Source organism: Tamandua tetradactyla, chromosome 2 (genome assembly GCF_023851605.1).
Source record: "Tamandua tetradactyla isolate mTamTet1 chromosome 2, mTamTet1.pri, whole genome shotgun sequence".
Lineage (NCBI taxonomy): Eukaryota > Metazoa > Chordata > Mammalia > Pilosa > Myrmecophagidae > Tamandua > Tamandua tetradactyla.
The window spans coordinates 181,754,488-181,826,344 of NC_135328.1; the positions used below are offsets into that span (position 1 = coordinate 181,754,488).

The 71,857-nt window shown below is 45.0% G+C and overlaps 1 protein-coding gene and 1 long non-coding RNA gene across 3 annotated transcripts; one reads left to right on the plus strand and one right to left on the minus strand.

The window, feature by feature from the left end:
* Positions 1-6,526: 6,526 nt before the first annotated feature.
* Positions 6,527-17,602, minus strand: LOC143674382 (uncharacterized). 2 transcript variants are annotated; one of them, XR_013171023.1, is made up of 5 exons: positions 17,555-17,602; positions 14,715-14,871; positions 12,457-12,506; positions 12,212-12,348; positions 6,527-7,213 (listed from the first exon to the last, which is right to left on the minus strand). It is a non-coding gene; the product is annotated as an uncharacterized LOC143674382 (long non-coding RNA). The 2 variants fall into 2 exon arrangements; XR_013171025.1 differs by lacking the exons at positions 12,212-12,348; positions 12,457-12,506.
* Positions 17,603-17,654: 52 nt separating this feature from the next.
* Positions 17,655-46,381, plus strand: SLC2A1 (solute carrier family 2 member 1). Its single transcript, XM_077150002.1, has 10 exons — positions 17,655-17,892; positions 29,341-29,436; positions 40,519-40,679; positions 40,856-41,096; positions 41,713-41,875; positions 41,970-42,157; positions 42,449-42,553; positions 42,938-43,039; positions 44,237-44,440; positions 45,315-46,381. The coding sequence occupies exons 1-10, from the start codon at positions 17,875-17,877 to the stop codon at positions 45,513-45,515; spliced, it is 1,479 nt and encodes a 492-aa protein (XP_077006117.1). The 5' UTR covers positions 17,655-17,874; the 3' UTR covers positions 45,516-46,381.
* Positions 46,382-71,857: the final 25,476 nt, after the last annotated feature.

Genomic DNA, 71,857 nt, shown 5'->3' on the forward strand with positions numbered 1-71,857 from the left:
AGAAATGTAGGGGGTGATGGGCAGAACACAATCCATCAGATGGCAGTACGCTGTGCTCCACACGATGTGAGCCTTCTCTGGAATATTCATTCCAAAACCTTCTGTATAGACTACTACTCTCAGGAATGCTTGGGGGGAGATTCCCCTTTTTAGGTGAAATCCAAGTAAGAGTGGGTTTCAGCACACTGCAGTCAGCATGGTTCAGGACTAAGGTGGCACGCTGGGGAGCCAGGATCCAGAAGGCAGAGATGATGGGGTCGGGTAGGGGAGTCCCCTGGGATTTAGCAGGCTTCTCTCTGACAAAGGAGGGCTTCCCTGTGTAGTGGAACAGGTAATGAGACAGCTAGGGAGAGACACTCTCACCAGAATCTACGTGACTGGTCCTCCTAGAGGTATATAGAGCACAACCTGAGCAATTGACTGAGACAGTCCTGGCCCTGAGGCTTTAGGGGGAATTTTACCTCCATCTGAAGAGATAAGAAGACCACTCCCTCCTCCCCTAGCTAGTACTCAGAGTCTCTGTTTTATTTAGATTCTATGCTTTAGATTCTAAGATACAGGGTTCCATGGTTCTACATTTTTCTGACTTGAACAATCTAAGGACATAAGGTTTTCTAATTCTAAGGCAACAGTAACAACCACAGCCTATGCTATTGCACTAACTACATGCCAGACACTTAGCATGTATTATCTAAAAAAAATCCTTGAATTCTATGAGATATACACTATTATTCTCTCAGTTGTGCAGGTGTGGAAACTAAAGCAAGATTAAGTCATCAGTCTGATATTATAGTACGTAGCAGAACTGAATTCCAAGTAACCTGACCATGGAGCCTCTTTCCCTATACTCTCTACTGATGACATTCCTATACCTGTCTTCCTTTCCTACTACGTAACACTGCACTAACCCTTTGCCTGTGATCTGCCCTTTCTCTAGCTCAGGCCCCAGGAGTCTGAAAACAGACTGGAGATCTTATATCTTGTGTTGGGATATTTTGTGTTGAGTCATGTTGAGTTGTGTTATACTGAATTGAGTTTTGTTATAATAGTTGTGTCTTGTGTTGAACTTGTGTTTCTGTCTCCATGGCACTATGAACTCTTCTAGGACAAGGACTGAATCTGATTCAACCTTGCAAATTCAGTGCTATAATCTAAAGACTGGCATATCATGGGTACTTCAATGAATGTTTATTGTACAAGTAACTAATGGGCTGTAAGGAATTAGCTCTGGTATTCATGTGCTCTCAGATCATCATCTTGAAATTACACCCCGATGGGGGCTGGTGAGGTGGGCACATTCCCAAAGGCACCTGAGTTGATAGAGCCAAATCAGAGTCCATCGTCATGAGGTGCTTGGGGCAAGGAGCAGGATGAACCCAAAGCAGACTTTGGATCTGGAGGTCAGGAATAGAGCTTAACTGAAATCCAGATGAAAAGTCTGGGGGGAGCCTCAACAGAAGGGGAGCCAGGCATGGGCAAGAAAATAGCTGCAGGTGTTCCCAAGAGTGTTGTACATCTTTACAGGTGGCCATTGAAAGGAGGTGGTCAGGAGCCAATTGTCCTTGGTTCTCTGTTCCTTTAGGACCAAGTCCCCATCTGACACCCTACCTGGCTCATGGGAACTCTTCTGCAAGACTAGACCTTGCCCTGATTCCCAAGTGTGGGCTGGAGTCCTCCTATGGACTTTCCAAATCTCCAGACAGACCCAGCTGGTTTTGCTGACCTTGAGCCTGCTCAAGCCAGTAGCCTAGAAGTTCCTACCTACTTTGGCCTGCCTTTGGTCCCAAGTCCTGAAAATGCCTAGCTGCCCTCAGTGGGGCCAGCTCTGCAACTGGTCTGCCCCGCTCCTGCCCCAACTCATATGAGAAGCCCACACCTGTTGAGTCACCATCCCTGTCCTAGCTTAGACCTTGACTTCCATCTGGATTATACTCCACCCTCCTCACTGACCATTCTGCCTTGCCTCTCCTTCTCTGGCCCATTTTCTTAAATCAGCTTCCACATGATAGTTCTAAAGTGCAAATATACAATGTCCCTTCCCTGGTTAAAGTCCTCACAATGGTTCCCCACTGTCTAGAACAGAAAGTTCTAGTTCCTTAGCCAAGCATTCAAGGCTCATCATGTCTGCTCCTGCTGACCTCTCCAGCCTCCCCTCTCTCTGCCCCCTTGAACCTTACCTGTACTCTAGCCACCGCTAACCATGTTTCATACCTCCATGCTTTTGCATTTGTTGTTCTCACAGCTGTGCATGCTTTCCTTGAATTCCTACCCATGCTTCAAGAATCTGCCTTCCTTTAGTTACTCCATGGTTTAACAGCACCATGTGCACATTTCTGTGGCAGCAATGATTACACTGTACTAGAGTTGTTTGATTATGTTTGTTTCCCCACCTGAATGGGGACTCTGTGTAAGAGTGTATTTTGCCTACAGCTCTATCCTCAGTGTCTAGCACATAGTACCCATGTATTGAATGGAAGAAAGAAGAAATAATGAATGGATGAACAGCAATGAGTGAGTAAAACACAGTGAGGAACAGGAGATCAGCAGCACCCACAGTGATGACAATGTGGGTGGTGTTGGAGTGGTCACAGGATATCCCAATGAAAAAAAAACAACATAACAGAAGCATGAAAAAACACAAGGAGACATCTCCTAGGGGCAGATGAGGAAGGTACCACAATAGTGTTCTAACTCTGTCTCTCTGCAGGAGTCCATCCTGTACCTGGGCTGTGCTCTGAAATCCCTGGAATCTCTGTCATTTCCTCATGTTTGTTATTTCTGCTACCCCTGTGAGGAAATGATCCCTGACCCTACCCTTGTGAAGAGTGGTGCAGGTCTTACCCAAGGCTATTGCCTTCTCTTTGTGCTGGGGGCAGGGAAAGAAGTGCTGCAGAGCTCACCCCCAGGACCTTCCTGGTAGGGGCACCCCAGGGAGGGTCTGGGAGTTGGGCAGGCAAGGTCAGAGGTAAGCCTGAGAAGACACTGGGACTGTGAGAGGGCTAAGACCAGGAAGCCACAGGGCTGGAGGCTGTACTATTAGGCCCTTCTGCTGCTGCTTGAGTCCTCGGGGTGGATTTCCTGTCCCAGCTTGCTTGTATTTAGCCACATTCCTGACACAAAGTGCTTCTGCTCAGCTGAGCTGAGGGAGCCAGGATTGACTAAAAACTTCATAAGGTGAGAAGAGTGTCTGGTTTGTTCACCACAGTACCTCCAGGACCTGTGTCTGGCATATGGTGGCAGATTCAAAAAATACTGGATGGATGGATGGATGGATGGATGGATGGATGGATGGATGGATGGGTGGATGGATGGATGGATAGATGGGTGGGTGGATTGGATGTGTCCTTGCTATGGTCAGAAAGCTATGGGCCAATAACATTTTCAGGAGCCCACCCTGGTGGTAAATGTGGTATTTGGAATGTAAGGCCCTCCTAGACAGGGGATGGGAGGCCGGGTGCCAGAATCAGGGTTCTCCTACACCCTGCCCTACTGGGGCCTTCACTTTCTCAATTTCCCTGCTCAAATCTTAAAGCTCTGGGGTTAGTATCTCAATGGGACCTATCTCTTAGAGAAAATTCCCCATTATGGTTCCTTAACCTGGGTGAGCTTCAGAATTTCCTGGGGACCTTTAGACAGTATAAATTTCTGGGCCCAACCTCACACCTACTGGCTCAAAATATTACTGGGTGGGACACTGAAATCAGTATTTTTTAAAAGTGCCTCAGGTGATTCTGCCATATAAGCAGTTATGGAACTTCCCACCTATTGAGCAAATTGAAAGTCCCAGGCAAGATATTCCAAGTCCTTTGCCATCTGGATCCAATGCTCCTGTGTAGCCTCATGCCCTGCCCCTCAATACAAAACACCCAGCCTCAGAAACTACTCCATGCTTCCCAGACACACCCAGGCTCCTACACCACCAGTCTTCACACAAGCTGATCTCTCTACCTTCACCCTTCTCTGACTCAGGAACTTCTATGTGTCCTTCAAGGCCCAGTGAAAACATTTCCCCCTGGAAGACTTCCACATCCTTCTTTCATGCAGCCAGGCAAAGTCTTTCTCTTTCTTGTGAGTCTTCCTGTACTTCACACTGCCCTATACCATGGCACCTATTACACTGCCTGCTAATTATTTAAGAATACCTGTGCCAGGGAGTTTGCAGAAGCTGCCTTGTTTAAGCCTCCTAAGAATTCTGTTTGAGGTAGGTGATGATGGTGATGATAGCAGAGACTTACTAGGTGAAAAAGCTTTTCTAAGCCTTTTACAAAGGCCAGACCCTTTGATCCTCACAATAGTCCTGTGAGGCAGGTACTATTATGATCTGATCCATTCTACAGGTGAGAAAACTGAGACATGGAAGTGTGACTTCACTTGCTCAGAATTTGGCCCCAGGCAGTGCTCTAGACACCACGCTCTTACCCACTGTGCCTCAGCCCTTTTACAGATGAGGAAACTGAGGCTCAGAGAGAGCAATCACCATTCTCACATAAAACAGTCATAATTTGAACCCAGGAGCCTCTGATCCCAGGGCTCCACACTCCCACCTAGCTCCTGTTGAAATCTTCTGTTGAGGAATTCCAGGGCCAAGCCCCCATTCTTGGCCTGTCCCAAGCCCTCTTCCTCTTTCCCTACAATCCCCTAGAGACCCACCACCTCCTCTTCCAGGCCTGGCCTCCCCTCTGATATCACTCCCTGTCCTGCCCCACCCTGAGTTCCCTGGAAGGAACGCCTGTCTCCGCTGAAGTCACAGCTCTGCCTGGCAGGCACGGGTCCAACAAACTTTTAGCAGCCACTTCCCCATTGAGCGTTCTGGATTGAGCAGGCAAAGGCTGTGGAAGGGTCACTGATTCACTCCTTCCTTCCTTGGACCTCCATTTCTCCAAATATTGATGGATAATGGCCTGCCCTGGCTATCTTCCAGGACTATGAGGAGGCTCTGTTAAGATAAGGGGCAAAAAGGCTTTGTATATGCAACTCGTGAAGCCTTGAGCGTCTCATTCCAGGAGCTCAGTTCTATTGCCCTGGCAGGTTACTAACTTTTCTGTACCCCAGTGACACCATCTAAAGAAGAAGAATCAAAATAGCCATAGTTCCTTCTGCATAGAACCCTGTGAGAATTAACTGCAGTAAGGAACTAGTGTCATACAAAGGGCACCTAACATAGAGTAATACCTCCATAAAATAAGTGAAGGCCCTGCCTCACCTTCCTCTCTGGAGAGAGCAGGCTAAAAGTAGAATTGTGGCCATGAAATCAAGCACCGTTTTGGAGGACTCCAGTGGGAAACCTGGCTCTCGAAAGTGGGTCCCCAGCTTAACCACTCCACCCAAGAGAATGGCTCTAATGGTTCAGCAGGTAACAGAAGGTTTTCAAAACTGCCTTGCCATCGAAGATGTTCTTTAGCTCACAGAAGTAGAAGAGTTTGTTAACATCTTCTTTTCTCATCCAAACCTTTTCAAAGTCTGCAGAGGAGTTTGTGTGAGCTTTGAATCCAGGCAGACCTGAGCTCATTTCCAACTCTGCTTGCCGGGTGATCTTGGGCAAACTTTTTCTTTTCTCTGGGCCCCATTCTTACTCATCCATACAGTGGGTGGGATACCCCCAACTCTGTGAGTTTCAGTGAGGAGTACAACTACCAGGCATAGAGGCAGTAACCAATAATCCTTAAAGTTCTATTATCGCCATTTTCCACATGAGGAAACCGAGGCTCAGAAAAGTTTCATCACTTGCTCTAGGTCTACAGCTAATAAAAAGGAGGCTGGCTTCCACACTGGAAGGCAACCCTGAATTCCTGGGTTCTTGAGGCCAAGAGTAAATAGTTCTAGTTGCTGGAAGCCAAGGGCCTTATAAGCCTCTCCTCACATTAGTCATGCCTGGCCAGGCCTTAGCACCAGGCCCTCCGGAGTGGGTCAGAGGGGACTGGGCCCAAGTGCAGGTGAGCATGGCAGGTGTGGCAGGTGAGGTCGTGTGCCCTGTGCCCACCGGAAGGCCTGCAGACACAGGACAGGAAAGCAGTGGGCTTGTCCTGACCCAGGCACAGCAAAGAGACAGTGATCTAATCCCTGCAGCCGGGCGCATGGCTGGCAGTGGCCCAGCTCTGATTTTACAGCCTGAGTCAGTGGGGTAGAAAGACACTGTGCATGGCACTGCCACACCCCTGCTGATTTGTTAGGGCTACCTCCCCAAAAAAAGACAAGAACTTTTTTTTCTTAAGAATCTGGCTCTGGGCAGCTTATTTTAAATCCTTTCTCTTTTGAAGGCAATGATGAGATATCAAACCACAAAGATGAAAAATACAGAGCATACACAGAGATTTTGAGAAGGGGCACGTTCCTTTAGTAGCTGGTAGAATTGTAAGGTATACGAACTTGCATGAATTTTTTTTAAAGGCAATTTGTCAAAGCCTTAAAAACACACCTGGCCTTTAGCCCCATAATTCCTCTTCCGCAAGGGCATCAAGCTGTTGGTACAAAGTTGTCTCCACAGAGTTCTTTATAACCACCCTAAATCGTAAGCTACCTAAATTTCATCAATAGGGATTGGTTAAATAAATAATAAGACTTGCAGTTAGCTATTAAAAGTCATGTTGATAGTACAATTATAAAAATGTTCTGTCATGAGTTGTGACAAATGTACCATAATAAAACAAGGTGTAAATAATAGGGTGGTATATGGGAACTCTGCATTTAATGTATGAGTTTTCTGTAAATCTATAGAAATTTTTTTAAAAATCACGTTCACTCTCTTAATGGGTACAGAGTCCCTGTTTGAAGGGAAAAGATGAGAAAAGGTTTGATAATGGATGGTAGTGATGGTAGCACAATATTGTAAATGTAATTAATGTCACTGAATCATACACATGAGAGTGGTTAAAGTAGAATATTTTGTGCTATATATATGTTACCACAATTAAAAAAAATTTTAAATCATGTTGAGAAGAGTATTTCAGAGAAACTGTCCATTATAGATTAAGAGACAAAGGAAGTTATATCTTGAATGATTCCATGAATGCAAGCAGGCTTGATAAGCTTTTGCACACTGGGATCTGTCCTCTTGGAATGCTCCCTCGTGGAAGTCATCCGTTATGCTGTAAGGAAGTCCAGGCTCTCCTGCCGAGACAGAGGCCACGTGGAAGGACCCCTGGAGGATGTGACACCATATGGAGAGAATGGTCCCAGCCAAGCTTCTAGATGAGTGCAGCTGCATAAGCAACCCCTGTCAACACATGGACCAGAGTTGCCCAGTGAAACACAGAACTATGTGACAATAACAAATTGTTGCTGTTTATCAAGACTAAGTTTTGGGGTGGTTTATTCTATAGCAGTAAGTAACTGAAACATCCTGTTGTTTTCATTTCCTGGCTCCTCAGAATGCATATAGACCATTAGAGTGGTAGGACTAGTGTATGAATATCCAGCCTGTGGGCAGAGACTTGTTTATTGAGCATCTACCACTCACCAGTCATTACACAGCTTTCACAAATACCACCACATATGAAGGGCTTAATATTTATTGAGTCAGGGAATAAATGTCTTAGTTACATACTGGAGCCCTGTGAGGCAAGAGTTATTAAGTTGTCTATTAACAAGAATTAAGTACTCAATTGATGTCCAAAATCAGAAAAATGCAGATATTCCAAAAGAAAAAAATAAAACTCATCCCCTAATTCCACAATCTGTGGATAATTTCAATTAACATTTAGCATAGGTATAGAAATCCAAATATATTTCATATGCATACTTACTTTTAAAAATCTGCCAAATATGCTGTTTTGCATTAATAATCTGTTTTATTTCCCATTCAAAAATATCTTGATTTTTTCTCCATGTCAATGAATGTACATCTCTATCTAAAAACATTTTGAATGGACGTCCCATGCTTGACCATGTGGCTACATCAGGAATCACACGCCTTCCTCTGCCCCATCCCCACATAGACAGGAGCCCTGCCTGACTTGTTTGTGTTCTATAAGTCCAGGTTCTGACCATAGCCAATTGGACCCAGGACAGACATCTCACCCAAATTGGACCTATCAACTTCTCACATCTAGAAACTTAGCACTGGGGACCAGGAGACCATGGAATCAGCCTCTGAGGGTTGTTGAAATGGTCTCATGTAAATTCTGGCACTCTGTGGCCATCATATCCTGCCATGTGCAGCAGAAAGGCATATCTATTGGGACAAAGAGAGAAGGAGAAAGCAGAGATGAGGGATGGAGAGCATCTGGTGGCAGTCTACTGACTACCACCTGACTCTAGATATTTCTCAACACCTGACTACATACCTGGCCCTGGTTTGTGAGACATCTTTGTGTCATTTAATAAATTCTCCTTTTGGGGCACAAGTTGGCTTACATGTGTTTCTGATACTTGCAACCCTGAAATACTAACCATCGTTATTCTAAGGAAATAAGGAAGCCAAGACTCTCAGCCACAAGACCAAGCCTCTGGGAACCAGAAAAAAAGCAGACAACCCAAGACAGAAAAAGATAGTCTGAGCACCTTCTATAAGCAGTAGCTGTGCCAGCCATTTTGCAATACTGTGTATATAGGCTGGACTATAAGCTCCTTAGGGTCAGGGCTCCTGAGCCAAGCAGTCAAGGCCCTCCCCTCATGACCAGCATCAAAATTCCAGGCTCAGCTGCAGACATCTGTTGTGTCCCATATAGGTCACTGGGCTGGGGCACAAATGAGTAAAGACACATAAAGTTCACCATGCAAATATGAACAGGTCATTTCTACCGCTCTAGGCCTTAGTCTCCTCATCTGTAAAGGGGTTCAGATGTTGAATTCTAACACTTTTCCGGCTCTCATACCCTATAAATCTAAGCCAGGGTCTCAGTCCTCCAGGAAAAAGGTAAAGAAGTCCTGAAGTGGCATCAGACTTTCCACAGGATCTTCTGTGATCTTCCCAACAGTCCCCCAAAGCAGGGCTCATGATTCCAATTTAGGGACATGGAAATGGGAATGGCAGGGAGTTTAAGCATCCTGCCTGAACAGCTGCTGAATGGAAGAACTGGAGCTAAAATCCAAGTCTGAGCCAGCTGTTCCACTAGGTGAAGGATTAAGTAAGACTTGACCTTTATTGTCTTTGTTTTAAAGATGAGGAAACTGAGGCTAACAGGATAAAGGTAGTCAATATAAATTGGAATTTCTGTGTGGTCTGGGACAGAAAGACTGGGTTCAGTCCTCAGTTCTTCCACTTGCTTACTTGCTTGACTATAGGGAAATTATTTTGAAACTGTTGCCTCAGTTTCCTTCTTCATGAAATGGGGATAATAATGGTTCATCTAGTATTTGTTATGAGAATTAAATGAGATAATTACATACTAATCACTTAGCCCAGTACCTGGCACATGAGTTATTATTATAAGGCTTCTTGAGCCAGGGCTAGAGGGCTGAAACGCTAGAATAATCTTGAAGGTCACCTATTGCAACCTCTTCATAAGGAAATTGAGACTAACGTCCAGAGAGGGACAGTGCCTTTCTGAAGTCACCCAGCAAACCTGTGACAGAGCCCAGAGTTTAATCAAACCTCTCATCTCTGGGCAATCCTCTACCCCAGACAGCCCACAATACTTTCCCTTTCTTAAGGGCTAAACTGCCATGGACTTGGGGCATTAATTTCAAACCTCAATGAGGAAGGGAGAGATCTCTAGACTCGCCACTGGTTTGCACTCTCCCTTTTCTAAGGCATGAGTCAGCTCCGGTATAATGGAGTGAGTCAGCCAGCTCCGTGATGAATGCACATGTGACAGCCAGGTGGCCTCTAGGTGGGGGCACGATGGGGGAAGCAGGCACAAGAGGACACCAGCTGGGTCATGGTGGCTCGTTTAGGGAGTGTGCTATGTGTTTTCTTTTGGAGCCAAGTCTTTGCTCCTGGTATCTAGAAGTCACGAAGCCCAAATTTAGCACCTTCAATTTACTACCAAATTCCTCCTTCAACATGGCCTCAAGCAAGCAGATTAACCTCTCTGTGCCTCCTTTTCTCAACTAACCAGTAGACATGTGAATAATGCTGGTCTTGCTTTCAGCATAAGGTGTGGATACGATGCAAGAAATGACATGTGGGAAGGTGTTTCACAGTTAAAATTTTGCATAGACATGAAGGGCATTGTTATTTCATGTCTCTGAAGAAATATACGATTCTAAGAACAAAACAGAGCCAAGCCAGGCTGTTTTGTTCTTCCCGTCGGCATCCAGGCATCTCAAGGTCTGAGCTCCTCCGGTCTCCTTGGTCTTCCCCCACGCCTCAGGGTGCCAGGTGAATAATTCCTCAGACCCCACATTTATAAAAGGTCTGCTGTGTGCTAGGCCCAGGACCAAGCACCAAATCTTCCCAAGAGCCCCACGACCTCAAGATCATTCTGAGCCCATGAAAACTGAGGCTCACAGGGAGGAAGCAACTCACCAAGGGTAGCACTGCCAGTGAAGATGGAGCTGGGACTTAAAGTCAGGCTTCTCGACTATCCCAGCCCTCTGTCCTTTCTGGGAGCTTGAGGAAGAAAGCTCTAGCAGCTGGATCAGGTACCCACCTTCCAACCCTAGAGACTCCCCAAAATCAATACATGTGAAATTGAGAGAAGCAGATCACTGGAACCCTGATGTAAATCAGGCTTGAAGGATGTAAAAAAAAAAAAAAAAAAAACTGGACATAATAGTTTCACGTCTTTACTGTACATCAGCCACCCAACAGTTATTTTCTCAAAAGTTAAAATCTTTGAAGTGAGTACTGATATTATTCCCATTTTACAGTTGGGGAAATTGAGGCTCAGAAAGTTTAGGTAAGATGCCCAAAGACGTACAGTTAGCAGATCTGACTCCAAAACCTGTGCTCACCTCCCCATTCATTATTCATTCATTTATTCATCCATTTATTAAGTGTTTATAGCCTATTTCCTATCTGACTAATTCACTGGACAGAGGGAAGACAGAAATGCTGCACCCTGCCTTCGTTATCTATACTGACAGAGATAAGACTCAAGCAATTATATTCTAAGTGACAAGCGCAGGGTAGGTTTTGATTTTTTTTATCCGGAAACTAGAACTTGTACCTACTAGCTGTGTGGCCTTAGGAAAATTACTTCACTTTCCTGAGCCTTGCTTCTCTAGAGAACAGTGAGAAAATGTCCACCTCCTACCGTTCCTTGGGGATTGAATTCGTTTAAATACTGTCTTCATTCATTCAATAAATACATACCAAGCTCCAATGTGTGCCAGCTACTCTTCTTGCTGGAGACTCTGGAGGAATTAGCCAGGAGACAGTCCCTTGCAACCATGGAAATATTTTTTTTTAAATAAAAAAAAGTTCGTTTGTTTTTAATTGAAGCATAAAATGCATACAGAAAGTGCAGAAATCCTAAGTGTACACAGCTGGATGAATTTCCCAAACTGAACACACCCGTGTAACCAGCAGCCTGATTAAGAAACAGAACATTACCAGGAGGGAAAGGACTAAAGTATGTCTAAAGTGAAATATAAGGGGGGGGGGGGCACCAAAAATCTCAGTAATTATGATAAATAATACTTCAATGAACTATTTTTTTAATAAAGATTAATACAAATGTTTGTTGAAAGAAATATCAAAAATGTAAATAAAGACAGGATTGGTAACAGTGCCGTGTTCAGCCATATTAAAGCTCAGGGCAGAAGGGAAAGTCAGTCATGTCAATCCTGCCTCACTTGACTCCACTAGTCCTGACCCTAATTGCCACTCTCCTCTCAAAGGCACTACTCTCCTCGCCAGGGTAACCACCATCCAGACTCCTAACCCTAAAGTTAGGTTGTTCCTGCTTTTGAACTTTATATCCACTATATTACACTTCTGCTTATGACTTCTTTTGTTCAACATTTTGTGTGTGAAATTCAGCCATATTGCTGTGTGTGCTACAGAAAAGTGTTTAAACAACGGAGTGATGTGGTCAGCCGTGCATTCTAGAGACCAGAATGGTGGCAGGTGGGAGGATGAATGAGCAGTGGTTCTAGCCTGGGAGGTGGGGAAAGAGAGGAAGGGATGGAGTCCAACAATATTTTGGAAGGCAGAGAATGAAGAATTGGTTGGATACTGAGAATGAAGGAGACAGAGGAGTCAAGGAAGATGCCAAATCAATGACTTGGGCAAATTGAGAAGATGGAGGAGCCATCTCTTGGATGGGGACCCAGGAGGGATGGGGGAAGACGATGAATTTGGTTTTAAATATAATGAGTTGAGTACCTGTGAGACATCCAGAGGGACTGTCCTGGTGGCAGCTGGACCCAGGAGATAATGGAGGAGAGATATGTTCTTTCAACATGCCCCAGCATCAGCAAGCAGGTGGTGGCACAGATAAGAGAAGATGCACTTGCACAGGGCTGGGGAGGGTCACACGAATAGATAAAGGAGTCAAACCGCAAAGCTCTCTGGGAGGAGGTGGTTGGAGCAGGTGTGCAAATCAGAATGGAAATATTAAACACACAAACCTTTTCCAACTGGTCCATCGAGCCTTCCTGGAGTTCAGCACCATGTTTACCTGCCAACCCAGGAGGAGCTGAGTTGCAAAACATACTGCGGATTAGGGGCTCTCCCATCCCAGTCCCTTCCTGCTCCCCTTGCATCAGCTACTGCTGACTCAGCAAAGTTTTTTCTTCTGGCCACAAGGGATATTTGCCTTTAAAGGCAAAAGAGCTTCCTCCTGGGCCCGCCTTTTTACTCCAGACTCCAGAGCTGCTAAGGCCCGCCCAGCACAGCCTCCACCACCACCCCTAGGGCCCCTGTGCGTGCTCTCAGGCACACACCGGGCGCCAGCATCTGCCTGTCCACTTGGCACCGCCCAGCCGGCCCCAGAGAGTTCTTTTCCTGTAGACTGAAAAGAGCTGGAGCTGCTTGGACTCAGGAAAGTTCAACCCTTTAAGGGTTACATGCAGCCTCCAGGGAACAAAGCTGCAGTGTGAGGACAGCTGGGGGTGGGGGGCAGCAGTAGGGGTGGGGGGAACTAGCCTCGCCTGGCTGAACATGGGACTCCCAAGCCCTCCTCACACCCTCTTTAGAGTTCATAAATAGACTTGTGGGGAGGCTGAGATCTCCTGCTCAAAAACCCTCCATGGGTCCCCACTACCTACTGAATAAAATCCTAACCCTTATATTTGGCATTTGGGAGCTTATGTGATCCTCCTTCTTCAGCCTCTTCTCTCAAATCCCCCGTTTTCTCCTCCTCCCCCTCTCAATCCTCAAACCTCTGGGCTCTCTCGCCTCCCCTCCAAGGATCTGCTCTCTCCCCCCTGCATCCAAACATTCCCACTCTGATGCCACTTCTTCGGGTCTTCTCTGGTGCTTCCTCCCAGATGTGAGTTACCTTCTGTTTTCCAGGACTCGCCACTCAAATAATAAACCAGCCAATTTGAGAATCTAATCTCTAATCCAGTGTCAATAGGTTCTGATGAACAGCAGCCTCCAGGGCTCATAAAACGTTTACAGAAAGGGTGGAACATTTAACAGTGCAATTTCAAGCAGCTAATGGGGGTCTGGTTTGGGGCAGGAATGTTGGGGTAGGGTGAAAGGAAATCTGTTTTTCTGGCACTCTGCTTTGTTCTCAAGCAGCACCCGACCATGGGATAGGTATCTGATTAAATTTTTGCCATCGAGAAATCTTACAGCTTATTTAATAAACTTTTTTTTTAACTGCCAGCATTTAATGAATGCTTATTACTATGCCAAACACTGTAATAGGTGCTTTATATGGATAATACATTTAACCTTTACAACAACCTTATCAGCACTAAATAAATTAATGTATGTGACCATTATATTACAGATTTACTATGTTATGAATAAAAAAGAACTGCAGCACATAAAATAAACATTCAATATTCACAAATAGTAATAGCAGTTACAACCTAGGCAGTTTGGCTTCAAAATTTGCTCTTTTCACTCCTATACCATGCTGAAGCAAGATTGCAGACGTAATATAGAACGAGTTAAACTGAACAAGATAGATTAATCAAATAGCCATGAAATCGCTGCTTGAGGTACATTCTGCCTTCACAGCAAACTAAGGTAATTTGTAAACACAGAAAAATATATAGTCTTTCCACTCATTTCTCAAAAATTTCAAAAAACAACACAAATAAATTAATGCTTAACTATAAAATAGCAATTAAACATCTAAAAGGGGATTTAAATTTTCCTGACTGTGAAAATGCAAATAAGTTTCCGAGCAGCAAAAAAATGATTACTATTATTAGTAGCTATTGAAAAGAGGATGCTGCCAAAAAGTAATTGCGAAAACTTGGATTTTTTTCAGATCTTTGTATTTGTAACATTTTCCCTCAATGGCAAAAGAGCAGGTACTTTTAAATAGAAAGACATAAGCACACAACTTGGTTCTACCACTTAGTCACTTGTTGCTTTTAGATAAGTCATTCAGGCTCTGAGCTTCATAGCACTTTCTATAAAATGGGCATAAAAACAATGGCCTTCAGGTTGTTTTGAAACTTAGACAAGATAATGTCCAAGTAGAGTATCTGGAATTCATTCACTATTTTGCTTTATAAACTCCATAACAGTGATACTATCTGAAGTTTTCTTTGTTTACCTGCCCAATATCTGTCTCTCTATCTGGAAAACAACTTCAGAGAGGACAGTGACTTTTCTATGACTGAGAATAGTGCCTGGGGCATAGAGCTCGCTCAGGACATATTTGTAGAACGGGTGAGGATATGGTAACTCTTTAAAAAGTTACCTTCCATGTTGTTATATGTGTAGGTTCAATGTTGAGTAGCTTGTGCTTTATAGGTTTACCGTGATTCTTTGAGATGGCAAGAGTTTGAGGGTAAAATATTCAAATGGAATTGATGGCTGTATCCTCATCATGCCAGGCTCAGAAGGATGTAGATAAACTGAAAGAAAACACACACATTGCTTAAATGTAAATTCATGCTAAAACAAGAAAGAAAAAACAAAACAAAATGGGGAGAATGTAAAGAAAAAATGAAAGAAACTACAGTTCATTTTAAAGGACGAATCATTACATATTAGTAAACATTAATTTTCTCTTCCTTTTTTATTTGAATAAACTTTCATAAACATTTGTTATTTCTCAGGCCAACCCCGGAAGGGATTGTTATGCCCATTTTATAGATGTGAGTCTTGAGGCTCAGACAGAAGAGATCTGCACAAGAATGTTTGGCAAGAAAATAGCAGAACCAGGACAGAGGAGTCCAAATTTAGGGCTCCACCACACACCAGTCTCTGACTGTGGTACAGAGATTCCTTTCTCCCTCCAGCAATCATACTCTCTCTGCTGCCTTTGCATTCCTTGGCGAGGAATGTCCTTCCCTCTGATCCACCTATGCAGCTTTCCAGCCCTGCTGGGCATGACCTCCTTCCTCTCTGAAGCTCTTTCTATTCCCTTTCCTTCCTCCGTGGTAATCATTCTGCTCCTGTACACAATTCTTATCCCTGCACATTCGACTTGGTATTGTTGACATCTCCCCTCTTGCTTCCCCTCCAGTCTGGGGTCTCTATGAGGCCAACAGGCTTGCAATTCCTCTGTCCCTGGGGAAGTGGCCAGCACAGGGCCAGCCTGAAGAAGGAAAAGGCACCTTCTTGGTGAGTGTGACCATGGTCTGGGTGAGGCCCCGCAGCTGAAAGGGAGTCCACAGTAGACCGGATGTTCTTCCTGGAAATAGGAAGTGATCAAGAAACTTTGAGCAGGGAAGTGGCAAAGCCGAAAAGGTATTTAGGGAAGGACTGGAAGTATTGGCAGGAAGGACTGGAATGGAAAGGAAACTGGCTGCTCATCATTCATTCCTGCACTTGTTCATCCATGAGCCTCAGCAAAAGAAGTTGTCCTCAAGGAGTTCACAGTCTAGGGGAAGACAGACAAACCAAGGTCAAGCAGCACACTTTACAAAAAGGTAAAGGAGAGAAAGGTTCCCACTTGGGTGAATCCGAGACACTCTCCAGAGGAGAAACCATTTCAGAGGTCCTTTGCATGATCAGAGCATTTGGGCATGTCAAGGTGGAAGGAGGGCTTCCCAGGCAGAGGAAACAACCTGAGCAAAAGGTATAGATGTACCCAATGACTGATCGGAGGGTACAGCCCAAGATGAGGATGAGCTTATAAACTGGTGCCCAGAAGAAGGCTATCAGTGGCAAGGCTTGAACCTTGCTCCCTACATGACAATGTCAGAGGTCTGAGCAAGAGAGTGGGTCCAGGACTGGAGGATGTGAGACCACAGGAGCCTGGAGGCCCTGCAGACAGCAGGGAGGGAAGGAGGCTGAGGCAGTAGAGAAGGTGGAATCAGCAGGAGTTGGTGGCCCCTGGTACCTGGGTGAGGAGAGAGAGCAAAGCTGCGTGTGGTCCCAAACTTTCAGACTGAGCAGCTGGGTGGCCACAGAAATAGGAGCCATGGGCAACAGAAGGCAAGACGCATGTGAAAGGACCTGCATTCCCTTCTAGGGCTCCTTGTCCAGCCAGCACTGCCCACACAACCCAGAGTCTTCCAGGGGTCACCTAGTCAACTCAGCCTCCTTGTCTCCTCCAGAAAGTAACCCTATCCTGGTCCCTTCCACGGGGAAAGGGACCCTCAGCCTAACTTCAGGACTTCGGCCGAGCTGTTGGACTGGGGTTCCTCCCCTTCATTTTGTTTCAAGTAAGGTACTGATCTAGAAGTGGAAGCAAAGTGAAATCAGATGATAATCACCACTTAATGAGATATTCCTATATGCCCAGTCCCCAAGTACTTTATGTGCATATCTCCAAATTGTAACTCTTACAATAGCACATGAGGTTTGGTCCCATTATTAAAAACTCCATTTTACTCAAAAGAAAACTGAGGCTCAGAGATGCAGGAATTTGTCCAGGACTACAATGGGGCTAGTGGAGCCGCCTGTATTACTAATTATTCGATTAACCTGCCTCCATAGATTCCTGATAGATTGCTGTCAGGAAAGCAAGGCTTCACAGAGGAGATGACAAAACCCAGGGAGGAGGTGGATATGGATTTTCAGGCAGAGGGGCCAGCATGTGCGTGGGCAAGGTTTGGCTTGCATACACGAATGTAGGGGGTGGAGTGGGGGCTGAGGGGGGAGTGAAGTGGGGAGGGCGAGGTGGGAGCTAGGGGAGTGGAGAAAGAACTCAGTCACTGACAGAGACCTCCTGCAGTTTCTCTAACAAACACTTAAATACCACTTACCACATGACAGACACTGTTCTAAACACTTCACAAATATTAACTCAATCCTCATAACAAACCTATGAGGTGGTTCTATTATTCTTCCTAGTTTCCCGAAGTTATCCCGCGGCGTAGTCAGGCTCCAGAATTCTCCTCGCCCTTAAGCGCTACCCTTCTGTTGTCTTTCCCAGCCGGCCTTACAGCCGGGTACCAGCACCACCATTTTGCCAGAGGAGGCCGCTGAGACTCAGAGAGGTACGCACATTTGCCCAGGGTCACACAGCCAGCACCCTCCCCCGACCCAGCAGCGCCCAGAGCGCGGGAGCAAGGGCGCAAACTGTACCCCCTCAAACCCCCTTCTCCGTCCCTCGCCCCTTCCCGTCGAGCCCCGCCCCGGACGTACCCGGTCCGAGGCCCAGCCTCTCAGGCTCTGCCCACACACCCCCGACACACCCCCCTGCTGCGCCAGCCAATAGCAGGCTGCGGGCTCACGGGGTCCTATAAACGCCTCCATCCGCGCGCTCGCCGGCAAGTGGCACAGTCGAGCGTGTGGCGCGCGGGTCGCGTGTTCCCCGAGGGAGAGCGTCAGGGAGCGGGAGGACAAGTGGCGGGAGTCGGATCCCGAGACTGAATCTGAATCTCGGGGCCGGAACAGGAGCCAGAGCCGGAACAGGAGCCTTTGTGCGCACCCGGCGCTGTCAAAGACACCAGCGCAGCGCGGCCATGGAGCCCAGCGGCAAGGTGAGAAGCGCGGCCCCGCGCGCCTGCGGGCCTTCCTGGCCCGGAACAAAGGCGCGAACCCCTGCTGACCCTCCGCCTGCCCAGAGGCCCAGCCGCGCTGTGCGCCCGAGGCGGGCGGCGCGCCTCTCTGAGCCTAGGTCCGCGTGGGTTCTGAGCGCTTCGCGCAGCCGGAGCGGGGGTCGGAGGTGGGGCTAGGCTCGGGATCCAGTGGACCGGGGGACGCCGCGTGTGTTATTGGCTCCCGCATGGGGTACCCGACTTCCTTCCGGAGCGCCGCGCCGGTGGCGCGGCCGCGATGGGGCCGAGGACCCTGGGCCCTGGCGCTGCACGTCGCGCACGACTTCCCCGGCGGCGGTAAGGCGCGGGCTCCTCCCGGTGCGGGGGAGGGGGCCGAGCGCGACGCCCATTGGCCGAGCGGGCCGAGCCCCCGGCCCTGAAGCCAGGAGAAGGCGGGACCTGCCCCCACTCCTTGAGGACTTGGAATCGCTGTTCCCGGTGCCCGAGTGCCACTTTATGTCAATGGCCCTGTGTAAGGCGTTTTACGCGGCCTCTTACGGTCCTTGCGGAGCCTTCCGAGGTTCGGAGGAGAGAGGATACTTCCTTAAGACCTGGCTACGAACTCAGGGGCTTCTAACTCCGGAGCTGAGATGTTAAGTTGTTATCCAAGGCCCTTCTTTCCAAAGCAGTTCAGACACCAAATCTTTTTGCCAAGTCCCGGGGGAATGTGCTCCCAAGAGGCACGTTTCTCTGCGGGGCGGGGCTTCTGAGGCCCGGGCGATGGGACCGGGGTGGGGTGGGGTGGGGTGGGGGGACCAGGGGTTGGGAAGGGGTCCCAGGCTGGAGTTTGTGCGGGCGGAGCCCACACCAGGGAAAAGAAGAACTCTGAATTCTCTAAATGGCTAAGAACTTTCTCTGGGGCAAACAACTGCCTTGAATAGGATCTCTGTTATCCTTTGTAAAACGGGGTGCAATCTCTCCCTGCCGAGAATTGTGCCTTCTTCCCGGGCGGTTTGTTTTCCACAAATATTTATTGAGCCTTTCCAGTGTTCAAGTCATTGTTTCTTTTCCTCCCTCCCTATTTTCTCCTTTGTAAAAATTTTCAAGTCACTTTTTTTTTTTTTTTATCATTATCTACTTGGCTTCTCCCCTCTCCTAGTCAGGGAAGGCACAGGATGCCTGTTCTTTACACGGGACTCTGCACTGTCCATCCTGTGGGCTGGGGAGGTGTCCTGTGGGGTTGGGCATGGCGTCTGTGGCCATGAAGCCAGGCTTTTCCGCAGCAGGAAAAGGTTTCTTCCTGCCTGTTGAATCCAGACTACTTGTATCACCAAGCCCTGGCCCTCGGGCTTGTAGTGAGACCCTGAGGATGTTCCCTAGAGCCGAGAACACATTTCCCACCATTGTAGGTGATGCATACACTCTGGGGTTAAATTAAATAAAAATAGAAGGAGGAACGATTTTAACTAGTGGCAAGGAATTGAGACTCTGAAGTCCAATTCTTGCTGTGTTCTCTCAGGACTCTGGCAGGCCACTTAATGTCTGAGTCCACGTTCTCTGTAAGACGGGGATAACTTCTCCTTTAAAAGTAAGTTCTGTTTGGGACATGGTGGCTCAGTGGCAGATTTCTCGCCGGCCATGCGGGAGACCCGGGTTCAATTCCCAGTGCCTGCCCATGCAAAAAAAAAAAGTAAGTTCTTCAAGAGTAAAGACTATCTATTCAGCAGGTGATGTTGGACCTGGGTGTTTGCTGAATGGATAAGTGACCATTCCGAGCAGAAGAGAAAAATGACAGTCACTTATACTTTACTGGATTCTGCTAAAATGCTTTTCAATGTCACTGACTCTCATATTAGCCCTGCCAGTTCCTGCCTTGGCCAGTCAGGAGCAGGAGAAGAGAAGTAACTTTCCTGAAGTCACAAACTAGTTAAGTGGCTCAGGTGAATTTGAACCCAGGCCTCTCTTGAAGGTCCAGTTCATCAGATTCAGAGAGCCATTGTAGTAATGCTTCTGATCAAATCCCTGATAGATCATCTTACTTATATTCTTGGGTAAAGCACCTCCGTTTAGAGACTTGATTTAATGAGTGAGCACAGCCATTTTGTGGGGGTTGTTAAACTGAGGCCTAGAGGCCCTTGCACAAATCTTATAACCTGGTGTGTATCTCTAAAGCCTTACTTAGTTCTTTTCGCTGTGTTCCTCTTGATCTAGGAACTAGACTAGGAATTTACTCAACCGTGTTTTGCTGTGGGTAACTGAGTAGGAAGTAGGGAGGGGACAAGTCCAATTGCTTCCCCCCACCCCAGCCTCAGAATCAGAATGAAACCCAGGGGTTCACGCACGCACCCTCAAACCCTCCTGGACAGCAGATAAGGATGAGCCCTGCCCCCAGAGTACCTGCCATTTGTGAAGAACTTGTGGTTGTATTACCCATGGTACCCAGGGGCCTCTCTGATAGCTCTGCCATCCACTTTAGATCAGTCTCTGCCCTCCAGACAAAGGAGAAATCCAGAAGTCTGCAGGGTTTCTCAGCCCCCTCAGTAGAGCAAAGAGCATGGGCTTTGGAATCCCTGTAGAAGTGGTTTTGAATCTCAGCTTAGTGAAGTTATGCTGCATCTGCAAAATCATGCCATGTTTCATCATTAGAGTAGCTAAGAATTCAGGGTGATAAAAGAAAAACATAGGTGTGTCTGTCCCCATAAATGTACCTTCCCTCCTTGAACTCTCACAATGCATTGTGCTCACCTGGGACTGAGGTGACCTGTACCCTTTGTGCTGTGGCCTCTATCCAGAAGTCTGGAAATCTGGTATTTGGGGAGTGGGAAGTTTTAGGGAGGCAGGATGTCTGGGCTTGATCTGGTAAAGCATGAAGTTCCTTGTTGGCCAGTTCTTTTATAGCAGGAAGCTGGTTCACGGGGTGAGAGTGCCAGGCCCAGAGAGGATCAACTAATTAGTTGCCCTGCCCTGCCTTAGGCTGCTCCTATTTGCCTGAACTTGGGTCAGCCCTCAGATGGTTTGAAAATGAATCCATTATCTCCTGGAATCCTCACAAGTGCCCTGCAAGGGAGCCACAAGACATGATGAGAACATGACGGTCCAGTGAAAAATGACTCTCCTAAGGTCACACATTGGGCCTCCTATCCCACCCACCCCTTTCTTAGATGCATGAGCTGTCATAAGAGGATAAAGAAAAGTCAGCAGGAAGGGACTTTCTAGCCCATTTGTCAAATGAGGAAACTGTAGGAAGAGGCTTGTCCACGATAAGATTGTTAGAATATTTGAAGTGTTCTACAGTGTGAAAAAAAGAAAAAAGATTTTTCTCCTCTATACTCTTCTTCTATGCTAGAAGCACCCCCAAGACTTTCCAAGCACTCGCTGGGTACAATAGGAGCCTAAAAGTTGGATTGGACACAACTTGACAACTGAAACCCTTCTAATGAATGGAAATATAAAGTGTTAACGATGTTCCCACAAAACTGTGACCTTGGGGAGGTGGCTTCCCTCAGAGCCTTAGTTTCTTAAGTGAAGTGGAGGATTCACTACTAGGTGATAGATGAGACTGGAAACACCGTCTGTCTGGTCAGTGTGGATGTCCAGACGGTATGAACAGCCCCAAGATAATTCTTGTCCATGCCAAGCCATCTAGGGCCTTGAACCTACTTGTCCCAGAGCTGGGTCAGCCCCAAATCCCCCGTAATCAGCTTGTGACTACAGGGAGCTCAGCTTTACTCAGTGCCTCCTGGTCACCGGGTGTCGGGGCCCAGAGCCTGCTCTGGCACCAAGGGTACAGTCATCAGCTTCCCCTACTCCTGCCCCCAGGCTGGCAGAGCTGGGGAGGCCTGGAACAAAGGGGGAAGTGTGCAGCATTGGCCTGGGGCCTGCAGCCTTACCCCTTCCCCCCACCTCAATCCCAGGCATAGAGGTGACAAAAGCACTCAGTCTGGTAACTAGTGTCCCCAGGATGGCAGAAGCCGGGAAGGCTTCTGGCTGCACTTGTGAGCCTAGAGAGTCTGTGTCCAGACCAGCGGGCCCAGCACTGGTCACCAAAACAAGCCTCCGATTGTTACCTTCTTCTGCAGGAGGGGGTGGAGCGGGGGTGGAGCAGAGCTGGAGGCTGTGCCATCCAACCCGGCCTGAGCTGAGGCATAAACATTGGGGATTTGTAATAACTTAGCAGGATTCCCAGGCCTCGAACCCGGGCAGAACGAAGGCAGTGTTCACCTTCTCCAAGACCTCCACATTGCCACTTTGCTGGCTTTTGCTTTCCAGAAAAAAGAGCATTTGTTAGACTCCAGTCGTTAGAGCCTTTGACTACAGAGGTATCTGCTGAACTTGGCATTGGGAGCAGAGAGGAAAGGGCTTCAGCAGAAACCAGCTCAACCGTTTGACTTTAGCAAGCCCTAACACCTGATAGAGTTCATTTCCCCATTTGTAAGGAAATAATACCTACCTCTCTGGGTCAGGTTGTAGATTTTTCTTTAATTACGGAAATAATGGAGCCAGCGATAGCAAAGCATAAAAATGTCTAAGAATAAATGTCTTCTTCTGTAGTCATAACTGTTTGGTATTTACCCCCAACAGACCTCTCTTTGTGCATATATAGCTGCATGTCTATAAATGTAATATGTGAGTAATTGGCTCATACTTTCTACATAGTTCTGTGCTGCCCTGTGCCCATCCCTATTCCCTCATCCCCACCCTCCTTAGGGGTAATACTTTCAGTGTTTCTCTGTGCAAATGCAGATGCCATTATACAAGCTTATTATCCCCCCCTTTCTTACACAAAACATATATCTTATACATTGTTTTTTTTTTTCCTTAATCCATCCTGGGGTTCTTTTCCATATCAAGTGCTACATACAGATGTGTTTCATTCTTTCCAACAGCTGTCTAATATTCCATTACAGGCATGTCCCACTATGGTTAAGAAATAGCACCCCCTTCACTGTCTTTCTTTATTCTACTTGCCACCTGATGTATTTTATGTTATTATTTTCTGCCTCCCTGCCCCAAACTAAAATATCAAGTTCCAAGAAGGCAAGGATTTGATTTAGTTCATAGCAGAATCCCCACTGACTACAAGAATTTTGAAACATGCGTTCAGGCATTGTCTTTCTTTAGTAATTTAATGTATTATTCTTAGAAAACATCTCTTATGAAGAACTGAGGCCTTAGGAAAAGGGGTATTTTTTTTTTTAAGGTCACACAAGTTGGGGAGCCAGGACTTCAACATGTTACCATCTTCTTATCAAATTAACTGTATCACAATTGAATTACCGCCTGTCTCACCACTGACTGGGTCCCTCCTGGAGGCATCAGCTGAGCCCTGTGTCCTCTCCAGGGGTCCAGATTCTGATCCAGGGCTGGCACAGGGACCTGATTGTTTGCGTTTAACATCCCATTATAGAACAAACACCTTTTTAATTATTTTAGGGTATATGATTAGTTTTGCCTTGAAAGGCTTTGAAAATCCTGTACAGTTCACATGTTGGGTTTGCAAGAAGCAGTTCAGGAAATAGCAAACTTTTTCTGTGAAGGGCCAGATAGTAAATATTATCAGCCTTGTGGGCTCTCTGTCACAACTACTCAGCTCCACCACTCTACAGCTGCAAAAGCAGCTGTAAATAATACATGAACAAAGGAACATGGTTATCTTTCAATAAAGCTATTATGGTCACTGAAATTTGATTTTAATAAAATTTTAGTCTTTATTTTTGTTTGTTTGTTTCAACTACTTAAAAATGTAAAAACCCATTCTTAGCTGGCACGCTAGATTTGACCATAGTTTGCCAGCCTTTGGCTTAGAGTAAAATCCACCCAAGGGGCCAAGAGGTTTATGAGTCTGAGCCTGGGATCTCTTGGCTCAGAGTAGGCAGAGCTGGGGGAGTTGCTGGAATGGAATTTGACCTATATAGAAAGCACCAGGTAGAAACGTTGTTTCCTTCGGGGGCTGGTGCTCAGAAATGGAATTTGACATCAGAGATCCCCCCCTCGACTTGAAGCTTCACAAAAGTCTGTGTTACCTGCTATTTCCTCTCTGAGCCTTCTCATCTGAAAAGTGGGAGCAATCTCTCCCTAGAACACATTGCTGGTGGTTAAATCAGGATGTGCAAGCAGCCTTGGCGCAGTGCCTAGTGCCTAGCTGGTGCTGATAAATGCGGCAGCTCCCTCCTCTCATCTCTGGCTTAAAAGATTCCTGAGCACCTTCTGCCTCCAGGCCCGCTGTGGGGTGTCAGGGCTGCTCACCCATGCAGGAGTCCTGACATATTGCAAGTCCTCAAGAAATTGGCGTCAAGAAGCACAAACCTGCGGACACCCAAAGGTCAGGTTTTGAAGCATTAACCCATCACTGTTCTTTTAGAAATCACTTGGCAGGATGGAATAGAGGGGTCAGAGGTTAAAACACCAGGCTAGGAATACAAAGAGCATAAGTTCTAACCTTAGCTTGATTGGCTGAGTATCCTAGGCTCCTACTCTCTGACCCTCAGTCCCCTCCTCAGCAATCAAATGACAATGTGAAAGCAATTCTGCAATTTCTTGAGCTTTTTCTTCTTTTTGTAATGCCCAGAACTTTGTTGAAATAAAATCGTAGAAGAGAAACTTACACAAAATAAATAAAAAGAAAGCTGTCCTAGCTCAGGTAAACCCCTTTTCTACCCAACCCTGTCCTTGCCCTCCTTAGAGCTTGGACCAAGTAGTTACAAAGCCCTGTGTTCTGTGTTCCAGTGCACTGCGGGAAGCCTTGGGTGTAGGAAGAGGTGGGGAATATCTGGATTATGCTGCTCCTGAACACTCCTGCATTTACCATGAGCCAGTAAATGCCCTGCTTCTGAGTAGCAGCAGTAGCAACATACCCTCTCTCTGCCAATGTTGAATAAGGGCCTCCTGCCAGCCAAACTCAGTGCTGGGGTGCCATGCCAAGGAAGGGCACATGGGCATGGGTCAGAAGACTGTGTTACTTGGTTTGGTGGCTTGGTGCCAGAGGCCCCAGAAAAAACATGTTCTTAAACTTAATCCATTCCTGTGGGTGTGAATACTGTAAATAGGACCCTTTGATGAGGTTACTTAAGTTAATGTGTGGCCCGGCCGAATCTGGATGGGTCATAATTCTATTACTGAAAGCCTCATAAGGAAGGTCAAAGAGAGAGAAAGCTAGAGGAAACAGCCAGAAGCTGAACTTCTGTAGAACCTGGAAGAGAAGCAAAAGCCAAGAGAGGTTGCCGTGTGTGTTGCCATGTGACAGGAGCCAAGGACCAAGGATCACCAGCAGCCAGGCCTGGAATACCACAGTTTTCATAGAGAAAGCATTACCTTGATGACACCTTGATTTTGGACTTCTAGCCTTAAAACCATGAGCCAGCAAATTCCCATTGTTTAAGCCCATCCATTGCATGGTATGTGCTTTAGCAACAAGGAAATTGGCCAGAGCCTTCCAGCATTCCCATGTGTGGGAACAAAGGTCCCCAAAGCTGACACCACATTGAGAGCTTCCTGGGAGGTGGGGAGCCCTCAGTGATCCTCAGGACCCTGAAATAGAGGAGGGATGGCCCTGCGCTGGACCCTGAGCCCAGATATTTGCTTGTGACAGTCCTAGGAGGTCAGGATTTGAACTCTGGTCTGCCTGATTTCAGAGGCCTTTGCAGCCCTGTGGGGTAGAGTGGCAGATGTGGGGTTATCCTGTTTCTGCCTCTCAGAGCTGATGTTCCAACACATATCAGATTTGATAAATGGCATCATCTGGTAAGTGGATACACACAGAGCCAGGTTTGCCCCAAAGCTAAGTGTGAAGCAGTGGTTTTATTTGTTTTTACAGTTGTTCTGTACCTGGGCACTTTGGATAAGGAGACCAATAAGAAAGACACAGGTCCCAATCTTAAGTAGTTCCGAGTCTGGCAGGTGAGGTATCAGGTGGCTATTCCCAACTGCTTGGAGCAGGAGCTGGAGACTGCAAAGGATGTAGCAAGAGCAGAAGTCTGGACAAGCATGGGATGGCCTAGAAGGGAGCCCCTTCCCCAAGGAGTGGTGAAGGGCTACTGAGGAGTTTCAGATTTTGGGCTTTACATTGCTCTCCCACCTACCAGAAAGCTATTCTTTCTCAAACATGTTAGTATCTTTATTAACTATTCCATCAGCTTGGCACCTAAATATATGTTGAATGAATGGACGTCACTGAGTTTCAGTTCCAGCCTCAGGGCCTGCCGGGGCAGATGGTGCCACAATGGCCTCAGATTCAGCAAACATTTGTCAAGTGAACTTTGCCAGGCATCATGATGGGCACTTAATACAGAATGGTGACAGCAACTCTTTAAGGAAGGAACTGATATCTCCATTTCCTATGTGAGGAAACAGCCCCGGAGACAGGGCTGTGACATATTCCAACTCCAATTCACTACATTTAAAACCAGGTCTCCTGATTCCACGTTCAGCAGTGATCAAGCTGGATGTGGTGGCAGTAGCCATGGGGGTAGAGGTGGGATCACTGATAAAATGAGGGGTCTAGATGATGGGTGCCTTCCAAGGGTCCACACTCCACCTGCAGCCAGCACCCCCTGTTAATTTATCCAACCTTATCTGTCTCCTTTTCTTCCCTCTGCACATACTGTTCTGTCTACGTGAAATGCTGTCTTGCCACTGCTTCCCCTCTTGGCACACTCGGTGTGTGTCCTTTATGGCCTAAGTCCAAATGTCACCTACTGTTGAACCCATCTTTATCATCCCCAGGCAAATTTGGAAGTTTCTCCCTTGGGGGCTCCCATTGTGCCTCGTACCACACTAGCTTCTCATTGTCTCCATCTCCCTCTCCACTGGACTTCTCCTTGATATCAGGCCTAGGTCCTGTTTCATCAGGTCCCAGCTCCACCCCAGGGCCTGGAGCATGTTTTAGTGAGTAATAATGCAGCAGTCTGCCTGGGTGGATGGGAATATAACCCGGGGCATGGGTAGGCAAGTTTTCTAAAGCAGAGTTTGACCTTGGCCTGCCAAGGGCTTTGTCCTCAGCTACCAGCAGCCCCACTGCCAACAGTGCAGTCCACCCACTGAGCAGGGCTCACAGGGCCACCTTGAAGGCCCAGAGACACCTTGAATATTAGAGCCAGGCTTAAAACAGGGTCCATAATAACTGTGCTTACCTCTCCCAGAGCTGTCATGCATTCATGTGCTACCCTGGCAGGAATTTTGCCAGATCCATGTTATCTGTATTATTTTTTCACTTAATATTTTTACTTAAATTGCTTCATCCTAAGTGATATGAAATCAAAGGGCTTATAAGAAATTTATTTTGACTAGGTGATACATTCACATGGTTCCAATCTCAGTACATAATGGAAAGTCTCCCACCTCCATCCCAAGGCACAATGTTATCTTTCTTGAACCTTCTTTTAAACAAACAAGTAGAAATGTCTATTCTTCTCCCAGCCAATTTTTTTTTTCCACAAAAGGTAGTATACAATACCCTGCTCTGAAGCTTGCTTTTTACTTAACAGTGTAACTTGGAGAACGTCCCAAATCAATACATTTCTTTTTTATGTATTCCACTATGTAGATATGCCACATTTTATTAAATCATAAGTTTGCATTGTTAGTTTCATATTTATTCCAATGTGTACTAGCAAAACATATATCTTGCTTATCATTGGTATAGACAGTTCTGAGTTAATACATGTCATCCCTGGGCTTTCAGCATAGGGCGGGAGTGGAACAACTGCTGTTTGTTGAGCCCATGTTTAGGCCTCAAGACATCCTCTTATTTAATGATAGGAATCACCTTATGGGTTTGGCTTGGCCAGCACCTACCAGGGATCATTTAGCAGGTGTTCACCATGCATTCAGAACAGACAGCCCTAGGTCTGAGGCTCTCCACGGAGTTGACAGAAGGAAGACATGAGGTGGAGGTGGGGGTCTATGGCATGTAGGAGCGGGAATGTCTTCTGAGCTGGGCCATGAAGGATAGGATTTGGAGGGAGTACAACCCGGCAGGAGGAGACCCAGGGCTCACCTGATATAGAACCGGCCCTGAGCTTGTGCTCTTGGCTGGGCCACGGTCTTCTTCCTCTTTTACATGTTCTGATGTGAGAACCTTGGGCTTTCACAGTTACCTCCCTGATAGCTTCTGGAGAATGAAATGAATATACTAGGAACATGTCTGATTAACAGCTAGCTAAGCCCAGTGATATCTCTGAGGATCTCGAAGTCAGGGCCACCCTTGGATTGGGGGGGAACCAAGGCCCAGAGATGCATAGCAGGCCCTGGCCAAGCTGGGATCTCCATGTGCTGTGGCTCAAGGGTCTGTTCTTCCTTCCCCTAGTTCCAGTACCCAGCCAGGTGTGGTGCATGTATAATAAATACCAGTTTTTCTTTGGCATGCCTCCCCTGGCTGCATTCTTTTTGAGCCAGTCAAGGGCCTGCCCTAATATCATATTTCTTGCCTTTCTCATTTTAAAAACCAGATAAAGATTGTTCTCCCTTTCTCTAGCAGGGACAGAATGCCTTGCTCACCTTTCATCTGTGCGTAAACACGGCCCTCTGCGAGCTGGCCTCTTCCCCTCCTGCTGCCTTTATGTCCTCTTCTTTCAGGAAACAGAAGCCCACTGTCCTTTTTTTCCCTGAGCCCTGTGCCCATAGAAAACACCTTGCCCAGACACCCTTACTCACCTAGTGTCATATACTTTCCCAAAGCACATTGCTGGCTGGCATGTGGCCTGTATCCATATAACCTTGGGAAGCTCCTGGTATGGGCATTGTTGCTGAGAGGGGTCCTACATAGGAAGTTGAGAACCTGGAATTCCAGTCCTGGCTCTACCTTTCAGGGCTCAGTTGCCAATTCTGTGAATGGAGGAGAAGGGACCACCTCTCCAATGCTGACTGCATGACTTTTCCTATTTTGCAGATAAAAAAATTGGGATTGGGGGGTATTGGGGCAATTATTTAGCCTGTTGAAATTCATGGAGCAAGTTGGTAGGTAGGCTAGAATTAGAAGCCAGAACCCTCTGCTCTCTGCTCCAAGTCCAAAGTGCTTCCTCTGCATCTGTGTTGCTCTTACCATCTCATTTGGCTGACTGTAGTCCTTCCTTACATGGTTGGGGGAAGAAGAGTCATTGGTACCTGGGCTCCTACCCAGAAGGTCTGGAGCTACTTGAACCCCAAGCATGGCTCCATGAGGGTAATCAGACCCAGAGTTCCAAGGCCTCGCCTAGCCAAGATCTGACTACAGAGGAAAGACCCTAATTTCCTCGCATCCCAGGAAGAAGTCTGGCCAGCCCAGTATCTAGAAGTCACTGGGGCTGGTTTGGGCACCTGAGGTCATGATGTGGCCAAGTTTCCTGGGAGAAGGACTGGCATGATGCCAGGAGTCTGGCACGATGTCTGAACATGGGAACTTGCCAGCCCAGACTCTGTCCTGTGATAATCTAGACCCAGACATGCCTGTGACTATCTGGTTTTTTTTCTCTGCAGAAGCTGACGGGTCGCCTCATGCTGGCTGTGGGAGGGGCAGTGCTTGGCTCCCTACAGTTTGGCTACAACACTGGAGTCATCAATGCTCCCCAGAAGGTGAGTTCTGTGCCATCCCTTGCTTATCAAAAAAGGTCTCTGTGCTGCACACACACATACCTACACACACCCAAGCTTCCATCTCAGTGGCTGTAGTCATTTACATCAGCCATGACCTGGCCCTGACCTGGTCAGAGACTCTTCACTCTGACCTTGCAATCTTGGGGCTATAGAATTCTAGAATCTGAGGGCCCATGGAATCATTAGAGTTTAATAGGTCATCTCAACCCCCCTCTCACCCAACACTGACGTTGCACTGAAGAATCGAAGCATGCTTGATTTAATGCTGTTGTATTTATATGGCATTCTGGGGCTTATAAAGGGCTTTTCATTGTGCTTTTCTCCATTGCTCCTCACTGTAACCCTATAAGGCCAGTAGGTAGGCGATGTGCACCATGCCTATTCTTCAGGTAGGGAAAGTAGCCAGAGAGAAGAAACCTGCCCCAGGTCATCCGGCTAGTCAGGGCTGGAGCTGGTATTCAGCACCAGTCTACCTTGGAGCCCATCCCCACCAAATGGTCCTCAAACCTGGAGTCGTACCCATCCAGATGGGAGCACACTCCCTTGAAAGCCAACCAGTTCTAGGTAGAAGCTGCATCTTCTCCTAGAGGCCCTGTGCCAGTTAAAGCAAAAATGGCATCTTGCCCTGGGGAACTGGAGGAAGGTAGAGGCGTGTGCTTGACTTCCTTCCCATAATGTATACCAGATTTGTCCTCACTTATTCCCTCCAGTGTCAGGACTAGAAGGAACCCCAGGGATCACCTCTAGTCCAGCCTGCTTTCTTTACAGAGGAGAGAAAAGGAAAGGGGAGAGGAGGTAGGAAAGGAAATTGTTACCCAGCCCTGCCTCTAAATTAGGCATTTAGGCATTTTACATGTTCTTGAGGTTGAGTAATGATTTCCATTTTATAGACTCAGACGCTGTAGCCCAGGCGGGTGAAAATGGCCAACAGGCCCAAGAGCCCTGAGCTAGGGAATGGTGGAGTCAGCCCAACTCTGTTACCACAGCCACAGGCTGTGTTCCTAGCCAACTTGTCTGAGCCTGTCAGTTTAAAAATTGGTGCCTCCATGGGGTTGATGGAATGAAAGTGGACAGTCCTCCGTGGACATTATCCAGATGGAGGAAGCTAGAAAGTGAGCGTGGCTGGCTCTGGAGGATCAGGGGACTGTTCAGGAGACTGTGTCAGGAGTCAGAGCTGGGCTTTCTCCAAATAGGAGGAGGGCGGCTGTGGGGGCCACACCCGAAGCCGGAGCCAGTCACCAGGAAGGCCTATCCCCTGCTGAGTCATGCCCAGCTGCAGCGGAGGTGACAGGACTTTTCCAAGCTTGCCTGAAATGGTGACTGTGGGCCCATGCCTGGAACAACCCGAAGCCCTGCTTTTGCTAAGTGCTCTGAACAGCTCCTGCCGAGGTGTGTGCCTCGGAGCTGGTTCCCTGTGGGAATTCTTACAGATGGAAAGTCTGTAGGGCAGATGAGGAGAAAACAGGCTGAGAGGGAGATTGAGTTCTCTGCCTGGATTGCACACTGGGATCCCCAGGATGCTCCCAGATTCTGATTTAATGGGTCTGAGAGGCTGTGGGGGCATCGAATTTTTAAAGCTTCTAATGTGTAGCCAAGATTAAGAACGACTGGATTTAGTGATATCTTGACTGTGAGTTAATGCCAGGATTAGGACTCTAAGGTCAAGATAGAGAAGATGTTTTCCAGAGACAGAATGAATGGGGGTAGGGGTGGGGAGCTGAGGGCTACAAAGGCAGGAACCAAATGACCAGAGGAACGAGGAAAGCTTACCATCAGAAAGGACCAGCGTGTAGGCTGGGCCAGGGAATGTGAACTTCAGAATGAGGATAGTAGGGACCCACTGAAGAGGACAGAGAGGATCAGCTGGCAATTTAGGAAAATGATTCTGGTCTCTCTGGTGGTGGGATGGATCTGAGAATATGAGGCTAGAGACAGAGAAACTAGTGAGAATACCATTATTGCAACAGGGATATAAAAGCAAACAGAAAGAAGAATAGACACAAATTGATAATCAATTCAATATGAAGGATTTAAAAATGGCTTCTAGGTTTCTGACTTGGGTGATGTGGGGTATAAAGGAGGAGTGGGTCTGAGACCAGCTGATAGGTACCTGTGAGATGGGCAGTGTGTTTCTTAGGAGAGTAGTCAGGCTGGAGCAAAGGCTTGGATGTTTGTTGGTCACTGATATCCAAATAGGAGTGGACGGCCTCCTAGGGAGCGTGGTGGAATAAAAGGAGAAGAGAGGGTCAAGCCCCCAGAGAACATGCCCATTGTGTAGAGGAAGGGAATGGTAGGTAGTAGGAGAGCTGGTATCTCTAAGGCTGGGAGACAGTAGCCTTTGAAGACAAAGTGAGAATGTGAGCTCTACAGGGGTGTTGGGTTTGTTCACTGCTCTGTCCTTAGTACCTGGAACAGTGCCTGTCGACAGCAGTCGGTACCAGTGAGGAGTGAGTGAATGCATGAAGGGAAGGACTGCTGTGAAATGCCTCAGAGGCAGACCTGGACAAACCACCTCCACAGTGCTAAACACAAAGGATACTTTGGTGACCTTGGTGGCAAAAGCCAACTGGTGGGGCATATGGGTGGAGCCCTAATTGCAGTGGGTTGAAGAGTGAGGCGAGGAGAAAGAGTGGAGACAGCCCTTCCAAGGCTTGGTGGGGAAGGGAGAAAAGAGGTGATAGTAGCTAGAGAGCTTCTACAGCCAGGGTCTTTTATTAATATGAAGACTTCATTTTTAAACTCTTAATAAGGAATTAACAGAGGGGGAGGAGAAGAAAGGCATGGGGGGGGGGGTGTCCTTGAGGAAACATGAAGGAGTTGCATTTGACCAAGGGAGGGTCACTCTGAGGTAGAGGATGTGGACAGATCTAGAATGAAGTTCTCTAATTCTTGTGGGCACCACCCATCTTCTCATAAGTAAGGTAAAAGGTTAGAAATGCTGTGGAATATGGGTGGAGCAGCTGACCACAGTCTCACAGGAGGACTAGTGAGCTGCATGGAGGGCCCAGCTGAGAGGTTGGAAACTGAGTTTATGGGAGCATTTGTGGGCGCCTGTCCAAAGGGTCACCTTAGGAACCAGCCTCTGTGGTCCGAATCAAAAGAGACCTGAGGACCAGAGCTGACAGCGCCCCAGCACACACATTGAACTATACTGGTGTTTCCGGGGCGAGTGCTCCGGCCATCTGTTTACCTTTGCATTTTCCAAACACTTCTCACAAGCCTGGCTGTAGCCTTGCCAGCCAGAAGTAGATTAGGATCAATACGTGAAAAATGGGAAGAGGGTCTAAGAGGACACAATAGTAAGTAATGAAGTGCAGCTCAGAGCAAGGCGTAGCGTCAGCGCTGGTGGATGCATGTGCCTCAGGAGGTACTGGTGGTGTCCCACCGTGGCACAGTGATGCACCAACACTTCGTTCAAGGACTTAGTGAGTGTCCGCTCTGTGCCAGGTGATGTTTTAGGCAGTGGGGAGGGACACAGCTGTGAACAAAACAGGCAAATTCCGACCCTCACGGAGCTTGTATAATACATGGTCTGTGCCTGGTCTGGTGCTGGACTTGGGAGGCAGTGAAAAGCTGGCGTCCTGTCCTGCCTTCAAAGGCTCACAAGCCAGAGGGGTCAGTGGAAACACCTTGGCAAAAGCCAGAGTATAATTAATGGAGGGCTTCAAGGTGTTATGGGAGCAAAGAGGAAGGAATAACTAGTTCTGCTGGGGTGGGGCCAGACAGAGAAGGCTTCCTGGAGGAGTTGGCAGCTGTGCCAGACCTTGAAGGGCAAGTCTGCCCCATGGGGAAGGAGAGGCAGGTGTCCCAGGCCATGAGAACAGCTTGTGCAAAGATGTGGTGGCATGAAGCTTTCCACTGATGTGGAATTGCTAACTACCTGCACCAAACGTGTCTGTTTAGAACAACTTCTCTTGGGAAACCCCATTGAGTTGGCCATGCTTTGTCAGCTCTAGAGTTTGCCCCACTGCTGTTTAGGATGCAAATAATGCTGTTAATTACCAGAAACTTGGTATTTTCAATAAAACAGACCCCAAAGGACTTCCTCCTGGAAGTGGTTAATTCCTCATACCAATTTAAATGTTTACAATGCACCACCCCATAAATTATTCCTCAGCAGCCTACAAAGGCTACAAAGAGGCAGGGCCAGTATCATCTCCCCCTTTTTGTGGGGGCAGAGGGGGTGGGGGTGGGGTAGAAAGGAAACTGAAGCCAGGTGAGGGCACTGGAGAGTTAGAGGCTGAGCTCCAGGTAAACTCCAGGCCTTATGTCTCCTCAACCCTCTTACCCTACTCCACGGTGTGTGAGTGGTGATGCCACCCCTGCCAGGTCTTCTTTCTCTCCCTGGGGAAAGAGGAGGCAGGTGAGCCCAGACATAGAGGGGGCAAATAAATGAATGAGGGTATCCTGATCACCTTTTTGGGGTGATCACCCACCTTCCCCTAACCCCACTCCCCAAAAGGCTGAGTTGCCAAGAGAAATGACTAAAAGCCAATGTCCTAAGCACTTGAAAAATTGTAGTTCATTTGCAGCTTATAATAACTTATTAGGTAGGCATTATTATCCCTTTTTATGAGAACCAGGGGCACAGAGATGTTAAACACCTCAACTAATAACACACAGCTGATAAGTGGCAGAGCTGGGATTCAAATCCAGGGGGTCTGCTTCCAGTCTCTGCCCTTGACCACTGTAGAAGGGATAGCAGTTATACCACAGACAGAGACGGGCACCTAAATAGGCTTTCACACACCTACAACTGCCCCACAATTGAGCCTTCAGGCTCTGACTTCCATGCTGAGTCAAGCTCAATCATGTTCGAACATCTCAACAGTTTCCCACACACAGTTGCATAATCTCTTACACCATCATGCCTGTCACAGCCTCATCATCCCTTAAGCCCCTCAGTTACATTCATGGCTTGTTTGTCAATGAGTGACAATTCTCTCTACCCCTAGCTCTGTACTGGGCACCAGGGACAAGATGAATCAGATTGTCCCCATGTTGAAGTTGAGGCTAGCGAGAGGTGCATGGTCCATCAGAGTTGGCTCTATAGAGGCAGTGATTGGACGGCCACTGTGAGAGCAGAGCAGGGAGAGGAAGAAGGTACTCAGCCCTTTGAGCAGGGTTTCTCAACCTCAGCACGATTGGCATTCTGGGCCAGATAGTCTTTGTTGTGGGGGCTGTTCTGTACATTGTAGCATGTTAAGCAACATCCTTGGCCTCTACCCACTAGGTGCCAGTAGCACCCAGTGTGACAATCAAAAATGTCTCCAGACATTGTCAGATGTCTTCTGGAGTGCAAGATCCACCCTTGGCTGAGCGCCACTACAATCTCGGAGGAAGGGGGATTATTAGGAAGGCCTTCCAGAGGATTATTTGTTCATCTTTGAAAGTACAGGGAGAAGGCAAAGCAGCTGCCCAAGTAAAGCCCAGAGATGTGGGATAGCCAGGTGGCTGGGGAGTCACTGTGTCTGGCTGAGAAGGAGTGTGAGTCACAGTGTGGGTTGGAAGGAGTTGCTTCATTCTGGTGTTGGCAGTGGGGAACCAAGAATGGCTTTGAACAGGGGGTCTGCCACAGTGAGATGAAGGGACAACCCTGGAGGAAGCCTGAGCGAAGGCCAGGTTGTAGTTTGGAGAGAAGCCACATGCAGGTCTCTTCTGTTGAAGCAGCCTGCTTGGTCTGATCCTTTGCTGCTGTGGAGCTTGGAACAACTTCTAGCTTCATCTGGCTGCCTGGGCAACTCCCAAGGTACCAGAAAGAGGCCCCGGTGGAGCCCACAAGCAGGGCTATCTGTCCAGCCCCACCTGGAGCCTCTGGCTCAAAACTCCCAGCTGGCCCTGGGGTATGGCTGGGAGTTGTCATGGAGACAATCACTGGGCTGTAAGCTGGCGGGAGGGGAAATACAGAAGTCCACACCAAGCTGAGGGACTGAACTGGGCCTTTCCTCCCTCTTTATCATGGCTGGCTATTTAACCCCTTGATCCCCACAGTAACATGTAGAAGAGAAGAAGGGAGGGTTGCAGAGGATGGCCGAGGGACCCTTGCCAGGGATGATCCAGAAGACCTAAGACTCCTGGGGTAGAGTAATGTATAGGGGCCCACAGGGAAAGATGGTGAGATCAGACAGAGGTTTCAAAATATAAAACTTTTCTCCTAGACAGTCCTCTTGTAATAGTCCAGAATTCTAGGTCAAGGGTCAAAGGAGGGCCAGTTCTGGCTAGTGGCCTATTTTTGTATGGTTCATCAGCTGAGAATGTTTTTTACATTTTTAAAGGGTTAAAAAAAAAAAAAGAAGATGCCACAGAAGTCATCTGCCAACAACAGACCCTAAAATATTTTCTGTTTTTTGACATTTTCCAGCCCCTACTCTAGATTGCTGTGGTGTGCACACTCCCCACTAACAGGGAGCTGACTGCCTCCAGGATGGCAGTCTCATGTTCTGAAGCCTAGAAAACTCTTTCCACTGAGCTGAAGTATGTGCCCTGGGGCCTCCGCCCTCTGGGCTCAACAGACCTGTTGGGTCCCTCTGCCAAGGGCAGCCAGGCAGGGGTCTGAAGAGAAAGTATCACCTTCTGAGGCAGACCCCTAATTCCTTCCGGACCTTACACCCTGAAGTCCTTAGGGTAATGCCATGTCCTCTGATGATTTAAAAATGGAAAACTGTCCCTGGTGCACCTCTGAAGGTAGCAGCTTTTACCCTTGAGAGAATAGTGCCGTCAGTAACGGTTTATTCACCTCTGGCTGTGTGCTAGCGGCATACTCCGCCTCACACCCTGGCCCACGACCTTGCCACAGAGACTGCCTGGATGCAGAAAGGAAGTGAGAACTTCCTCTGCAGAGGAGACAGACATGTGGTCCTTTACCCACAGCCGTCTGGGTACCTCACTGGATGCCACAGAGAAGGGGGAACAGGGTCAGGGGATTCCCATAAAACTGCTGGGGTGAGGAACAGCTTTTTACTGGAAATCAGACAGTCTAAGGGATCTCAGCTCCCCAAGCTGGCCCCCACCGTGTTGCTGAGTGGCCCCTCTGGGCCTCTTTTCCCTCTAGGCTCAATGAAGGGATTGGACAGATCCCTAATAGCCCATAATTCTAGAGAGGCTGATGCCATGACAGTCCCCTTCAATCTGGCCAGGACCCTTCCCTCTGTCCTTGGCATGCATGCACTCACACAGACCCCTCAGCAGGGCAGAGGTTGTGAATGGGCTGGGAAGGGAACAGAGAAGCAGATGAACAGCCAGAGCTTGATGCGTTTTGTGTGCAGGGCTGTACCACATAGAGGAGAAATTACTTGTGGGAAGCAGAATCTGGCTTTGGTGGATGGGAGGAGTCAGGTGCAGAATCCAGGTGAGACCTAGGGCAGGTGCTGCATGGGTAGAGGTGAGACATATTAGGGAATAGAATTGACAGGACCTGGTGATTGGCTGTGGGGCAATGGCAGAATCAAGGGTAATAGCCAGGCTTGTGATGACCATATGAGGTGGAAGGGTTCAGAACAGTCCTTTACTTCAAACATGAGCCAGAGCTGAGGAGGCCTCCATTAACCTTGTGGGGACTGGGACTGTGGGTTCCTATTGGTGGGGCAGTAGACTCTTCCTTTACAGATATGCCAGCCACTTCTAGGACTGATACTTGAAGGCAGAGACTGGGTGGAAGAGGTGATCCCAAGAATTTGTCCCCAAGTTGGGCTCTTCGGATTCTCCCAGCCCACCCCCCACTCTCCCAGGAATAGAAAACCAGGCATGGCTTCTCAGAAACCCCAAGTCTCAGATCAAAAGACAGGAATCTGGGGCGGGCCGCGGTGGCTCAGCGGGCAAAGTGCTTGCCTGCCATGCCGGAGGACCTCGGTTCGATTCCCGGCCCCAGCCCATGTAAAAAACAAACAAACAAACAAAATACAATAAAACAAGAAAATGTTTAAAGATGTTTCCCTTTCTTCCTCCCTTTCTTCCTTCCATCCTTCCTTCCTTCTCTCTGTCTTTCCTTCCCTTCCTCCCTCTCTCTTTAAAAAAAAAAAAAAAAAAAAAAAAGACAGGAATCTGCTGTCCAGCCTCAGCTTACCCAGGCAGAGCTACTGGGGATAGAGAAGATGAGTGTGGGCCAACTTAAAGCGAAGGAGGCTGACTGCTCACCTGTCTCAACCTCACAAAATGGTCTGAGTAGCAGAGAAACTAAGAAGCCATAGAGGAGCTAGACAAGGTTTGGTCCCTCTGACCTATGTTACCGCAAGCAGATTTAACTGTGGGAGGGGCTGTGGTAATACCTCACTTATACATGGTCCTTGAATATCTATCATCTGCCTTAACATCTCAAGCCAAGTCCTGGGAGGTCTAAAGACCTGCTGCCGAAAACCTCAGATCACACCCTTAAGGCTCTTACTCAACACTTACTTACTCCTCCTTTGCACACAATGCAAACAAGCCCCATTAGCTGGTTTCTTGGCAAATTTTTGAAGGGTGTGTGGAGAGCTGTATAAAATAAGCACCTGAACCAAAGAATACAAAATTCAAGAATGCACAAATCAGAAGCCACCTGGGGCCAGTCTGCCCAGGGACAAACAGCTCCTTGTGAGCCCCAAGGGCCTCGATGCCATGGAACTCTGCTTGTCCATCTGGTTGCTCAGGGCAGCAAAAGTGAGACTGACAGGCAGGGAAAGATCTCCACCCAGATGATGGGTCAGAGAGGTCTGGGCCTCAGAGGGGAGAGTGTCATTTATCTGGACAGTTTGCTTATCCAGGACAGCCTGTTCTCTGCACAGCCCAGTAAATGGGGAATCACTGTTCCTAACCAATCCTCCTCTGGCATTGGTTTTGTCTCTTGAACACAAGCACTTTGTGTTTTGTTTGTTGAAGTCCGCCTTTTCTCTGCCCCCAGAAGAAGCTAGGGTTTCTAGGGGATCTCGATACCCTTCATTCCTTGATTCCTCTGCTCACTCACCAGGAGACCCTAACACCAGCTCTGGTACAGGTCCTGATGTAAATTCTTCTTCAGGGGTCTCTGTCCTCAAGGAAGACCAACTCTTGGGAGTCAGGGAAAGCAACTCAGAGCAGGGAACCTTTGAGCTGGATCGCAAAAGATTTCAGCCTATTCCAGGCAGGGGAACAGCATCTACAGAGACAGGGAGGGGTGGAAAGTGGTGTGGAGAGAGAAGCTGTGGCTCACGATGGAGACAGAAACCTGTGGTAAGCAGTGAGACTGGATGATATCTGCCAAGGATCTTGATTTCTAATTATAGGATGGGGGCTTAGTTAGACTCTGTCAGTACTATGCATGTACTTAGGTCCGTACCAGTATTTGGTGGGTCGATTTCAGGGTCCCTTGGGTCAGTTTCCATTTCTTTTTGGAGTGCCAACCATGTGCTAGGTGCTATATCAGCACTTTAAATGTGTTTCTTTAATTTCCTGCAACACTGGGGAGCAGACGTTGCTAATGTCACTGAGTTAGAGATAAGGCAACTGAAACTCAGAGATGAAATAATTTGCCAGTGGTCACACTGAAAATAAGTGGTAGAATTGGGATCTGAATTTGCTTATGTCCAGGTTCAGAGCCAAGTTCATAGCCATTGTACTACCTGGCTTCCCTGGGAACAGACCACTTGATCCTTAGGACTGCTTTCCCATTTCAGGCCTCTGCCAGGTGTCTCCAAAAGTGGGACAGACCATGGCAGCAAAGCAGGGATAAGAATGTTAAGAGGCCAAGAGCCCATTGCAACCAGAGGGAAAGCACTATGGGACTAGGCCCAACATACTCAATGGGCATTCCTGGGGCTATGGGGCTATTCCTCAGTTTCTTCTCTGGCAAATGTAGCTGCCCACAGCCTCTTCCCCTCTAGGGTAGGGCCACGAATAGTGGCAGTGGGGGTCAAAGAGGCTGCGTGCTGCTGTGTGTGCACGGGTCTGCGGCATGCACACAGTGGGGGGTGTTGGGATGGGTCACCTTTGGTGGAATGGACTTGAGTTGAGCTGTAAGTGATGAGGGGAAGTAGGGCATGCAGGTTTGTATCTGGCTAAAGCCAGGAACGTTCAGCTCTTATAAGCACAAGTGTGCGTGTGATAGCATGTGTGCATGGGAAGCTGTGTTTCTGTGTACACAGCCTGCACCTGGCTACACAGGTGTCTGGGTGGGTCTGGCCAGTCCCGTGCCTCTGGGTGTGTGTCTGAACTACCTGAGAATTTGACAGGTAAACTCAGGCAAAACCAGTGCTGCCCGCCTGCCACATACCTGGGATGTGGCCAGGCTGTCCCCTGCGTGGAGGGGGTTGGGGGGTGGGGGTGCGGGCAGGCCTGTGCTGGGCAGGTGTCTCCAGTTCCTGGAACTGCTTCCTTGTCCACAGCCCTCCCCCTTACCTCCTAGCCAGGCACCTGGGGAAAGGGGAGGAGGCCATAGACTCTTCAGGTAGAACTCCAGGCCAGCCATAATGTTGCTGAGCCTGGTGGCCAGAAAGTAGCAGTGTGTCTTACAAACATTTGGATGGTGATGTTTGCAAGTTTCTTTGCATTCAGCAAGGGCCCTGAGAGCAAAGTCAGTGAGCTTGCTACTCCCCTCTTTCCAGGACCTCCTGAATGGCAGAACCTGTCTGTCCAGCTGTATTTCCTCCCCAGGAGTGCAGTGGGGTAGGGAGAGGGCCCAGGTGGCAAAAGCTGGGGCCCAGGGCACCACTAGGGAGAAGAGGAAAAGGGCAAGTGGGGAAGAAACACAGTACCTCTCTCTGCTCTTATGCCTGAATTTCCTCCATTGGTCATTGGCCATTATCCCCAGCAAGTCATATTGAGCATGTGAAATCATAAGGCCCTGGAAGCCACACCTGAAGAGAAGTGCAAGAGCTAGCATGGCTCTCCAGGATGAAGCCCAACCCCTTGCTGCTTTCCTGGGGAAACTGAGGCCCACAAAAGGCTGGGAGTGGCTTGGCTCAAGATCATACAGTGACTTGGTGGCAGAGCCAGGCCCTGGACCCTCTCCAACATGCCAGGATAAAATGGCCCTCTCTGAAGAAAAAGAAACAAAGGGCTAAGGAAGACTTGGTCCTGGCTTGCCCACCCAGACTGCTTCTCCCCCTGTAGGTGATCGAGGAATTCTACAACCAGACATGGTTTCAGCGCTACGGCGAGAGCATCTCGCATGCCACACTCACCACGCTCTGGTCCCTCTCGGTGGCCATCTTCTCTGTCGGGGGCATGATTGGCTCCTTCTCTGTGGGCCTCTTTGTTAATCGCTTTGGCCGGTGAGCAGAAGGGGCCCTGACCCTGCCAGTGGGGAGCCTACCCAGGGAGTCCCAGTTGGGAGCGGGTATGGGGTGCGGGAGACAGGGTGTTCCAGGGTCTTATCCATGACTGAGAGGAACCAGCCCCTTTCCCAGGGACCTGCCTGACCCGTGACTCCCGCCCCCACTCACCCCAGGCGGAATTCGATGCTGATGATCAATGTCCTGGCCTTCCTGTCTGCTGTGCTCATGGGTTTCTCGAAGCTGGGCCAGTCCTTTGAGATGCTTATCCTGGGCCGCTTCATCATTGGCGTGTATTGCGGCCTGACCACTGGCTTCGTGCCCATGTACGTGGGGGAGGTGTCCCCCACGGCTCTCCGCGGGGCCCTGGGCACCCTGCACCAGCTGGGCATCGTGGTTGGCATCCTCATCGCCCAGGTGAGTGCCTGCCCCGCGCTGCCCCACCCCACAGCCCCAGTGGCTCTCAGGTCTGCTTCCTGCATGGCAAAGCTTCCCTGATGAGACTTCCTGCCTGGGCTTCTGCAGCACTGCAGAGAAAGTCAGCCTTGGGGTGCACATTCAAAGCACAGTCCCAGAGTACATGCCCCCCACTTCCCAATCCTCAGGGACCTCCCTGGTGGAGGAACAAGTTTAGATTCTTGGATCGTTGTCATCCCGGCTCATTCTGCCTCTGTCCTTTATTCTCACCCTGGGATCCAACCCAGTGAATCCCACTGTTCCTACCACATGATGGACTTTCATGTCTCCAGGCCTATCTGCCTGTACCCTCTTCCCAGAAATCCTTCTATGGCAGAGGGACAGTACCCGTGCTCTGTCATGGACACATTTGTAGCTGTCTCATCACTTAGCCTCTCAGTAATGCTGTGAGATCGGTCCCGTTTTCCCACGTTACAAATGAGTAGATAAAAGGTCAGAGAGGTTAAGCCTCATTTGGTGGCAATGTTGACTTGAGCCTGGGTCCACCTGACTCGGAACTGGAACTAGAATGCCACTGGGCACTCAAAGCTGCTTCCTCCATCCCTGCTTCCCCCAGGTGTTCGGTCTGGACTCCATCATGGGCAACGACGAGCTGTGGCCCCTGCTATTGAGCATCATCTTCCTTCCAGCCCTGCTGCAGTGCATCCTGCTGCCCTTGTGCCCCGAGAGCCCCCGCTTCCTGCTTATCAACCGCAATGAGGAGAACCGGGCCAAGAGTGGTACGGGCAGCACCCTGGGACCACATCCCCATCCCCTGAGCCCCTGCTGTCTTCCCAGTCTGAGCCACTCCCACCTTCCCTCCGGCCCCTCCAGTGTTGAAGAAGCTGCGCGGGACGGCAGACGTGACCCGTGACCTGCAGGAGATGAAGGAGGAAAGCAGGCAGATGATGCGGGAGAAGAAGGTCACCATCCTGGAGCTGTTCCGCTCACCCGCCTACCGTCAGCCCATCCTCATTGCCGTGGTGCTGCAGCTGTCCCAGCAGCTGTCGGGCATTAACGCTGTGAGTGACCCCCACCCCTACTCTTTCCCCTGGGCCTTGCCAGACCCTTTGGACAAGTGTGTGGAATGAACAAACTCAAAACTTAAAACAAAAAATGAGCTCCTTCCAAAGAAGAAATGTCCCTTTAGGACAAAAACCCCTAAGGCAGTGGGGTCACTGGTGCAGTGTCCACCTGCCTGAGATGTATTTGACCCCTACTCCTTTTACTCCATCTGTGTTCCATGCACTGGAGCAGAGGCAGGGAGATGGCCATAGTGCCCAGCAAACCCCAACAGCTTCTCTGTCTGGTAGGTCTTCTATTACTCCACAAGCATCTTTGAGAAGGCGGGGGTGCAACAGCCTGTGTATGCCACCATCGGCTCTGGCATCGTCAACACAGCCTTCACCGTTGTGTCGGTGAGTTCTTGCTTGTCATCGGTCAGCAGTTAGGGCCTAGGGACACAATTGCAGAGAGGCTCTCCTTCCCATGAGCCAAGCATCAGGCAGTGTGCTCTGTGAGTGCTATTTCCTCTCAGCCTCAAAACAACTTGGGAAATCCATTACTCTTGTTGCCTAACTGAAGACCCTGATGTTCAGAGACGTGATATGGCTTGCCTGAGCTCACAGCCAGGATACCCAGCTGTCTGGCTGTCTAGGGCCAGCTCTCTTCCCCTCTCTCTCTGTCTGGTCTCTGCAGTGCCATGTGGTCTTCCCATCTGTAGCAGCAAGCCTGTGGGTGGCTGGGAAGGTTTAGCAGGGCACCAGGCAGGGACCTCATACTGACACCCTCTCTGCCCACAGCTGTTTGTGGTGGAGCGAGCCGGTCGGCGGACCCTGCACCTCATAGGTCTGGCTGGCATGGCAGGCTGCGCTGTGCTCATGACCATCGCACTGGCACTGCTGGTGAGTCACACACTCTGGAGGGCAAGGCTGTAGGGAGGTGTCACATGGACCCAACTGCCTGTCCTGGTCCCAGCCCCAGTCTCACCAATAGCATCCAAAGGCCAGGTAGAAGCTGTTCTAATTGCCCTCCCAGCCTCTGGCTCCAACTCCTTGCCAAGGTTGGGCCTGATGTTTTGGCTCCTCAGGTTGTCTCCTTCCATCCCATTCACATTCCGTCTTGAATTTGCTTCTCCCTGCTTTGTGGTTTCTCACCACAGCACCTGTAGCCCCAGACCCCAAGTGCACTTCTCCCCAGGGAATTGCTTTGCCCAATATTAAACCTCTCAGAGTCTTTGTTTGTAGCTTCAATTATTCTTCAAAACAACCCTAGAAAGCATGACCATCCTCATCTTAGAGGTGCAGAAACAATATGTCTTAACTCACTCAGTTCTCACAACTTGGATGAATACGTCAGTTATCATTCCAGTTTCACGAGTGAGAAAACCTGCTAACCCAGTGACGTTAGTAACATGACAGATAAGGGATGAAGCCAGGAATCAACTTCAGACCTGCTGACCCCAAGCCTGTGACCAACCCGTGATGCCCTGTATGACGCACTTCACTTTACGTAGACACTAATTTGTCCAACTTCTGGGCAAAGGGAGCACCTTTATGCTCATTTTGTAGCTGAACCAAGGTTTATAAAGTCCAGTGATTGCCGAGAGGTCTGGCATGCAGCAAGTGAGTGCAGATCAGGGATTTGAACCAAAGTCCCTAACCTTTCTGACTGGCCTTGAGAGTGATTATAAACAGAGCCACATGCTTAGTGCCTACCCGGGCAGGCTCTGAGTGGACAGCTTATGAGTCTTTGAGCATAGATCCACTCCTACCCCAGGAATGTTCTACATCCTCCTACCTCAGGCAGTCTGCTCTGCCAGAGCCAGGGGACCACAGAGGCCACTCTCAGCTACTCCCACGTACACAACACATTACCATTACAGCAGCGTGGACTATTGAGCTCACAAGCATCCTGCAGAACTTAAATCATTCTGCTGCCCAAACGAGGAGGCTGAGTTACCTAGGTCACATGGTAAACCCAAGATTGGACCAGGCCTCCTGAGTTCTTAGTCCTACCCTGGACTGCCTCTGCAACTTTTTTCCTCTGCCATCCATTAGAACCCAATCTAAATTCCCTTCTCTCTCCCTCATCTTTAACAGGAGCAGCTACCCTGGATGTCCTATCTGAGTATCGTGGCCATCTTTGGCTTTGTGGCCTTCTTCGAAGTGGGGCCTGGCCCTATACCATGGTTCATTGTGGCTGAGCTCTTCAGCCAGGGTCCTCGTCCAGCTGCCATTGCTGTTGCTGGCTTCTCCAACTGGACCTCAAATTTCATTGTGGGCATGTGTTTCCAGTATGTGGAGGTAAGAACCCTGTTGTCTCTGCACTTGCCATTTCTTACCTGCATGCATGCCCATAATGCTGTGCAAGGTTTTCAGCCAGCCATTCTCACTTGTAGTCATACTGAGGAAGAAGTTGAGACTCAGAAGCCCAAAGTCTGAGCCAAGAACCCTAACTTTGACTCCAGGGTTCTTTCCTTATTAGCTTTGAATCCTTTACTACTCTGCTCTGGAGTGGCATGCTCTGCTCCTGGATTGTGAAAATGCCCCTGGAACCTCTATATGTGTCAGGTACAGGCACAGTTTCATTTGTCATAGCATCTCTGGATTGTAGATGGGTGTTCTAGTTAGTAAACTGCTGGAATGCAATATACCAGAAATGGCACAGCTTTTTAAAAGGGGAATTTATTAAGTTGCAAGTTAACAGTTCTAAGGTCATAAAAATGTCCAAACTAAGGCACCAAGAGGTTACCTTAACTCAAGAAAGGCCAATGAAGTTCGGGGTTTCTCTCTCAGCTGGGAGGGCACATGGGGACATCTGCTAGCTTTCTCTCCCAGCCTCATGTTTCATGAAGTTCCTCTGGGGGTGTTTTCCTTCTTCATCTCCAAAGGTCTCTGGCTGTGTGGACTCTCTTAGTTCTGATTGTTCTAAAGCTTTTTCCAAAATGGTTCCCTCTTAAAAGGCTCCAGTAAGCAACCCCACCTTGAATGAGTGGAGACATATCTCCGTGGAAACCATAAGGCTCCCACCCCACAATATTGAATGAGGATCAGAGAACTTAGCTTTTCTGGGATACACAACAGGTTCAAACCAGCATACTGGGTGTTCCTCTTTTTGGATCAAAGGCCCAGTGGTAAAGTGACTTAGTGAACTAAAAGTGTCTTGTGTGTCTTTCAGCAACTGTGTGGTCCCTATGTCTTCATCATCTTCACTGTGCTCCTGATTCTATTCTTCATCTTCACCTACTTCAAAGTTCCTGAGACTAAAGGCCGGACCTTCGATGAGATTGCTTCTGGCTTCCGGCAGGGGGGAGCCAGCCAAAGTGACAAGACACCGGAGGAGCTCTTTCACCCCCTGGGGGCTGACTCCCAAGTGTGAAACGCTCCATACCACCAGCCCGGCATGCAGGGATCTCTCGAGCACAGACAGCTGGATGAGACTTCTAAGCTGACAGATCTCAGCCAAGCCGGGCCTGGGGCTCTTTTCTTCAGCCAGCAATGATGTCCAGAAAAATATTCAGGAGTTTAACAGCTCCAGAATTTTAACAAAAACAAGACTGTTGCTCACATCTATTCAGACAAACAAGTTTTATAGTTTTTTTTAATTACTGATTTTATTATTATTTTTTTATCAGCCAGAATCTCCTTTACCTATTCCCAGACTTTACCCTGAATGGCTCAGTGCCTGAGAGTGGAGACCAGGCCTTTCCCAGACATTTGCCTTCTTTGCCAAGCTAATCAGTAGGGCCGGACCTATGACCAAGGAAGGACACACTAATAACTACAAACTACGAGGCTTCTACCCCAGGATATGGCTGTAAGGCCACTCCCTTCTGCTGGCCTGGATCTCCATACTCCAGGGGTCAGGCTCTATTAGGATTTGCCCATTCCCATCTCTTCCTACCAACCACTCAAATTAATCTTTCCTTGCCTGAAACCAGTCAGGAGCACTGGAGTGCAGGGAGGAGAGGGGAAGGGCCAGACTGGGCTGCTGGGTCCTAGTCTCCTTTGCACTGAGGGCCAGACGATCACCATGAGAGGAGGCTGAGGACTCACTGCTCCAGAAGACATGGAAACTCCTGCCCTGCTGTGTATAGATACAAGATATTTATATATATTTTTTGGTTGTCAATATTAAATACATACACTAAGTTATAGTATACCTAGACAAACCAACTTGTAAATATACCACCTTATTCCTTCTGTCACTTACCTAAATAGATATAAATGGCTGGTTTTTAGAAACTTGGTTTTGAAATGTTTGTGGGCTGAAACGTCTATGGGTTGAGTGCATGGGGATTTGGATGGGAGTGGAGAGAGGTAAGCCGGATTGCAGCCACTGCAGTGGCTCTAAATATTTTGATTCAGGGTCTATCTTCCGACCACCTGATCAGTCGATGACCTCTATTGCTCAAAAATCTGCATGATCACTTTCCCAGAGAAATCTAAATTCCTTATCTTAGCATTAAGACATTCCCATTTCATTCATATGATATGGCCATGTGCCAAGCTTGCAGCTCAGGTTTTATGTTAATTCATATGTGAAATAGGTACTATATCCTGAAGTCTCACAGCAAAAAAAAGTCTCAGCAAAAAAACCAAAAGCTCCTGTTTCTAACAGTTTCACTACACAGTCCCTACCCCATCTCATACCTCCCCTCATCAAAAGCAAAATGAAACTTGTTCATCCTACAGGCCCAGTGGGCTATCATGCTGCCTTCTCCCATGTCATTTATTTTGTACATGCTGCTCTCTGATTCCATTTTACATGCTACTGCCTCCTCCATGAGGGCTTATGATTCCCCCCTCCTCAACCTGAATTTCCTTTCTTGTGGCACCGTATCTTTCCACCCCTTTTCACAATTTGAAGTTTCTCCCACTAGTTGAATTTCATGGAAAGAAGCTGAATTGGTTGCTCTGAGTTCTCAACACTTCAAAGCAGCATCTGGCACACAACAGGTCCTCAGAAAATAGTTGATAAAATAAAGGACCAAGAATAGCTGCCCCTGGAGGCTCAGCTAGCAAAGCCTAAGCAGACCTTTCCTGTCTTGAGGCCTTCATCACATCTAGGCATGGAGAGGAGTTGTAGGAAGGGAAAATAGGTGCTTGGTAAACGGAAGTTCCTTGTGTGTATTATCATTAGGTACAAAACCAATACAGATTGTCAAACATCCCCATTTCACAGATGAGAACACTGAAGTTCAGAAAAGGGATGTTCCTTGCCTCCGGATCCTTGGGGCTATCCTATAAAGGGCTGGGGCCGGGTGAGAGGCTAAGTGGATCTTCTGGTGAGCAGTTCTGTTGAAAGCACCGTGCGGGGATGGGGGGGGTGGGGTAGGGCCCAGAGGAACTGCAAAGAGAAGGGGTCAGGAGAACAGACTGCCAGGGTCTCTTAATTCTATGGCACTACTCTAGCGGCTGATACCACTAGATCCGAGAGGAAACATGCTGGGGGCCGAGGAAGGGGATGGCGGGAGGCAGGCTGGAGGAGCGCGCAATGGCCAGATCTCGGGGCCCCAGCCTTTCCTTCCGAGCGGGAGCGTGAGGATGGTACAGTAGCGAGTGCACAAAGCTCGTCCTGCTGCCCACAAGGCGAGGTCCCTCAGACCCTGCACACACACCACATCCCCCCAGCGCCCCTGGCCCATATTCTTTCTCGGCCAAGAATGCCAGGCCTGGGTCTAATAAAACCAGAGAAGCTATTCCCCGTTCGCCTCCCCACACCAGGACTGCACGTAGGTTCCCAAGCAGTGGCCACAGGCCAACCTAGACCCGCCCCCAACTGTGGTCCAGAATGCACCGGGAGGCCCAGCATCTAGCCTCTGAAGCCTTTTTCTCTAGGGACCTCGATTCCCCACGGATATAGAAGATTTAGGGCCCGGACTCGATCGCTTGCTGTCAGAGGCGAAGTCCATCCTCCATACCCTAACCTAGGAGAGAGTAGGGGTGAAGTGTCCCAGCCGGGCTCACTATGGCGCAGGGACACGGTTACCCACAATTTGGCTCCCTGAAAGAGGCGGAGATGTATGATCCACCAATCAGAACCTGCATTGTTAGACCCGGCGAGGGGCATGGCTCTGAACCTCCACCAATCACAGCTGGATACCTACCGGGAGGCTCCCGGGAGCGGGCTCCTAAAGGCTTTGCGAACCTCTGCCTTCCCGGAAGTGTCTCTTACTCAAGGCGGGAGGGACGGTGAATTGTTTAGCGCAGGTCATCATGGGCCGTGTAGCTCACCTGGGATATCTATCGCGCGTAAGGTGACGCCCGCGGTCGCTGGCTAACCTAGTCCCGGGGATGATTAGGTAATGTGGCTGCTCCCCAGGTCTCCCTGTCTTCCCACCGGTGTTTAGAAGTTCACTGACAAACTTGAGAGATCCTTTATCTGAGGTCCTAGGCTCAAAGTCTTTTCTCCCCGGGAGTCCAGTTGGTCAGGTTCCCCTTCCACCACACGCCCTGTATTGTCTCCATCGTGGCCTTCTCCACACTGTGCTAGAATTGTCTATCTTCCCACCAGACTTGGGGAGGCGCTAAATCATTCTTTTGTCCCCAGTTCCCACCACAAATTCTGGTCAGGATTGTTGACTGAATTAATTAGAATTTCAAAGAAATTCTGCAATCTCAGTTCTTCTGGTGCCGTTTTTGGCAGAAAGCCAGCAATTCGTAATGTGTATTCAATATTAGAGGGAAAAAATACTCATTCTTTTCTGTCAAAGCTACTTTTTTATTGCCTTCTTTCTCGTTCTAGTGATTTTTGTTTTTTAAATCTCTTATGAATGTTACCCCTTGTGTCCATTGGAATTGCTAACCCTAGTGCAGGTCACTCATCACCCCTCCCAGGGTCACTGCAACAGCCTCCTCACTGCCTCTTGTCTCTTTCTTCTTATTCTCCACACTGCAACTTGGTGATTTTTCTAATGTGCAGGTCTTATCATATCTCTCTTTTACTCAGAAATTTTCCAGGGTCCCCATTTCCTTCAAGATAATGTCCAGCCTCAGCCCAAATATTCAAGGCCATTCATGATCAGTCTGTAGCTCTCAGATGCAGTCTTATTTCTAACCACTGACCCCACCACCTCACCCATATCCTCCAGCCATTGATCTACTATGTCCTCTGACCTCCACATACTCTTTCCCCTCTTTGGGCCTATGCACATGGGGTTCCCTCCACACAGAATGTCCTCCCACCTACTCTCATTTTCCACCATGAAATACCCATCACAGCCCAAGGAGTTGAGCGGGAAATGAACCTAGCTCATCCTTTCTTGGGGTACTGCTGCCAACTGGTGGCTATTGTGTGAACATTAGGGTAGTTCAAGTTATAACCTCCACCTCTTGGGTTCAGAAAAAATAGATTGCTTTGGAGGAAACCCTTCACTGAGACTACTGCAACCAGTTCATCTGGTAATCCTGTCCCCAGCACTCCAGCTCAGGCTCCAGGCCTTTGCCATATTTCTGTCTCTCCTTCTCTCTTCTCTGCATCCTCCCTTTGGGGAACGAAAAGATTTCTCCTGCTTTCTTATGTAGAGCATTTCAGTTTTTTGACACCAGAACTCCAACCAGTTCACCCTTGCTAAGACCTTGGCTGATGCTTTGACAAGATAGCTGGTAAGGACCTGTCCACTTAAGTCCCTGGACTCACCTCTTACCCAGTTTTTATCAGGGGTGGAGGAGTCACAGTTTTCCCCTTAATAAAGTATTAACAATCTTTTGCAAAATTTATCCCATGCATTTTTGCATCCAGCAGTGGGTGAGGAGATCTAACAATGTAAGTGGTGGGGGATTTCTTATTTTGCCCCTTCTTGGACTCATTATTTCTGTCCCATTCAAGAAGAATTGTCTGAACCAGTATTACCATTACCCTCTTCTTCTAAAGGAGTGGTCTCTAGTGCCTCAATCTCCATGGATGGAAGGCCTAACTAACAAAGGGACTAATTTTGACTTAAAAGGCTCAAGATGAGAGTGGTGTTGACTCCCATCCCAGGATATCAGTTGTTCATCTTCCTCCACTGACTCAAAACAGATTCCTCATCTCTCTCTCCTAAAATAGTCATCTGTCAAACCTTTTTCATATACCCCTAAAAGGGTTTTGAAAAACTATATCTCTGCAAATTTTTGTTGCTATAAAATTTTTTTATCCTAAAATTAAATATTTCTGACGTGATAAATGTCATTTTAAAATAAAACTGTTTCATTAATCTTCTAAATATAGAGTCATTATTGTCAATAATGTACCACAGTGATATGATACCCACCATTTGTTCATTTAAAAACACACAAGACCCAGAACATCAACTAGCTCCATCCCCCTATCCCATATTATCAGCAGCCCCTTCCAACATGAAAAAGTTTGAATGGGCATAGCCCACATATCCCTAAAGAGTGGAGAAAGATCAAAGGTGATGGTGAGTTATATAAAGAAGCTCAGGTTTAACAAAGAGTAAGAGTGCTAATCAATATATTGATATTTTTTTTAGTCTCCAGTACCTAAGAGCAGCTAGAAGTAAAAACCTAAAATTGTTATTTATATTATTTTTCACAAAAAAGAAAAAAAAGAGGATGAGTATAACAGAGAAGGTAGAATTTAACAAATGAGTATGACTGCTGAATCATATTGATATTTCTTTGGAGCTCCAGTGCCTTGGAGCAGCTAGAAAAAAAAAAGAAAAATCATGGAACTGTAACTCATAGCATACTTAATTACTTGTTAAGATGTACTGGGAAATTTATTGCTTTTTTGTATATGTTATATTTCACAATAAAAAGAATCTTAAAAAAAGCACTCATGAACAAACTCTTTAACAGTCAGAAATTAAAAATTTCTGTAAAAAAAAAGTAAACATTTTACATTTTTAACTTTTTATCCTGAACTCATATTTCCATTCCACTTACCACACTTTATAGTACTTCCTTGTTGAATATTTTTATGCTTGAAAAGCTTTTGTTGAACACTCTACTTTACTTCTCTGTCACAAAATACAAGTTATTTTAAACATTGATATTTTAAAATTATTTTGTTGACATTGTAATTACTATTACTACATAATTGGTTGAAATAAATATATAATAAATTTTGAAATGATCAAACAAAAAGTAACATAAGAAATTTGACTCAAAATTAAATAGGTGGGGCTTTTAAAATATTTTAAATAATTACTATATCCAAGGATTAATAGTTCATATTGCTAGAATAAGTGCAGGCTTACAAAAGGATATTAATTATGTTAACTCTATTATTTACAGTTGAAGGTACAAAGTGATTAATCTCAAATACAAGAAGAATATGGTAGGAAGAAATAAGCAAAAAAGTAATTGACAAGCAGAAGACACACCCCCATCTAAAAAATATTGATTTACAGTTTTCAAAAAAATTTTGGCAAAACTTAAATTTAAAAATTTCTATTAAAAGGTGAATAAGTTTTCAAGAAAATATAAACCACAAATTGACCTATGATATATTTAATGTTAGAAGCAAACTTAGAACTTTTCACCACTTCTTGAAGTCATGCGAAATGTACGGCTTAGACAGACCAAGACGTGGTGAATTAGAGTGAATGCTAGGTCTCGCCAAGATCCATTTCATTACTGAGAATGGTTAAAATGCAGATGGCATGCTTGATAGCAGCTTTTCAAAATCTACACTATTCCACGTCTAAGATAGATGGATATAAGATATAACAGCGCCACACTGCCCTGGTATTTCACTCTGTGCTTTACTCTTAGGGGACTTGCCTCAGGAGTAATGCATTCTTTGAGTAGCTAGAGGATGATAGGGGCAAGGCTTGATAACATATTCAACCAGTGGGGCAGACCTAGGAAACGAAACCCCAAGGGAAGCAAGAGGGACCCTCTGGGACCTCCAGAAAAGACCCCTGTCCATTTTACAATATGCTTGAATTCAGAACATCCCAACATAGGTCCAAATACTCCGTCTCTATGCAGTGTTCTATCCTTAACAGAAATATGAATAAGGGAAAGGCATAAAGCCTTCAGTGGATTGATAATGGCTTGATTAAAGGAGGTCTCAAAGACACCGCCATTTCTTCTGATCCTTTCATTTGGTACCTCAGAGATTTTGACACTTTCGGACAATGTGCCATAACAAAACTCCAAATAGATACAAGGCATGCCTTTTTTTTTCTGCAAGGATAATTGTATAATGGGAGGTGGGAAAGGGAAACTACCACACCTAGATGGGAACATTTTCAGGCAGATTAATTTTTTTTTTTTTGTAACAAACAAACAAAAAACTATATTTCAGGTGCAGCTTCATTCAGTGTTCCAACATAGTTACATTACACTTAGGTATTATTGTGCTGTCCAATTTTGAGTTTTTGTATCTAGTCCTGTTGCACAGTCTGTGTCCCTTCAGCTCCAATTACCCATTATCTTACCCTGTTTCTAACTCCTGCTGGTCTCTGTTACCAATGATATATTCCAAGCTGATTCTCGAATGTCGGTTCACATCAGTGGGACCATACAGTATTTGTCCTTTAGTTTTTGGCTAGACTCACTCAGCATAATGTTCTCTAGGTCCATCCATGTTATTACATGCTTCATAAGTTTAGTCTGTCTTAAAGCTGCATAATATTCCATCGTAGGTATACGCCACAGTTTGTTTAGCCACTCATCTGTTGATGGACATTTTGGCTGTTTCCATCTCTTTGCAATTGTAGATAATGCTGCTATAAACACTGGTGTGCAAATGTCCGTCTGTGTCTTTGCCCTTAAGTCCTTTGAGTAGATACCTAGCAGTGGTATTGCTGGGTCATAATCCATTCTGCCAGTCTATGTCTTTTGACTGGGAAATTCAGTCCATTAACTTTTAGTGTTATTACTGTTTGGATAATATTTTCCTCTACCATTTTGGCTTTTGTATTATATATATCATATCTGATTTTCCTTCTTTCTACACTTTACTCCATACCTCTCTCTTCTGTCTTTTCGTATCTGACTCTAGTGCTCCCTTTAGTATTTCTTGCAGAGCTGGTCTCTTGGTCACAAATTCTCTCAGTGACTTTTTGTCTATAAATGTTTTGATTTCTCCTTCATTTTTGAAGGACAATTTTGCTGGATATAGGAGTCTTGGTTGGCAGTTTTTCTCTTTTAGTAATTTAAATATATCATCCCACTGTCTTCTAGCTTCCATGGTTTCTGCTGAGAAATCTACACATAGTCTTATTGGGTTTCCCTTGTATGTGACAGATTGTTTTTCTCTTGCTGCTTTCAAGATCCTCTCTTTCTCTTTGACCTCTGACATTCTAACTAGTAAGTGTCTTGGAGAACGCCTATTTGGGTCTATTCTCTTTGGGGTGCGCTGCACTTCTTGGATCTGTAAATTTAGGTCTTTCATAAGAGTTGGGAAATTTTCAGTGATAATTTCTTCCATTAGTTTTTCTCCTCCTTTTCCCTTCTCTTCTCCTTCTGGGACACCCACAACACATATATTTGTGTGCTTCATATTGTCATTCAGTTCCCTGATCCCCTGCTCAAGTTTTTCCATTCTTTTCCCTATAGTTTCTGTTTCTTTTTGGAATTCAGATGTTCCGTCCTCCAGTTCACTAATTGTAGCTTCTGTCTCTTTAGATCTACCATTGTAGGTATCCATTGTTTTTTCCATTTTTTCTTCTTTGTCCTTCACTCCCATAAGTTCTGTGATTTGTTTTTTCAAATTTTCTATTTCTTCTTTTTGTTCAGCCCATGTCTTCTTCATGTCCTCCCTCGGTTTATTGATTTGGTTTTTGAAGAGTTTTTCCATTTCTGTTCGTATATTCAGCATTAGTTGTCTCAGCTCCTGTATCTCATTTGAACTATTGGTTTGTTCCTTTGACTGGGCCATATCTTCAATTTTCCGAGCATCATCCATTATTTTCTGCTGGTGTCTGGGCATTTGATCAGATTTCCCTGGGTGTGGGACCCGGCTGGTTGAAAGGTTTTTCTGTGAAATCTCTGGGCTCTGTTTTTCTTTTCCTGCCCAGTAGGTGGCGCTCGTGGCGCTCGTCTGTCTGCGGGTCCCACCAGTAAAAGATGCTGTGGCTCCTTTAACTTGCCAATCTGAATCTCGCAGTCGGCCCGGGAAACCGTGTGTGGAGGAGGGGTCGCCGGCCACCGGCTTAGGGGAGTGCCAGTCCAAATTGCCCAGCTGGCCCGAGACGCCAAGCGTGGCGGGAGGGCCCTGCTATCCAACGTTCCCAGTCAGACCGGGGAGCCACGTGCGTGGAAGGGACCCCAGTCGCCAGCCGCCCCGGCCGGGAAAACGTGTGCCCCTCGGGTATCTCACTGCAGCGGATTCTCCCTGCCGGTTCAACCGTTCCAGAATGGGGTACGCTGTCTTTTTGGTCTCTGCCGTGGCTCCAGGAGCTGTTTCGTATTGTTTCTGTTTCTTTAGTTGCTGTTCTGGAGGAGGAACTAAGATCCGCGCGTCTTACTAAGCCGCCATCTTCTCCGGAAGACCAGATTAATTTTTAAGAAGAGTACATATGGAAGCTGAGAATCTGGAAATTGATTCCCTTAAAGCTAGAAATGCTCATACACCCCATGGAATGTTTTTGTGTTACCCGCAGGGATATGGGTACCCACTTTGAAGATCACTTTCTTGGAGCGTCCAGAGGGTCCCTCTGGCTCCCCTTGAGTTTTGTTTCCTAGCTCTGCCCTGTTGGTTAAATATGCTCTCAAGATACCAAGTCCCTATACTGGGTCTCTTCCACCCAAGTCTGGAGTACCTGGGTCAGAAAAGTGTCTGGCAGGCCTTGAATGCCTGGGAACAGATTGCCCTTCTGAGATATGGCAGCATATAGTGGATATAGCAGTATCAGGGTTTGTATTTGGTGAAGAGGAAGAAGCTCCCCGCAGTTATATCTCTGAGTAACACACTGAGAAGAGGAGTTGTGGTGGGCTACATTCCCTCACCTGTCTCTCTGTCCAGGAAGGTAGGAGAAAGGGAATTTCTCATAGGGTCTGGATGACTCATTCTCCAGCTCTGCTCCTGCTTTCCAACACTTCCTAAGCAAGTCTTGGCTTCTGAATGACCACATCGGATTATCAGAATGAATGCAGTTGGTTAAAGATCTCTTTCCTCTGTACAGTCAAACTGAAAAGTGTGAGCAAGTCCACGTCACAGACTCTCAAGGCCAGTCACCCCAGACACACTCCCTCTGAGGGACACCTACTCAGTTTGGGAACATCTGCTATCTCTAGGACAGTGCTCCATTTCACTGAGAACTTAGCAGCATGGCGCTCTGTTTTGTTTCCAGTCTGCCCCCATGTCTGTTCTTTGTTGGCTATCTAGGGTGTCTGTTTGTGAGTAGGTTCCCCATGCTGTAAACAGAATAATGAGGGCCTAATCTGGGAGACTTTAGACTTACTCATCCCCAAACCCCAGGCCTTGGGTGTCAGGAACTTGACAAGGGTGTTCAATAAATTAAAAAACATAAATTCAGCCAATATCACACAGATATGACAACCCATCTCTCTCTAGGACTTAATCCATTACCAAGGGGTCTATGGTGATCCGTCTTAACCTGGATTTAGGCCAAAACCAAATCACAGTAACCAATACACTCCATCCAATCTTTTCCTTTAGACTGGTTGCTTCATTGTCCCCCGATCAGACCAGCCTCACACAAAGAAGGTATCAGTAAGTGGTGAATTTGATTTTATGCCTGAACACTACATAGCTTCCATTCACAATATCCTAAAAATACTTTCCCATCTTCATTTTCCTTCACTTCCTTTGAGGTAACAAATCCAGGCTCCTATAATCTGGGCCTCATTCATCTAGACAAGTGTCTTCACAGCATTTGTGTAGAAGACCTAATGCAGGTCACTGAAGAAAGGTCAGACACATATCTCCCTGCCCTCAAAGAACAGTCATGCAAGGAATAAAGGCCATACAATTAAACTATAATGTTTTATCATGATTCTTGGCCAGAAGGAAAAGTATATATCAGCAGCAAATGTGAATGATACATTGGGGTACCCCAAAGAACTTTAAGAGAGCTAAGGCTGACATTGTAGTGAACATCTGTTTTTGCTACCTGTCATCCAATCTCATTTTTCAAGGACCACTCCTTCCCTACTCTCAGTCCACCTTTTTATGGTGGAGTTAACCCCACTCAGAACTTCAAGGGTCAACCTGTGACCGAGAAATTGACAATTAAAGCATCACACTCCCCCTGCCACAGTGATTGGTTTCAGAATGGACTCATGACCTACTCAGCATCAATGAGGTGCAATGATTCTTTTGTAGGGACAGCTGGGAAAGAGGCACCCAAATTTTAGGCTGAACTTGACTCTGGAAGGATAGCTGCAACCATCTTGTACCACATTGGGAAAGAAAGTCTGTCTCTGAAGGGAGTCAACACAGAGAAGTGGACAGACAGGAGCAGGGTGTGTCTGTAGACACCATGCCTGAAGTCAGAATTTGCAGTTACATGAGCCAAAAATTATCTATCCTGAAGCTGAAATTGACTGCTTAGCTATAAAATCAACTTATAACACATATAAATAGACAAGATAGAGTCACTTCAAAAACTTTTTGTTGTTCCCAGGCCTGTAATACTTCTCAGGTCAGATATGGAAGCCACAAGCATAGTGGTTAAGAGCACAAGCTTTGGAGCCAGACATGCATGGATTTGATTTCTTGTTTCTTAGCCCTTCTTAGCTTCTGTATCTGTTAAATGAAGATAAATATAGTTTCAATGTGATTTTTTTTCATATCTGAGGACAGATTTGATGAGAACAAAAAACTGTTTGCAGCATCTTAGGCTTTAAATTAATGGTAAGTTTATTGATCTACAAATTAAAAACCCCAGTTTTCTTTAAACTTTAAAAGTTCAATTTATAAAATGTACTATTTCATTTATAAATCTAGTGTATTCATAATAATAATTAGGTTTGGGGAATCATTTATTCTTGTTTAAGTAACCTAAGTAGAACCATCTAAACTCTGTTAAACCATTAACCCATTTATAAGCTTATCAAATGTAATTCTAATAAGCATTTTTATCCAGAATTTGTAATTTTCATATCTTCTTTTTTTATTCTGCACCCTCATGTGGGATCAAGTTTCTGTTCCTAATGAGCAAATCTTTCCCAAGTATATAAAATGTGTTATATATTTTAAATATATAAATTTTATAGCTATCGTTCTCAAATATTCCAATACTATTTATGAACTTAAAAGAATCTTTGTAAATTAAGCTAATCAATCACATTCTTCAATATGCCTGCCATATTATCTTAAAATTACATTTTAAATATCAAATGCACACACTCTAAGGAACTTATTCCAAATACAAAATTATTAATGCAAGAGGTCTGATTTCTCTTTTTTTTTTTTACATGGGCAGGCACCAGGAATCAAACCCGGGTCCTCTGGCATGGCAGGCAAGCATTCTTGCCTGCTGAGCCACCGTGGCCTGCCCAGGTCTAATTTCTTTATCATCCATACCTTTGATTATAAGCCTTTCTGGTTTGAAAAGATATTTCCTTACTGAGGAAGAAGTTCTAGCATCTCCAGGGAGTTCAGATTACTGTCAACAATTCACGACCATGATAAAGTTACGATCTCAGTGGGGCTGAGTTGAGATGACTGGGTCAACAGTTTCTGGTTGTGATATAGTTACCTTCTCAGGAAGGCTGGAGTTGACATCTTAAGCAAGTTAAGACTACTGAGCTGACAATTTATTAACACAATAAGGTCATTATCAGTTTGAGATTTGACACTGGGGAACAGGACCTAAGCTTTCATTTGTTGAAAGGACACCAAGGGTGATTCTACCTGAGTTGTGGACACAGTGAGCCCTTTTAATAGTCACCATAACAACAGAGGACTTCTAGTCCATATCCTTCTCCTGGATTCAAATTACACCCTTCTGTAACTCATCTGACCCAAGTTTGCAACCTCACCCAAGTTACAAGAAAGCTAACTTCCATCACAATTCGAGTGGATTCTAGAGTGCTGGGCTGGTTTGAAACTGCTGTGTATCTTAGAAAAGCCATGTTATTTTTCCTGGTCCAATTTTCTGGGGGCAGACCTATTGTTTAGGGTGGGACATTGTGATTAGGTTGTTTCCATGGAGATGTGACACCCTCCCCCCCAATTATGGGTAGGATCTTTTTTATTAAGTTGTTTCCATAGAGATGTGTCTCCACCCATTCAAGGTGGGTCTTAATTCACTTACTAGAGTCTTTTAAGAGGGAACCATTTTGGAGAAAGCTCAGAGCTGACACAGAGATGTCTGGAGATGCAGAAAGAAAATTCCCTCGGGGGGTGTTTCAAACCAGAAGCCAAAAGGACAAGCAGACACCAGCCATGTGCTGCCTTCCCAGCTGGCAAAGGTGTTCCAGATACCATTGGCCTTTCTTGACTCAGTGTATCTTTCTCTGGATGCCTTAGTTTGGATATTTTTATGGCCTTAAAACAATAAACTTGTAACTTAATAAATCCTCTTTATGAAAGCCAACCGATTTCTGGTACATCGCATTCCAGCAGCATTGGCAAACTAAAACAAGTGCTCTTAAGATATTTTAATGCTATTTTTTTTTTTAAAACTGCTGAGGCCTTATCACTCCTCTACCAAGACTCAGATATAATTGGTCTGGAGTGCAGACTGGACATCAGGATTTTGCAAAGCACCCCAAGGGATTCTAATATGCAGCCAAGGTTCGAACCACTATTCTGCCTTCTCCTTTAGCTCTAAAGACATCTTAATTTTATTCCATCAGATTTTTAATACCCCTTATATTTTTGTCTACCTCTAAATTGGGTTGGTGCCAGTAAAGTTACAATATTGTTTAAAACTGCTGGCTCTACAGTTAAACTGCTTAGGTTTGATCTTGGGTGAATTTTTTACTTTTCTGTGCCTTACTGTCTCTATCTGTAAAATGGGGATAATAATTATACCTATCTCGTAGTTGCTTTTTTTAAAAATTAGGGTTAAGTGGTGTTCTAGTTTGCTAGCTGCTGACTGCAACACACCAGAGATAGATTGGCTTTCAGTAAAAGGGGATTTATTTAGTTGATGTATAATTCTTCAGAGGAAAGGCAGCTAACTTTCAACTGAGGTTATTTCTTACGTAGGAAGACACAGGGTGATCTCTGCTGGCGTTCTCTCCAGGCCTCTGGGTTCCAACAACTTTTCCTGGGGTGATTTCTTTCCATATCTCCAAAGGCCTGGGCTGAGCTGCAAGTGCTGAGATGAGGAATGCTGAGCTGCTTGGCTGTGCTACGTTGTGCTCTCTCATTTAAGCACCAGCCAATTAAGTCAAATGTCATTCATTGCAGCAGGCATGCCTCCTAGCTGACTGCAGATGCAATCAGCAACAGATGAGGTTCACATACCATTGGCTCATGTCCACAGCAACAAAACTAGACACCTTCACCTGGCCAAGTTAACATCTGGATCTAACTACCACAAGTAGCCTTATAGATTCAGTGCTTACTGAACAGAGCCTGCACATATTAACTTTCAATAAGTGTTACTTATTCTTATCATCATTTTCTATATAAATAATCATATAATATGCAAATAAGCTCTTCCTTTCAAATCTTTGTACTTCCTCTTCCTTTTCCTGGTTTTATTATATTGATCAGGACCTCCAGTTTCATGGTGAGCATTAGTAGAAATAGAAGTACCCCATCTTGCTGCCCTGCCTCATTACCAATGTTAAAGGAAATGCTTCTAAGGTTTAGAAGCAGAACTCATACATTAAAGTATGAAGTTTAATGGAGGCTTTGCTGTAAATACTTTTTCATATTAAAGAAGTTCTCTTATTTTTTAATAGGCACTGCCTTTTATTGCATGCTTTTCTTGCATCAAGGGAGCTGATCATATGGTTTTTCCCTTTTAATCTATTAATAAATTTCATTTGTTGAAAGGACAGCATTGATCAAAGGGGGGAAATTGAGAATGGAAATTTATTGTATAGGAGGAGAGAAAGTCATCAAAGTTAACTAGAAGAAATAAAATTAGTTGAGCCAGCAAATTCAGGAGAAACTATATGGATAATCCAGACCATATGAAGGTTAATGAGAGAAACAAGCAAACATTATGAAATGTTTATGTTTTTGTGACCACAAAATTGAGGGTTTCTAAAACACAGTGAGTGATCAACCAACCAGGATTAGTCTCAGTAGTGGCTGTACTGCATATTCTCTACTCTTTACCCTAGCTCTTCCCAATTACAATAATACACATTTGTTTTTTGTTTTTTCTGTTCCCTCCAACTTTTATTTTGAAAAAAAAGTCTTCAGAAAAGAGGACATTATAGTATAATAATTAATAGTTTGTCCATCAGCTAGATTCACCAAATGTTGACATTTTGCCACATTTTATTTATCTCTCTAGATATCTATCTAAGATAATATACTATTTTCTTTTCTTACGGAACCATTTGAAAATTGCAAACATGACATTTTTGCCTGGACACTTCAGCAGGCATCTTTAAAGACAATAACATTCTCCTACATATCCACAATACGAAAAGCAATTCAAGGAGTTTAACCTTAATGTAATAATGTCTAATATAAATACATATTAAAATTTTATACTTGTCCCCAAAATTTCCTCGATTACTTATTTGATCAAGAAGTGACTCAAGGATGCAACATTGCATTTGGTTATCAAACCTCTTTGGTGTCCTTTATCTTTAATCTAGAATAGTATCTCAGATTGCCAGGCTACTATGACAATACCACACAACAATTTGGCTTAAGACCAAGAATTTATTGTCTCACAGTTTGGAAGGCTAGGAGGAGAAAGTCATGCTTTCTCCCCAGAGTCTCCTGTATTTTAGTACTGACTTGCTACAATCCTTGGGATTCCTTCACTTGTGTCTTTGCCTCCCATCACATAGCAATCTCTCACTTCTTGTATCTGCTCTTCTGGTTTTCACTGACTTCTCCCTGCAGCCCCTCTGACTTCTGGCTTCCAGTTTCTTCTCTTTACAAGGCCTCTAGCAATATGAATTAAGGCCCACACTAATTCAGTTAGCCACACTTTAACTAAAAATAGCATCTTCAAAAGATCCTATTTATGAGTGTATCCAATCATAGGTATCAGAATAACATGAAGAACATATCTTTTGAGGGGGTACATAATTCAATCTAACCACAAACAGTATATACACACACACACTCATACAAGCATACAAGCACACACCCATATATTCATTTGTAACACTGATATTTTTTAAGAGTCCAGGGGCGTTGCCTTGTAGAATATTCCACAATCTGGGAATTTGTCTCACTTTTCCCTGCAATTAGATTAGGTTAATCATTTTTGGCAAAAATATTAAATAGGTGTTGTATTATTTCAGGAGACACATAATGTCATGTACTACTATGCCCTGTGACTAAAGTCAATGGAAAACAACCCAATCCAGGCAGGACTACTAATGGCCCAGAACTTTCAGGAATGAAGGTTTCGGTCACCCTAGCAGGCAATGAACCCAAACCAGCCGAGGTACTTGATGAATAGAAAGGGAAAATGGATGAGTAGCCGAAGAAGTTTATAAGTGTGAGCTACATCCATGTTACCAGCTGCAGAAAAAAGAACTATAATTGCTATATTTCTTTTTGTTTTGTTATGAATATGTTTGCATATATACATAAAGCAATACCACTTCTGGGTTTTCTTCCTTATGTAATTCCCCTATTACATAACATAAATTGTATTACCTTTATGTCAAAGTATTTAAGTTACAGGATATTAAGTTTAAGAGTGAGTATTACCCAAAGACTTGCATCCTCTTGTGAGGAAATAGTTTGTGCATCCACTTGTACACAGGACAGTTGAATTATATTTGGTGAAAATGTTACTGCTATTGTTTTATTTAGAGATTAAGTATGATTTAAGGAGATGTTTATGGGTGCCAGGTTAACAAAGGGTTGTGATGGCTAAATTCACTATCAGCTTGGCTAGATTACTATGTCCAATTGTTTGGTTAAGCAAGCATTGGCCTGATTGTTATTATGAGAGCATTTTGTGGATTTAAATCATTAATTGAATGCTTTGTGGTAGATTACATCTACCATCAACAAAGGAGGTTGCCTTCAGCAATGAGAGAAGTCTCAACCAGTTGAAGGCCTGAAAGGGAGAACAGATTATTTGAGCAGTCAGAAAGAAGAATTTCTATATCTATTTCAGTCAGCTAGCTTCCCCTAGGAAATTCATCAAAATCTTCACTGAAGCTCCAACTTGCCATCTGCCCTATAGAATTTGGACTCACCAATCCCCACGGTCATCTGAGCCAATTCCTATAACAAATCTATCAGTTCTCTCCTGACTAATACAGAACCTTTAGAAACGAGAACAGATAAGTTACGTCATTCCCCTAAACAGAATACCATAGTATTCGTACAATAGAATATTACAGAGCAGTAACAATCAAGGAATACAGCTTCATGCTACAAAATAGATAAATCTCAAAACTATAATATTGGATATTTGGGTTGACTACAGTTATTTTTGTTTGTTTTCCTATTATGGACAATGCCATTAAAAACATTCTTCTACATGTCTTTTGGTGTACATGTACAAGAGTTCCTTTAGGCTATATACCTAGTAGTAGAATTGCTAGGTTATAGCACATACATGATCAACTTTTTAAGGTAATATCATACTTTTCTCAGGGAGTTTTCTAATTTACACTAATATCAGCAACACATGAAGGTTCCCATTACCCCGTATTCTACCTAATATTTGATATTGTCCAACTTTTACTTTTGGTGGTTGTGAAACTAATTTACTGTGGTTTTAACTTATATTTCCCCAATTTCAAATGTGCCTGAACATTTTTCATTTGTTTATGGGTTATTTAACTTTCTCTTGAAAGAAAATACTATTCATTTCTTTGCCCATTTTGTTAATTCAGTTGTCTTCTGTTATTAATTTATAGAAATTATTTATATGTTCTAAATACTAACCCTAGACTATAAATTTTATGTATTGCAATTATTTTTTCAATTGGCAGCTTGCCCTTTCACTCTTTATATGAACAGAAATTTTTAATGTTAACGCAGTCAAATTTATTGATTTTCTTTCCTTTAGTTTATGCTTTTGTGTCTAGATTGAGAAATATTTTCCTACTCTGGGTCATAAACACAATCTTCTATTTTGTCTTATATAATTTTTATAGTTTTTCTATTCATATTTTAGTCTTTAATACTCTAGGAATAGATTTTTGTGTATATTATAAAATAGGGATCCAATTTCATTTTTCCTCTTATACCTAATCAATTTTTCAAGTACCATTTATTTTAAGTAGTCTATCCTTTCCCAATTTATCTGCAATACCACATCTAGGGACGTTTCTGGCATCTCGGTTTTGTTCTTATACCATATGTGCTGGTTTGATACTATTGTGTACCCCAGAAAGCCATGTTCTTTAATCCTCATCTGATATTGCTGGGGGGGGGGGGGGGGGAATCATTTCAATTGTTTCCATGGAGAGGTGGCCCACCCAATTGTGGGTGGTACATTTTGATTAGGTGGTTTCCATGGAGATGTGATACCTCCCATCAAGGTAGGGTTGCTTACTGGGGCCCTTTAAGAGGGAACCATTTTGGAAAAAGCTTGAGAGCCCATATAGCCAGAAACCTTTGGAGATGCAGAAGGAAAACACCCCCAAGGAATCTTTAAGAAAGGAGAAGCCAGAAGAGAAAGCTAGCAGATGTCTTCCCAACTGACAGAGGTGTCCAGAAACCAAAGAACACAGCAGATACCAGCTATGTGCCTTCCCAGGTGACAAAGGTATTCTGGATGGCATCAGCCTTTCTTGAGTGAAGGTAACCTCTTGTTGGTGCCTCAATTAGGACATTTTCACAGCCTTAGAACTGTAAACATGCAACTTAATAAATTCCCTTTTTAAAAGCTGTTTTGTTTCTGGTATTTTGCACTCCCACAGCTTTAACAAATGAAAAATATTATGCTTTCCTATATGTTGTAACTTTATAAAAAATCTGGATAGCTAGTAGAGCAATCCCATCCACCTTTTTATTCTTCAAGAGCTTTTGATACTTTTGGAACTTTGCTTTTCCATATAAACTTTAGAATCAGTTTATTATATTGCATACATGTACAAACAGAAAATAAAAACAAGCAAGAAAATTCACTGGGCATAAGTTTCTTGAACTAGTTAATCAAGAAAATGCAAATTAAGTTAAATGAGACTTCACTACACCAACCACTTCGTTCTTTTTCCTCTTATAGCTAATCAATTTTTCTAATTTACACTAATATCAGCAACATATGAAGGTGACCATTACTACTTATTCTACCTAATATTTGATATTGCCCAACTCTTTCTTTTGGTGGTTGTAAAACTGTAATTTTCTGTGGTTTCAACCCGTATTTCCCTGATTTCAAATGTGCCTGAACATTTTTCATTTGTTTTCATTTGTTCTTTTTCTTTAGGATTATTTTGGTTATTTTTGGCCTTTTATGTTAGCCAGCTGTTAAGTTAGAGGGAGCAGAGTCATAAGACCATCCTGACTTTTGATATCAACTATAAGTCCAGGGGGTTCCCCAAACCACTCTTAGCTTCAATAATTCATTAGAAGGACTCATCAAATTCACAGAAATCTGTTATAGCCATGGTTATGTTAATTAAAGCTAAATGATACAGAATAAAATCCAGGGAGCAAGTACATAGGGAAGAGTCCAGGAAAAATACCAAATGCAGATCTTCCAGTTGTCCTTTCCCCATGGATAATGTTACTTTCCTGGTATCAATGTGTGACAATATACACTGGGTGTGAGCAATCAGGAAGGTGCACTCAAGCCTTGGGGTCCAGAGTTTTTTTTTTGGACTGCATGGTTGCCTGCCCACATGGTGGCCCTTTAGTCTCTAGACCTTCTGAAAGTAGACCCAATAGCTTTAGTCTCTGGCCCCTCTGGATGTAGAGTGGATACTGCATGATCCAAAATCCCCATCATAAATCACATTGCTAGACTGCCCAGTGGCCCATGCCCCATTGCAAACAAGACACTCCTATCAGTGATGACATTCCAAGGACTGAGAGTAAAGGGCAAAAAACATATCTTTCATTGGATAAGGATAATTATTCTATAAACAGGTCACCCCTGGACTTTGGCCAAGGCCTTAACAGCAAAATGATCATATTTGTCTGGGCATCTACAATTTAGTATACCATTTATATGGCAGAAACAGAATAATATCAGTGTGAATATGCCTAGTATTTGGAGGAGCCAGTGTAGTGTAGGGTTAAATTGAAAGCAACAGCTAATTCATCCTGTAAAACCAGTACGTACATTTTCATCTTCTTTTACTGATTACTTACTCATTTCTCCCCTTGATCTACCGCTATTCATAACTTACAATAAACTTGTGCAGAACTATTTAGCACAGAAATTAGCTGCAGGTTAGATAATTCTACTTCTTCCTCAGGCCAGTTGTTATCTATCTGTATTACACCCTGAAGAGGCTTTAACTGAATCTCCCAATACATCTGATTATCAATATCAGTATTATCATAAGACTCATTTACATAAGTACTTGAATCTTATCAACAATGCCATTGTTACACCATATTGCAGGATGGTAGTTGGTATAAATCTGAAAAATAAGTATCAACAGATACTGGCACATTATTAGACTTCCACTCAGTCATTAACAATTGGTCCAGTTCATCATCATATTATGTGACCAAAATGTCTCCCATAGCAATGCCAATCAGGTTTGCAAGCTTCTATTTGAACTTGCCAGGTGGCAAAAGCAGAGTGGTCTTGGCAACATATGGCATCACCCTTTCAGGCATCTAGTATAATAAGCTAAGAGCCAATGTCATCTCTTGCTCTGAGCCTCTCTTGAGGCACCAATGTAATATTGACTCTCTCTCATCACATAATCCATTTATTGATTCATTTACCCTCAACCACTATTCCTTCTTCTCACCATTTATCATCTTCTCTAAACTTTTTCAAGTTTGGAAAGGACCTTAGACTCAGCCACTGTGCTGGTCCAGATTGCCAGTAGCAATATTAATCTAGCAAGTGCCCTACCTTAGTTCACTCCCATTCATATAGAATAATGTTACACAGATACAGAACCAGTGGGATATCTCAACTACTAGGCATTATAGCTACATTTATTGTCAATCCTAATTTTGCCAGATGGGGTGAAACACAATCTACTCCATCAGGCTCTTGAGAATTCTGACATTTAAAAGTATAGTTAGCTGAGCCCCCAGTCTTGGGGTTTGTTCACATGAAATTTAACCCCACAAAGGATAGGTCAAGTCTACTTAAAATTTAGGCCTCAGAGTCACCCCCAAGAGAGCCTCTTTTGTTGCTCAGATGTGGCCCCTCTCTCCAGCCAACACAACAAGCAATCTCACCACCTTCCCCCTCTCTGCGTGGGACATGACTCCCAGGGGTGTTGACCTTCCTGGCAACGTGGGATAGAGATCCTGGAATGAGCTGAGACTCAGCATCATGGGACTGAGAAAAACCCTAGAATGAGCTGAGAATTAACATCAAGGGATTGAGAGAACCTTCTCGACCAAAAGGGGGAAGAGTAAAATGAGACAAAGTGTCAATGGCTGAGAGATTCCAAACAGAGTCGAGAGGTTATCCTGGAGGTTATTCTTACGCATTAAGTAGATATCACCTTGTTGTTCAAGATGTAGTGGAGAGGCTGGAGGGAATTGCCTGAAAATGTAGTGCTGTGTTCTAGGAGCCATGTTTCTTGATGATGATTGAACAATGATATAGCTTTCACAATGAGACTCTGTGAATGTGAAAACCTTATGTCTGATGCTCCCTTTAGCTACTATATCAACAGAAGAGTAGAACATATGGAATAAAAATAAATAATAGGGGGAACAAATGTTAAAATAAATTCAGTTTGAAATAGTGGTAAGTGAAAGCGAGGGGTAAGGGGTATGGTATGTATAGTCTTTTTTTTCTCTATCATCATTTTATTTCCTTTTCTGTTGTCTGTTTCTTTTTCTAAATCGATGCAAATGTACTAAGAAATGATGAATATGCAACTATGTGATGATATTAAGAATTACTGATTGTATATGTAGAATGGAATGATATCTAAATGTTTTGTTAATTTTTTTAATTAATAAAAAAATTTTTTAAAAAAAGTATAGTTACACTTTCTTGCTTAGTGATTACCCATGTTTCTGGCACCCACAGTTGCAATCTTGGTCCTGGGACCACTGAATAAAGTAGGAAAAAAGAAAATTGAGGTGATGTGAGAGAAAAGAATGGTAATACCAATATTCTCTCTCCATGGGAAGAATTGTATAGTAATACCAGCATCCTCCCCTAATCTTTCTTCCCTAGATATTTTAGAGAAGCAAGGAATCTATCTAGTAGAGACCCTCTCTTGGTAGTCCCATCATGTTGAGTTTAAGCACACACTTATAAAGTGTGCTCTTGTGTTTTAGCTACATCTCTTGTAAATAGCATATAGCTGGTGTGTTGGTTAGGTTCTGATGCCAACTTGGTCAAATGATTATGCCCAGTTGTCTGGTCAAGCAAGCACTGGCCTGACTGTTGCTGTAAGGATAGTTCATGACTGGTTGATTAAATCATCAGTCAGTTGATTGGATCTGTGGCTGGTTACATCTGCGATCAACCAAGGTATGTCTTCCACAATGAAACAATCCAATCAGTTGAAGACTTTTAAGGAAGAAGACTCTTTCACTACTTCTTCAGCCAGTAAGCCTCTCCTGTGAAATTCGTCCAGACCCTTCATCAGAGCTGCCAGCTTTACAGCCTGCCCTACAGATTTTGTACTCTTCCATTCCCATGATTGTGTGAGAAAACTTTATAAATGTCATATTTACACATCTTCCTCGTTGTTTCTTTAGAGAGCCCTGACTAACACAGCTGGACTTGGGTTTTCTTAACTGATCTGAAAAATCTCTGTTCTTTAACTAAGTTTATTTCATTTTACATTTATTTAGATATATAGAAATATTTGTCCTACTTTTCTTTGGGATTAATCAATCTTTTTTTCCTCTTTGCTAATCAGAAGTTATAGATTCAATTTTTATTGCTTTAGTGACTTTAATTTTTTTATAATATAGTAAATATATATTAATTTTTCTTAAACTTTTTATCTTGAAATAATTTCAAGTTATGAGACAGTTACAAAAATAATACAAAGCCTATACAGAGAACTCCAACATATCCCTCCCCCATCCAAATATCCAGAGCCACCAATTTTAATATTTTTCCACATTTGCTGTATCATTCCACCTATCAATCTGCTATCTACCTATCTACCAATTTTCTAAACATTTGAATACATCATACTTCTTGAACCCACAATGTTTCCATGTACATTTCCTAAGAACAAGAATATTCACTTCTGTAACCACCTTACATAGTTTAAGAATTTTAATATTGATATAAAGCATTCAGAAAATATTCCAATTTTCTCATACGTCCCAAGAATGTCCCTTTGGGTCTTTTCGCCTTTATTATTAGATCCAGTTCCTGATCATGTATTACATTTAATTGTCATTGCTTATTTAGTTGCCCTTTCTTTTAAATTGTGGAAACATATATACAACACAAACTTTCCTATCTCGACCACTTGCCCTGAATATTTTAACACGCAAACTTAATCTCAAAAATTAATATAGCTTCAGGTGCACAGGTGGTTCAGTGGCAGAATGCTTGCCTTTCATGAAGGAGATCCGGGTTCAATTCCCAGACCAGGCACCACCCTCCACCTCCAAAATTAATACAGCTTCCTTCCATCTAAACTTAAAATGCTCTACTGCAAATGCCCTCTTCCAATCTTTTCAATAAAGAACCCAGATCAAGACTTTCTCTCTTTTGCAATCAAAGTATGTTATCTCTTCACTAACTTATTCATTAAGCATGTAGCACTTTAAGGGTATCATCTTTGTGCAGGGGTCTCAGTTAAGAAACCTTCATCTTGCTTAGACCCAAATCCCCATTTTGTCACTATATTGTCATTAAGACCCAAGCCTCTGGGTTATGAGATTGGTAAATGTCCTCAGAACAACCAATCCATACCAAACTGGTTTTCAGTTTCCTCTTTATTTTTGGCCTGTAGAGATTTCCTTACTTTTTTGAAACTTGGTAATGCATTTGAATGGATATTTGCTATATTTTGTGTAGCAGCTATAGGTGTTATTGCGGAAAGATTTTTGGTCTACAGGTAACAGAAATGGAATATTTCATTTTTCTAAGTTTATTTTTCTTCTTTTTGCTTCACATTAGAAACATATTTTTTATGCATTTAATTTTTTATCCACAGCTGGCTTGATTTTGTTATACTTTTGTACTCTTAATCTTCTGGAGCTGCCCCTAACTTATTTAGACTCAATTTCTTCTTGTGAATGTGTAAAGCTCACAGAATCTAAATCTTCACTCCAAATAATTTAAGAATCTTAGCATACTTTCATCTCTCCGATCTCTCTCATCAAAAAACATCATCCCTTTTTTTTGAAATCTGGAATTTTAATTCTACATTGATAGGGATGTATTTTTTAAATGTTCTTTAGATACTTAAACAACAATGAACGTTTCTAATTTCTTTGTACTCTCCAGCCCATCCCCGTCTTCTTCAGCTTAATGGCTCCTCTCTTGAGGACAAGTGAATCAGGCTTGGATGGGAAGGCAACACCCTTGTTATGATCTTTGCCAGAGATTTATTTCTCTACATGCGTTTAAGAAGTTTAAATAGGGTGTATTAGTCAGGGTTCTCTAGGGAAACAGAACCAACAGGAGAGATGTGTAGATGTGAGATTTTATAAAGGTGTCATATACAACTGTGGGGATGCCCAAGTCCAAATTCTGTAGGACAGACTGCAAGCTGAGAGCTCTGATGAAGGTCTTAATGAGGAACGGCTGGCTGACTGAAACAGAAAGAGCAGTTCTCTCTTCTAACTTCTCCATTAAAGACTTCAGCTGATTAGATTAAACATTATTAATTGTGGAAGACACTCCCCTTGGCCAACTTCAGATGCAATCAGCCATGGATGCACTCAATATGCCGATGTTTAATAAGCCAGCCTTCTGTTTTATTAACCAGTCATGAAATGTCCTTGCAGTAACAGTTAGATCAGCTGTTTGCTTGACCGGGCAGCTGGGCACCATCACCTGGCCAAATTGACACATGAACCCAAACCATGTAACAGGAGGCTTTTAAAAAGTTTTTGAGGAGTCTTAGTTCTGCTGCTTGGGATGTCTTTCCCAATCCCATGAGATTCCTAAACTTATACTCTTTTGGCCCTTTCCAAATCTTATTTTAGGGTATAAACTGTCTGGCCAATACTTGCCTTAGGTCATCTCTTTCTTATAATGTGATATTTCATTTAATCAAAACATTATCAATTGTAAGACACATTCCAATTTTGAAGATGTTAAAATGTGAAAAAAAAAAGTGATGGCAATTGTAAGATACCATCTAAAGTAAGATGGTCTTTGTTATGGCAGAAACTCACCTCTAAATATAGTTAGGGCAAAAGGCTAGGATCCCATAAAGAACAAGAGAACAAACAAAACAGTGGCTTAAAGAACAAAAAATATATACTTCTCTCTCACTAAAGTTGTAAGGTAAACATGTATGTCAGTGGAGCAGTTTTGCTACATGCTAAATTCAAGAACTCAGTTCCTTCTCTCCTATTGCTCTGCCATCCATTAGGGTGCACTATTTGGGACATAACAAAAAATTATTCATTGTTTATCTGAAATTCAAATTTAACTGGGCATCCTGTACTTTATCTGGCAACTCTACTCTACTAGGGCCTTGTATAGTCTGCCAACTGTCAAAACTGGGTTTCTATATGTTATAGCTAGTGGGAAGGAGAAAGTGAAGTCAAGGAACACACCTGCATTCCTAAGGCCTAGGCCCAGAAATGGCACATTCCATTTCTGTTCGTTTCACACTTGCAAGAAAGTAACTCATGTATCTTCACCTAACTGCTAGGGAGGCTGGAAAAGGTAGTTTAGCTAAGTGCCCAGAAAGAATGGGTGAACAGATTTTGGAGGACAACCAGCAGTCTCCATCATAAGGACCTCCTGTATGTCCTCTATCTCTTCTCTCATATTTTCCATATATTTGTATTTTTGCTCTACATTCTGTGGGCTTTTCTTGATTTAATCTTCCAAGTGTCCCTTGAATATCTTATTTTATCTATCTTATGTTTAATTTCTAAAAGCAATTTCTTATTCTCTAATTTTTCCTTTCCTTTGGCAGTCTTTCTTGTTTTACAGATGTATTAGTATCTTCTCAGAAGATGTTTCTGAGGATACAATTAGATTTTAAAAGATTCTACTGTTACATGACAACTTGTCAGCATTACTTATTCTAAATTATTCTGTATATCTTCTTTTTCTCTCTTTCATACTACTATCTGCCTTTATAATTCTGGTTCCCTATTTATGGAATGATAGGCCAAGTTGATTAATCTCAGTAATTGAGTTGGTTTCCACTGCTGCTATGTTTTTAAGCCTGTTTCCCTGAGAGACCATTCTCCTAAGCAAAAAGAAAAGGTTGTGTAGGGTCTTCTGTTAGCCACACTCAGGGTGAGTGGGTAGGTCATTGCTGAAGAGGATAGAAATGTATAAATGTCAGAATGACAACATATCAACAGCACACTAAACATGAACACACTAATTTTCTCCTTAAGATTTACTGGATTCCTATAGAATGAGCCCTTTGGGTTTTTATTTTTTGGCCTGGCATTAAGTGCAAATCACT

Excerpts from the sequence above, each read along its gene's own strand:
- SLC2A1 (XM_077150002.1), top strand. Across the intron at positions 29,437-40,518 it reads TCATCAATGCTCCCCAGAAG|GTGATCGAGGAATTCTACAA; the intron begins GTGAGTTCTGTG and ends CTCCCCCTGTAG. Across the intron at positions 42,158-42,448 it reads AGCTGTCGGGCATTAACGCT|GTCTTCTATTACTCCACAAG; the intron begins GTGAGTGACCCC and ends TCTGTCTGGTAG.